Here is a 72,089-nt window from a genome sequence, read left to right on the forward strand (position 1 = left end):
ATAGAAATAAAATTTTAACAAAATTATCTATAGAAATAAAATTTTGACAAAATTTTCTATAGAAATAAAATGTTGACAAAATTTTCTATAGTAATAAAATTTTGACAAAATTTGCTATAGAAATGAAATGTTAACAAAATTTTCTATAGAAATAAAATTTTAACAAAATTTTCTATAGAAATAAAATGTTGACAAAATTTTCTATAGAAATAAAATTTTGGTAGATTATTTTTGGCTCGAGTGGCAACCATGATTATGAACCGATATGGACCAATTTTTGTGTGATTGGAGATCGGCTATATATAACTATAGACCGATATGGACCAATTTTGGTATGGTTGTTAGCGGCCATATACTAACACTACGTTTCAAATTTGAACCTGATCGGATGAATTTTGCTCCTCCAAGAGGCTCCGGAGGTCAAATCTGGAGAACGGTTTATATGGGGGCTATATATAATTATGGACCGATATGGACCAATTCTGGCACGGTTGTTAGAGACCATATACTAACACCATGTTCCCCATTTCAACCGGATCGGATGAAATATGCTTCTCTGAGAGGCTCCGCAAGCCAAATCTGGAGATCGGTTTATATGGGGCTATATATAATTGTGAACAGATGTAGACCAATTTTTGCATGGATGTTAGAGACGAAATACTAACACAACGTTCCACATTTGAACCGGATCGGATGAATTTTGCTCCTCCAAGAGGCTCCGGAGGTCAAATCTGGAGAACGGTTTATATGGGGGCTATATATAATTATGGACCGATATGGACCAATTCTGGCACGGTTGTTAGAGACCATGTACTAACACCATGTTCCCCATTTCAACCGGATCGGATGAAATATGGTTCTCTTAGAGGCTCCGCAAGCCAAATCTGGGGATCGGTGGACAAATTTTTACATGGATGTTAGAGACCACATACTAACACAACGTTCCACATTTGAACCGGATCGGATGAATTTTGCTCCTTCAAGAGACTCCGGAAGTCAAATCTGGAGAACGGTTTATATGGGGGCTATGTATAATTATGGACCGATATGGACCAATTCTGGCACGGTTGTTAGAGATCATATACTAACACCATGTTCCCCATTTCAACCGGATCGGATGAAATATGCTTCTCTGAGAGGCTCCGCAAGCCAAATCTGGAGATCGGTTTATATGGAGCTATATATAATTGTGAACAGATGTAGACCAATTTTTGCATGGATGTTAGAGACGAAATACTAACACAACGTTCCACATTTGAACCGGATCGGATGAATTTTGCTCCTCCAAGAGGCTCCGGAGGTCAAATCTGGAGAACGGTTTATATGGGGGCTATATATAATTATGGATCGATATGGACCAATTCTGGCACGGTTGTTAGAGACCATATACTAACACCATGTTCCAAATTTCAACCGGATCGGATGAAATATGGTTCTCTTAGAGGCTCCGCAAGCCAAATCTGGGGATCGATGGACCAATTTTTACATGGATGTTAGAGACCACATACTAGCACAACGTTCCACATTTGAACCGGATCGGATGAATTTTGCTCCTTCAAGAGACTCCGGAGGTCAAATCTGGAGAACGGTTTATATGGGGGCTATATATAAAAATGGACCGATATGGACCAATTCTGACACGGTTGTTAGAGATCATATACTAGCACCATGTTCCAAATTTCAACCGGATTGGATGAAATTTGCTTCTCTTGGAGACTCCGCAAGCCAAATCTGGGATCGGTTTATATGGGGGCTATATATAATTATGAACCGATGTGGACTAATTTTTGTATGGTTGTTAGAGACCATATACCAACATCATGTACCAAACCAAGGCGGATCGGATGAAATTTGTTTCTCTTTGAGGCTCCGCAAGCCAAATCTTGGGATCGGTTTATATCGGGACTATGTATAATTATGGACCGATGTGGACCAATTTTAGCATGGTTTTTAGAGACCACATACTAACACAATGTTCCACATTTGAACCGGATCGGATGAATTTTGCTCCTCCAAGAGGCTCCGGAGGTCAAATCTGGAGAACGGTTTTATTTATTATAATTGTGGACAGATATGGGCCAATTCTGGCACGGTTGGCACGGAGATCATATACTTACACCATGTTCCGAATTTCAACCGGATTGTAAGAAATTTGTTTCTCTTTGAGGCTCCGCAAGCCAAATCTGGTGATTGGTTTATATGGGGCTATATATAATTATGGAGCGATATGGACCAATTTTAGCATGGTGTTTAGAGACCATATACCAACACCATGTACCAAATTTCACCCGGATCGGATGAAATATGCTTGTGTTAGAGACTCCGCAAGCCAAATTTGAAGGTCCGTTTATAGGGGGCTATATGTAAAAATGAACCTATATGGCCCATTTGCAATACCATCCGACTTACATCAATAACAACTACTTGTGCCAAGTTTCAAGTCGATAGCTCGTTTCGTTCGCAAGTTAGCGTGATTTCAACAGACGGACGGACGGACATGCTTAGATCGACTCAGAATGTCACCACGACCCGGAATATATATACTTTATGGCAATATTTCGATGTGCTACAAACGGAATGACAAAGTTAATATACCCCCCTATAGTGGAGGGTATAACAAGTATATACAGCAGCAAGTTCGGCCGGGTCGAATCTTAAATACCCACCACCATGAATCATTCTAGAAGCCCAAGAAATAAAATCGGGAGATTGGTCTATATGGGGGCTATACCAAAACATGGACCGATAATCATCATTTGCGACACACCTATTTGTGATTTTAAAATACCTCTATATTTTCAATTTTAAGCAAATCGGCTAGAAAATATAGTCTCCAGACGCCCAAGAAGTAAAATACCAAAAAAATGGACCGATCATCTCAATTTCAGCACAACTCCTTATGGTCATAAAATATTTCTAGATTTCAAATTTCAAGCAAATGGGATAGTAAATACAGTTTCTAGACGCCGAAGAAACAAAATCGGCAGATCGGTCTATATGGGGGCTATACCAATACATGGACCGATACGGACCATTTTCGACACACCTTTTTACGGTCCCAAAATACCTCTAGATTTCCAATTTCAAATCGGATAGTAAATACAGTTTCTAGAAGCCCAAGAAGTAAAATGGGGAGATCGGTCTATATGTAGACTATACCAAATCATGGACCGATATACCCCATTTTCGACACACCTCTTTATGGTCCAAAAATACTTCCATATTTTCAATTTCAGACAAATCGGATAGAAAATACAGTTTCCAGACGCCCAAGAAGCAAAATCGGGAAATCGGTCTATATGGGGGCTATACCAAAACATGGACCGATGGGCAGCATTTTCAGCACACCTTTTTTTGGTCCTATAGTCAGAAACCGATATTTCGATGTGTTACAAACGGAATGACAAACTTATTATACCCCCATGGATTGAATCATAAAATTTTTTTTGTGTGTTCTTAACATTCTATATTGTAAGTTAGTCTGTATTAGGCAAAGAGCAGATTAAATACCAATATAAGCCAATTCAGATCTTGATTTCTTTATTGTATATATAGCACCCAACACATTTGACGGATCTGATATGGTATCTAAAATGTGGATCTGCAAAGTGGTGCAGGGCCCGTCCGACTTTCCTTACTTATTATTTTTGTATTTTGTGTATACCCACCTACATATACTGGCCACAATCCATTTTCATTTTATAAAATAATCAATGAATTTAAAAAAACAATGAAATGTATTTGACACACGAACCCAAAAATAGTGACATTTTAATAAGGTTGGTTTGAAGCGATTGACATATTGACCCATCTCCAGCAGACTGACTCAACGTCAAAACGACGAATCGCTAAATATCACTCCCTAGTAAATCATCAACAGGCAAAAGCAAAATATGCAAATTAATTGCTTAATTATATGCAAAATTAATTTTATCAAATAAACAAATTCAACGTAATCCGTTCCAACCATAACGATTTACATATCACATTTATATATTTAGTACAAATAAGGCCAGTCCCAAACAGAAAAATTAAAACAATAGAAAATAAGTGCAATGTACTCAAACTTTATCTATCTGTGATTTGAACCTAAAGGTAACAGAACAAAATGGGGTTCCAAATTGGATCAAATTAATAGATATTAAGTGTGTATGGCCAACAATTTTTGATAAGGATTCCGAAGTTAAATTTGGAATTTGTATCATAATATTTTAGATTTTCAGGAAAATTGTTTAGTTTCTAGAGACAGTCTTAAATTTCTGTCTTAGCGTTCACGACATTCGAGCGAATATGTCACTTTTCATATGATTTCAAATCTACATTTTATAGATATATAAAGTAGATCGAAATGGATAATTTTAATCAGTCCACATGGGGGATATATCAAAATGAAAATCTGTTAATGATATTTAGTATCCTTTATGTCCCCAAAATAAATTAAACGTTCACGAAAAATCATAACCGAATGTTCACGATTTAATCCAAGAACGTTCACGATTTCATGAAAGGCTTTCGCTTTTCTTTGCTCATGAAAAGTCTTAAACATTCGTTAGACGTGCACATGACAACTCCGTCGGTGGTGCAATATGTTAAGGTAACTGTTAACTGGTGAGTTTATCGGAAAAGTTGTTCATTTGTTAGAGTTTTTTGGATTTCTTCGAAAATTTAAAACTTTTATCACCAACAAAATGTTGTTATTACAAAATCAAAGTTCATTTCGTTTATATCAAGCACTGTTCTTTTCTAATACGACAAAAAAACAAGTAAGGAAAGTCTAAAGTCGGGCGGGGCCGACTATGTTATACCCTGCACCACTTTGTAGATCTAAATTTTCGATACCATATCATATCCTTCAAATGTGTTGGGTGCTATATATAAAGGTTTGTCCCAAATACATACATTTAAATATCACTCGATTTGGACAGAATTTGATAGACTTTTACAAAATCTATAGACTCAAAATTTAAGTTGGCTAATGCACTAGGGTGGAACACAATTTTAGTAAAACAATATGGGAAACATTTAAATCTGAAGCAATTTTAAGGAAACTTCGCAAAAGTTTATTTATGATTTATCGCTCGATATATATGTATTAGAAGTTTAGGAAAATTAGAGTAATTTTTACAACTTTTCGACTAAGCAGTGGCGATTTAACATGGAAAATGTTGGTATTTTGACAATTTTTGTCGAAATCAGAAAAACATATATATCTAAATCTGAACCGATGTCAACCAAATTTGGCACGCATAGCTAAAATGCTAATTACTCCCTGTGCAAAATTTCAACTAAATCGGAGTTAAAAATTGGCCTCTGCGGTCATATGAGTGTAAATCGGGCGAAAGCTATATATGGGAGATATATCATAATCTGAACCGATTTCAACCAAATTTGGCGCGCATAGTTACAATGCAAATTCTACTCCCTATGCAAAATTTCAACTAAATTGGAGCAAAAAATTGGCCTGTGTGGGCAAATGAGTGTAAATCGGGCGAAAGCTATATATGGGAGCTATATCTAAATCTGAACCGATTTGGCTGATATTTTGCAAGTTTTTCGAGACTCACAATATATTCGGACGTACGGAATTTGAGGAAGATCGGTTGATATACACGCCAATTATGACCAGATCGATGAAAAATATATATGGCAGCTATATCTAAATCTGAACCGATTTTTTCCAAAATCAATAGGGATCGTCTTTGAGCCGAAACAGGATCCTGCACCAAATTTTAGGACAATCGGACTAAAACTGCGAGCTGTACTTTGCACACAAAAATACACCAACAGACAGACGGACAGACGGACAGACAGACATCGCTAAATCGACAAATCGACTCAGAATTTAATTCTAAGACGATCGGTATACTAAACGATGGGTCTCAGACTTTTCCTTCTTGGCGTTACATACAAATGCACAAACTTATTATACCCTGTACCACAGTAGTGGTGAAGGGTATAAAAAACAAGTATATACGGCCGTAAGTTCGGCCAGGCCGAATCATATGTACCCTCCACCATGGATTGCGTAGAAACTTCTACTAAAGACGGTCATCCACAATTGAATTACTTGGGTTGCGGCCGATGGCAAGGCATCTTAAAACTTCTTAACATCATCTTCTAAATTGTAAATTAGTCTATGCGGGATATATATTAGACAAAAGAAGGTCGATTAATTACGAACCGATATGAACTTTTGTGCAGTAATTATAGAGCAGTGTTGGGCGTTATTCAATATATTTTTATTCAAATAACAAATAATTTTTTATTCGTTATTTTTCATTTGGAATTTTTTGAAATCAAATTTCAACTGTTATCTGTTTATTTGTGTCACAAATAATTATTCGTCATTCGTTAGTTGTTATTTGTCATACAAATAATAATTTTTTTGAATCGAAAAAAATAAATTGAATTTATTGAATTCTTCTGATAAAATAACGATAATTGTCTTTATAACTAGGAATGGAACCGGAAGGTACAACATCCAAAAATAGTGATTAAAGTGAATCTGGTTTTTCCATTTTTGATGGAAAATTCTACAGAATTTTAGAAGACGGAGTAAAGAATATCAGTGCTGTGTGCGTGAAATGTGAGCCTGATTTTGTTAAGATAAAGGAGAGAAAAATTCAACATCAAACTTCATCACCTTAAGAGGCGACATGGTAAGGATGCGTTTGAAGAGCATCAGAGCTATAAACGCCTAAAATGTTCTCCAGCGAAGGAGGTAATGAGAAAAATTTTTTTTTTCACATACGTGTATTATTTGAAACTTTCGAATAACAAATAAAAAGATAACAAATAAATTGAAGTTATTTGTTTTCACAAATAAACAAATAAAAAAATTATTTGTTATTCCAAATAAAAACTAAATGGAATTTATTCGTTATCCTTTTATTCGTTATTTAGAATAAATTTTGCCCAACACTGTTATAGAACCAGAATTGAAATATGGGGTTCGCTTTTATGGGGGCTATATACAATTATGAACATGAGTCTACCAAAAATGGCAGATTTTTTACTGTTTGGTAGATTGGAAGAATTATTGATATTTTGGAAGATTTTGCAAAATATGCCTCTCCAACTACGAGGTGCTTCATACATTTTCTATAGAAATTACATTTTGACAAAATTTTCTACATAGAGACTATATACTTACACCACGTATCACATTTCAAACGGATCGGATAAACTTTGCTCCTCCTAGAGGCTTCAGAGGTCAAATCTGGGGATCGGTTTATATGGGGGCTATATATAATTATGAACCGATATGGACCAATTTTTGCATGGTTAGTAGAGACCATATACTAACACCACGAACTAAGTTTCAACCGGATCGGATGAAGTTTGCTCCTCCAAGAGGCTCCGGAGGTCAAATCTGGGGATCGGTTTATATGGGGGCAATATATAATTATGGACCGATATGGACCAATTCCGGCATGGTTGTTAGAGACAATATTCTAACACCATGTATCAATTTTCAGCCGGATCGGATGAAATTTACTTCTCTTAGAGGTTCCGCAAGCCAAATCTGGGCGTCGAAAATTATGCTATATAAATATACTGTTTGGCTGTTTGCATTGCTTGTGCGTTGATGGCAATAGCGATAATTGTCTGTTGATCGCAACAACAGCTACATAAAAGAATCGTTGGATAGTGTGTTGGCCTACAAACTGTATGGTCCGCGGTTCGATTCTCCATCCAGGCGAATGGTAAAATTAAACAAGTATATACGAGGGCGGTTCGGAAACTTCTTAGCCTATCAATGAAAGAGAATAGTTAGTTTTTCAAAAATATTTTTATTTGTCAATATAATCTCCTGAAACTTCAATACACTTAGTCCAACGCTTTTCTAGCAATTCTATCCCTTGATTAAAATAGTTTTCCTCAAGGTCTTCAAAATAGTGGTTTACAACTGTAATTGCATCTTCATTTGAGGTAAAACGATTGCTAGCACGGATTTTTTTAGATTTGGGAACAAGTAAAAGTCACTGGGAGCTAAATCAGGAGAATAAGGTGGGTGGTCAAGCAACTCGTTGATTTTAGCCATTGTTAAAACACTCTTGTGCGCTGGTGCGTTATCTTGATGAAAAATTATTTTTTTGTGTTGTATGCCAGGACGTTTTTCTCGAATTTGTACATTTAATTGATCCAAAAGGTTGCAATAGTACTCTGAATTTATTGTTTTACCCTTTTGCAGATAGTCAATCAATAAAATAACTTTGAAGTCCCAAAAAAACCGTTGCCATAACTTTACCAGCCGATTGAATTGTTTTTGCTTTCTATTGGGGCACTTCCTCCAGCTTCAGTCCATTGTTTGGATTGTTCTTTTGTCTCTGGAGTATAGTGGTGGATCCATGTCTCATCAACAGTTATGAAACGACGCTTAAAATTCGTTTTATTTCGCTTAAAACGATGCAAACAAGCTTGAGAAATGTTCATTCTCATGCGTTTTTGATCGACTGTTAACAAATGCGGCACCCATATTGCAGAAAGCTTTTTCATCTGTAGTTCTTCATGCAAAATTAAATGGACTCGATCATTTGAGATGCCCATGATATTAGCAATTTCAGGTACTTTTATTCGTCGTTCATTTAATGTCATATGCACTTTGGCTAGAATTTCTGTTGTTGTTGCTGTTTTTGGACGTCCACTACGTGGTTCATCTTCAATTAGGGTTTTCTTTTTCCCGGACTTTTTCCATTCCCAGGAAAGCGGGATTTTTTTCGAATTTCCCGGGATCCCGGACACAGGGAAATCTGCTTTGATGTGGCATAATTTAGACATTTGAATAAATTAGAAATCGCCTAAAGCTATAGTTATACACGCAAAAAAATAATTCTTTCCTCCCAAACGAAATTTTAGACAAACAAAGTGTATTTGGAAGAAAAGTATATACTTTTTGTGATAAACGTTTATTCTTTTCCAGGATGCAAACACAATTTCATAAAGACAAACTAAAAACAAAAACATTGTTTTCTTGTTAATTGCATTTTCCCTCACATCTTTCTCACATCCACGAGGTTTTTTAGTTCTTGACACCTTTTCCTGTAATACCAACAATGTAGAAGAAATTATACGATTTTATAAATTTTTAAAATTTTGTTACCTTTCGCCTGGACGGAGAATCGAACCGCGAACCATGCACTTTATAAGCCAACACACTAACCACTGAGCTACGTACCCGTTATGGTCATCAATAGATAAATAGCCATATAAGTTATATTTATATAGCATAGCTTGCGGCGCCCACGAACCGAATAAACAAAGTTTATTTAACAAAAAAAAAAAACATTTAGTTTGGCACCGTGGAGCAGTGGTTGCTACGTACGACTTGCATGCCAAGGGTCGTGGGTTCGATCCCTGCTTCGACCAAAGTTTTTTTTTACATATATTCCAGATATGTTCGGAAGATTCCGAAAAAATTTTCAACATTACATTGTAGTATATTAAATTTTGAACTGTAAAATGTGTCTTATTAACGACCTAAAGTCAGAAAAGAACAGTGTTTGATATAAACGAAATGGACTGTGTTGTTGTTTCAAAAATAACTTTTGTTATTGAAAAAATAAAAATTTTGTAACAAACGAATTTTTTTGGTGATAAAAGTTTAAAATTTTCGAAGCAATTAAAAAAACTCTAACAAAAGAAAAACGTTTTCGGTACACGTTTTCCAAACTCTTTTTTTCTTTGCGTGTAAGGCGCTACCTGGACAACTAATAATATATATTCTGTTGATCTCTTACATCAGCCATAAATCATACTAAAATATGAAATATTTTGTAATACAAAAAATTTTTTACAATGGTTAAGACAGTCTCTTTGGGTATATTTTTCGTAAGCACACTATTAGTATAGAGGGATTTTTTGAATATTTAAGAACTGTTTGGAAATGAAAGAAACTTATTTCGATTTCACCACCGTAAAACGGGGTCACTATATGCACATATTCGGTCAATATTCCCAAAAGGGAAACATTATCGCCTAATACCTCATTCACATAACACTTCCAAAATCCAATTTAACTATATTTTAACTGTCGCTTGCCTTATAAATAAGGGATTTAAAATCAATGTTTTATATATTTCGAGCCTAATATGTATGAGGTATAACCTTGAAATTAGAATAACTGTCTTAATAAAGGTTAGAATTTTCATATTTAATTAAAACATGCTTGCAATAATTATGAAATTTTGAAATTAAGCAATTATGCAATTGCAAACATGGGTTACAAAAGGTACGGGACATTTTATCTTTATAGAGGTTTACTCAGCCTATCGGAAAGTCGGTTTACAGATATATGACAATCATAAATTAGGAAGAGCAACCTTCTTTCTAACAATCTGGGCTAGAACCTACTACTATGTATGTCCCATAAGTCAACTACTACTACTTGATAGCATAGTCATTCACATTATACTTCCAAAAATCACTTTAACTAGATTTCAACAGTCATTTCCATTTTAAAACCCTCTATTATATATAAAATATTGTAAAAAAAATCCCTGGAATTCTCGCACTTAATTCCCGGGAAAGCGGGAACGAAAAAATAGCAAATTCCCGGGAATTCCCGGCAATTCAATGTTTGTACGACCACGTTTAAATTCAGCAAGCCAATTTTTTACTGTTTCTTATGAAGGAGCTCTTTCACCTAACACATTCACCATATCATAATGAATTTCTTTTCCCGATAAACCTTTTTTATGTAAATATTTAATGACAGCACACATTAGAAATGAATTTTTCCATTATCAAAACTTGCGGATGCGTCTTTTTGAACACATGTTTCCATATGAAGGAGTTGCCAGATCGAAAAAAATTTAACATGTGTTCATAACAGAGATAGAAGTTTCCAAAACACTTAACTTGTTTGTGTTTATACCGCGCTTTTTGTGCTAGGCTAAGAAGTTTCCGAACTGCGCTCGTATGGTGGTGAGTATAACAGGTTGGCTGATAAGTCCCCGGTCTGACACATAGATGGTGTCGCGCAATGCATATTATTTTTATATAGTACCAACCTTCAAATGAATTGTGTCAAAATTTGACGTCTGTAAGTCAATTAGTTTGTGAGATAGAGCGTCTTTTGTGAAACAACTTTTTTTTTGTGAAAAACAAAGAAAAAAAGAAATTTCTTGTTTTGGTAAAATACAGCTGTTTGCAGCTTTTAACTCGTAATACACCCGAGTTTTTCCATCGATATGTGACAATGGATGAAACATGGCTCCATCACTACACTCCTGAGTCCAATCGACAGTCGGCTGAGTGGACAGCGACCGGTGAACCATCTCCGAAGCGTGGAAAGACTCAAAAGTCCGCTGGCAAGGTAACGGCCTCTGTTTTTTGGGATGCGCATGGAATAATTTTTATCGATTATCTTGAGAAGGGAAAAACCATCAACAGTGACTATTGTATGGCGTTATTGGAGCGTTTGAAGGTCGAAATCGCGGCAAAACGGTCCCATATGAAGAAGAAAAAAGTGTTGTTCCACCAAGACAAGACACTGTGCCACAAGTCATTGAGAACGATGGCAAAAATTCATGAATTGGGCTTCGAATTGCTTCCCCACCCACCGTATTCTTCAGAACTGGCCCCAGCGACTTTTTCTTGTTCTGAGACCTCAAAAGGATGCTCTCAGGAAAAAAATTTGGCTGCAATGAAGAGGAGATCGCCGAAACTGAGGCCTATTTTGAGGCAAAACCGAAGGAGAACTACCAAAATGGTATCAAAAAATTGGAAGGTCGTTATAATCGTTGTATCGCTCTTGAAGGGAACTATGTTGAATAATAAAAACGAATTTTGACAAAAAAATGTGTTTTTCTTTGTTAGACCTAGGACTTATCAGCCAACCTGGTAAAAAACTAAAAATTATAAAATCAAATAATATCTTCTACATTGGTTGTATTAGGACAAAAGGCGCTAAGAACTAAATAAACTGTGTGGAAGTGAGAAAGATGTGAGTGAAGATGCAATTAGGCATAAAATTTCGTTTTAACATTCACTTTTTTTACTCGATACTTAAATAGAATTACAATTGAAGAACGAATGCGAAATCAAAAAATTGTTTCCTCCTTATAACAAGCCTATGTGAAATTCATTACTTCTGATTCAAGTTTAAAATACTTGCGAATCCAAGAAGAACATTTTCAAAGCTTTTCTGACTGCAATTTTTTTGTTGAGAATTATAGTTGGCTACCATTTCGTTTCTCACAAAAACCAAAGATACGTTTTTTCAGTGTTCAAATCCCACATTTTAATATTACAAAGACCTTTTCTATCAGTGTTGCAGAGGCAGCCCTTTTAAAATTTTATTATAAATTCCCAGATGTAAGCGTGCAAATCTCATTAACACATGTTGACGGCAGCATAATCTCAAAATTACCTATCTGGCCTTAAGCGGCACATCACAAAAATCATAATCGTGTAAAAATGTATACTACAAAGGAATTTAATGAGACTGTTTTTGAATATCATTACGCAAATATTGTGGAAAGGCAGTCAATTAGTTTGATTTTGGGTGGGCAAGTAAGTTCATCAAGAGTTGTCAATAAATCCACATTGATGCGAAATGTCCGAATGACCATTTTATAACTCATAAATATCATCAATAGGCGATGTCAATGACGAAAAAAACACTGGGGAATTGAATAAGACCATATTAACTTGACCTATTTTGTATAGAAATTACAGCTAAGCTTTGCAAAACAATACAGATTGATTAGTAATTTGATAGTATTATTTTCTATTGTATTTCTGTCATAAATTATAACGTCGTTTGTGACTTACTAATATATTAAATTATCATCTTCACTTTCATACAGTTCGAATATAATAGTGTGGATGATCTTTTTGAAAGACTTTTGTTTTTGCAAAAATATCCATATCCGACTAAAATAGTATGTGGGCTATTTATGGCGATTTTTATTTTTGACATCAAAATTTATATTTTATTTGCAAAAAATCGCACGTGTTTAAACAAAGCGTAAAGAAACAAATAGTTTCAGTAACTGTGGTAGCCAGACTACACATAGAAAAATAATTGTTTCCTCTCAAACGAAATGTTAGACAAAGAAATATCGTTTATTATTTGCTTTTCGCTGTAAGGAAGTTTGTTTGGAAAATAATAAAGGGTGGTTAAAATTTCAAGGGCCGATGTTGATTTTGAATAAAACACAAACTATTTAGGAAATTATTGTAATTTTATTTTATTATGATATATTGGTATTACTCAATTATGTATGGAACAAAATATCGGCCAATTGGGCGCCGCGACCTCGGTGGCACACCTTCATCCGATGATCCAAATTTTCGATGACGCTGAGGCATAATGGATGTTCTATGCCGTTAACGTGCCGAATTATCTCTTCCTTTAGCTCTTGAATTGTTGCTGGCTTATCGTCGTACACCTTTTCTTTCAAATAACCCCAAAGAAAAAAGTCCAACGGTGTCAAATCACATGATCTTGGCGGCCAATTGACATCGCCATTACGTGTGATAACACGGCCATTGAATTTGTTGCGCAAAAGAGCCATTGTTTCGTTAGCTGTGTGGCAAGTGACAGCATCCTGCTGAAACCACATATCGTCCACATCCATATCTTCCAATTCGGGCCATAAAAAGTTCGTTATCATCTCACGATAGCGAACACCATTCACAGTAACTGCCTGACCGGCCTCATTTTTGAAAAAAATACGGCCCGATTATGCCGCCAGCCCATAAACCGCACCAAACAGTCACTCTTTGTGGATGCTTTGGTTTTTTGACAATCACTCTTGGATTCTCATTCGCCCAAATGCAATTCTGTTTATTGACGAATCCACTGAGGTGAAAATGTTGCCATTTCTTGGAACCATTCTGCCCATTCACGACGTTTGGAATGGTCAAGAGGCTTTAGTTCTAGAGCCAATTGCACCTTGTAAGCGTTTAAATGCAAGTCTTTATGCATAATGTTCATCAACGACGAGCGTGAGAGGTGCAATTGTTGGGCACGACGACGAGTTGAGGTGGACGGCTCTTCAGTCATACTATCGCGAACAGCAGCAATATTTTCTGCAGTACGAGCTGTACGAGCATGCACTGGTGTTCTCACATATGCACGATATGCATTTTAATTTAAACGCCCATTTTCATAATAAGTCTGGATAACTTTAACACGTTGTTGGATTGTGTATCTCTCAATGGTTCAAATTGAGTAAGTCTGAAATATAGAAATGTCAAATAAAGTTCGTTAAAAAAATTTGCCGTTTAGGTGTGGTTCACATTCAACATCGGCCCTTGAAATTTAACCACATTTATAAATTTTTGTGATAAACTTTGCCAATGCATTTATCATCTATGATGCCCATTCAAAACTACACGCAAAAAAATACGAAACGAAATTTTAGACAAAGAAAGTTCGATTCTCATTTGTTTTTCGCTGTAAGGAAGCCTATATGGAAGAAAAGTATATTTTTTATGATAAACGTTTATTCTTTTCCAGGATGTAAAAATAATTTCATAAAGACTAACTCAAAAAAAAAAAAAAAAAACAAGTATATACGGCCGTAAGTTCGGCCAGGCCGAAGCTTATGTACCCTCCATCATGGATTGCGTAAAAACTTCATCTGCCATCCACAATCGAATTACTTATGTTGCGGTAACGCTTGCCGATGGCAAGGTATTTTAAAACCTCCTAACACCATCTTCTAAATTGTATGTAAGTCCATACGTGGTATATATTAAATCAAAAAAGATCGATCCAATACGTATATAATTCAGTTTGACAAAGTAGACATAAAATTTTGACAAAATTTTCTACAGAAATAAAATGTTAACAAAATTTTCTATAGAAATAAACTTTTGACAAAATTTTCTATAGAAATAAAATCTTGGTAGATTATTTTTGGCTCGAGTGGCAACCATGATTATGAACCGAATAAAATTTGAACAACATTTTCTATAGAAAGAAAATTTTGACAAAATTTTCTATAGAAATAAAATTTTGACAATGATGAAAATTTTATTATGAACCGAATAAAATTTTAACAAAATTTTCTCTAGAAATAAAATAAAATGTTGGTAGATTATTTTTGGCTCTAGTGGCAACCATGACTATGAACCGATATGGACCAATTTTTGTGTGATTGGACCAATTTTGGTATGGTTGTTAGCGACCATATACTAACACCACGTGCCTAATTTGAACCGGATCGGATGAATTTTGCTCCTTCAAGAGGCTCCGGAGGTCAAATCTGGAGAATGTTTTATATGGGGGCTATATATAATTATGGACCGATATGGACCAATTCTGGCACGGTTGTTAAAGATCATATACTAACACCATGTTCCAAATTACAACCGGATTGGATGAAATTTGCTTCTCTTGGAGACTTCGCAAGCCAAATCTGGGGATCGGTTTATATGGGGGCTATATATAATTATGCACCGATGTGGACCAATTTTTGCATGGCTGTTAGAGACAATATACCAATATCATGTACCAAATTTCAGGCGGATCGGATGAAACTTGCTTCTCTTTGAGGCTCCGTAACCCAAATCTGGGGATCGGTTTGTATGGGCGCCATATATAATTATGGACCGATGTGGACCAATTTTTGCATGGGGTCTATATATAATTATGGACCGATGTGGACCAATTTTTGCATGGTTGTTAGAGACCATATACCAACATCATGTACCAAATTTCAGCCGGATCGGATGAAATTTGCTTCTCTTTGACGCTCCGCAAGCCAAATCTGAAGATCGATTTATATGGGGGCTATATATAATTATGGACCGATGTGGACTAATTTTTGCATGATTGTGAGAGACCATATACCAACACCATGTACAAAATTTCAGCCGGATCGGATGAAATATGCTTCTCTGAGAGGCTCCACAAGCCAAATTTGGGGATCGGTTTATATGGGGGCTATATATAATTAAGGACCGATATGGACCAATTTTTGCATGGTTGTTAGAGACCATATACCAACATCATGTACCAAATTTCAGCCGGATCGGATGAAATTTTCTTCTCTTTGAGGCTCCGAAAGCCAAATCTGGGGATCGGTTTATATGGGGGCTATATATAATTATGGACCGATGTGAACCAATTTTTGCATGGTTTTTAGAGACCATATACCAACACCATGTACCAAATTTCAGCCGGATCGGATGAAATTTGCTTCTCTTTTAGGCTCCGCAAGCCAAATCTGGGGATCGGTTTATATGGGGGCTATATATAATTATGGACCGATGTGGACCAATTTTTGCATGGTTGTTAGAGACCATATACCAACACCATATACCACATTTCAGCCGGATCGGATGAAATATTCTTCTGTTAGAGGCTCCAGAAGCCAAATCTGAGGGTCCCTTTATATGGGGGCTATACGTAAAAGTGGACCGATATGGCCCATTTTCAATACCATCCGACCTACATCGATAACAACTACTTGTGCCAAGTTTTAAGTCGATAGCTTGTTTCGTTCGGAAGTTAGCGTGATTTCAACAGACGGACGGACGGACGGACATGCTTAGATCGACTCAGAATTTCACCACGACCCAGAATATATATACTTTATGGGGTCTTAGAGCAATATTTCGATGTGTTACAAACGGAATGACAAAGTTAATATACCCCCATCCTATGATGGAGGGTATAAAAAAAAAAACAAATATATACGGCCGTAAGTTCGGCCAGGCCGAATCTTATGTACCCTCCACCATGGATTGTGTAGAAACTTCTACGAAAGACTGTCATCCACAAATTTCAAATCACATGGTTGTTAAATATCATATACTATCACCACGTACCAAATTTCAAGCAGATCGGATAAATTTTGCTTCTCCAAAAGGCACCGGAGGTCAAATCTGGGGATCGGTGTATATGGGAACTATATATAATTATGGACTGATAGGAATCAATTCCTGCATGGTTGTTGGATACCATATACTAATATCACGTACCAAATTTCAACCGAATGGGAAGAATTTTGCTCTTCCAACGGGCTCTGGAGGGCAAATCTGGGGATCGGTTTATATAGGGCCTATATATAATTATAGACCGATACCGACCAATTTTTGCATGGGAGTTTGAGGCCATATATTAACAAAACGTACCAAATTTCAACTGAATCAGATGAATTTTGGTCTTCCAAGAGGCTCCGGAGGTCAAATCTGGTGATCGGTTTATATGGGGGCTATATATAATTATGAACCGATGTGGACCACTTTTTGCATGGTTATTAGAGACCATATGCTAACACCATCTACCAAATTTCAACCGGATCGGATGAAATTTGCTTCTCTTAGAGGCCTCGCAAGCCAAATCGGGGGATCGGTTAATATGGGGGCTATATATAATTATGGACCGATGTGGACCAATTTTTGCATGGTTATTAGAGACCATATACTAACACCATGTACCAAATTTCAGCCGGATCGGATGAAATTTGCTTCTCTTAGAGGCCTCGCAAGCCAAATATGGGGGTCCGTTTATATGGGGGCTATACGTAAACATGGACCACTATGGTCCATTTTCAATACCATCCGACCTACATCAATAACAACTACTTGTGCCAAGTTTCAAGTCGATAGCTTGTTTCGTTCGGAAGTTAGTGCGATTTCAACAGACCGACGGACGGACATGCTCAGATCGACTCAGAATTTCACCACGACCCAGAATATATATACTTTATGGGGTCTTAGAGCAATATTTCGATGTGTTACAAACAGAATGACAAAGTTAATATACCCCCCATCGTATGGTGGAGGGTATAAAAATACTATGTGTGAATATAAACAAGTATAAATTTACAAATTTGGAGTAAACATATATATGCTGTGATATAAGACCGCCAAAAATTGTATATGCTTAAGTAAAAAGATTAAAATGAGTATTCGGAGAGAAAATTCATTCGGAGCCAAGAGAAAAGACATTTAATAAAAAAAGCATGGGTTTTGTTTATCATTCACTGAAAAAACAGTGAACCCACCAGGAAAGATAACTTTCGATTAATTTTAGAAAATTTGGAACTTTTTTAGAAAATTTTAACTAAAGGGTATTACAAGCGCTGGCATCACTCCGATATGGCAAAAATAAGTAAATATTTTTCGACAAATTCAAGAAAATTTATTAGACATAACTAAATTTTTTCAGTAGTTAAAGAAAATTTTGTAGTTTTAAGAGAAATCTTGGAGTTCAAAATTGCAAGAATGTCTTTAGTGACATACGAAGTTCATGATGGACACATTTTCGGTAAAATTTACAAATTTAAAGAAATAATGAACTATTTTGTAAGAAATACGAAATTAGGAAATCTTTATGCTTTATTTGTGTATAACTTTTTCCCGTTTTTTAGTTCATTTAACTAACATACGCAAAAAATTATTTGACTAAAATAAACTTTTTCCAAACATAATGATTCTATACTAATATAAAGTTAATATGGCTTTAGTGAAATAGAGAGTTCACTTTTTTTTTGAGTGTTTTCGCATTACGGGCACTTTTTTTATTTCGTCAAAACAAATCAGAACGTACACTGAAAAAACAGTGAACCCACCAGGAAGAAAACTTTCGGATAATCTTAGAAAATTTTGAATATTTGTAGAAAATTTTAACTAAACAGTATTACAAACGTTGGCATCACGCCGATGACATAAAAATAAGTAAATATTTTTCGACAAATACAAGAAAATTTATTAGACATAACAAAGTTTTTTCACTTGCTAAAGAAAATTTGGTAGTTTGAAGAAAAAACTTGGAGTTCAAAATTGCAAGAATGTCTTTAGTGACATACCAAGTTCACGATGGACGCATTTTTGGTAAAATTTACAAATTTAAAGAAATTTTGAACTATTTTGTGGAAGACACGAATTTAGTTAATCTTTATGCTTCATTTGAGTATATTTTTTCCTCGGGTTTAGTTAATTTAACTAACGTACACAAAAAAGTATTAGATTAAAGAAAACTTTCTCCAAACATAATATTTCTATGAACTAAAATAAAGTTAAATTGGCTTTAGTGAAATAGAGAGTTCACTTTTTTTTGAGTGTAGGACGAGTAAGTCAAAATATTCAAACAAAGGTAATTAAAGGGATCTTCATAAAAACTAACGAAAGGGCAATATACACTGAAAAATAGCATGCCCGGTTCCAAAGATCGTGTCTCTATTTTAAAAATTTTGGTATTGATTCCGAGCCAATGAAGCCGAGAATTCAAGTAAGGATACTTTTAAGACATAATTCTCTTTTAAATGTGGGTCTTGTGTATTTGACTCTATGAAGCAAATTTTATTTTTTCGAGTTTTCAGCTTTTTTCATATGCTATAAAAAGTCCGTTAAAAGCAAGACAGTAGAAATTGTGCTATGTTTCAAGTAAAAACGTCTTTAAAATAAAGTGTTGAAAAACATGTCCTATTTTTTTAACGATTTTTGCTTTGTAGTCAAGATGCAAAAATGCAACAAATTTAAAGACAATTTCATTAGTTTTAAAGATTTTTTCTGAATTATTAAAGTCAAGTTGACCTTAGTTCAAAATTTTTTCTTTCATGTTATGATACCCATTTTCAAGTCAAATCACTTAATTATAAGGACAACACGACTTCATTGGAACGTTTATGGACTTTTGAACATGGAAAAAACTTTATATTAGAGAAATGCGTCGTCTAAGCTAAGCAAAATTTGTATTCTTATTTTAAGGACATGAAATCTTTGGCCACACGACAATATTTTTTTCAGTGTACTCTGTTTAGAGTTGTTACAGTAAAATGAAAACATTGGGAAACAGTGAAAAATTAAACATTAAGATCTATAAAAACAAAGTTTAGTTCCTCTTTATTAATAAGTAGTCCAAGAGGAGTTGACGGATACTATCGAAAATAAAAGCGGACATTGAGTTTGAGTTTTGCCAGTAAAATTATTTCTCATTTTAACGGCCAAACTCGCATCGGTATAACCAGAATAACATTATAACTTTTTTAGGCAAATTGTATTATAACTTGGTGGGGAATGATCCAAAGCAACAATTGAATAAGTTTATTTTCTTTAGAATAAATTATTAAAGAAAGCAAACAATTGTTCACACCTAAATAAATTTATGTGTTGGTTGTAAAATTATTGTTTCGAATTTAAATATAATGTGCTTTTGAATGGTTATCGTTAACTTTAGGATTCGATGGAAAAATATTTATATATTACTCGACTTCACATTCTTCCTTTGTAAGAGTTTTTTGAATTGTTTCTAAAATTTCAAACTTGTGTACAAAACCCTTTTTTGTTACAAATTTTTTATTTTTGCAATAAAAAATAATACATGATTTGAAATCAGTCCATTTCGTTTATATCAAGCACTGTTATTTTCTGAATTTAAGTCTTTTATAAGACACACTTTACAGTTTCGTAGTAAAAAGTTAATATAGTAGTATGTAATGTTTAACACCTTTTCGGGATATTCCGAACGTATTTGGAATATACGTAAAAAAATATATGTAAAAAAAAATAAAAAATGGTGTCGGTCGAAGCAGGGATCGAACCCAGGACCCTTGGCATGCAAGGCGGACGTACCAACCACTGCTCCACGTCGCCAACAAATGTATGTTTAACAATGTTATGTTGTTAAACAATGTTATGTTTGCATCGGCTCGTGGGCGCCGCAAGCTATGCTATATAAATATGACTTATAACGATAATTATCTCTTGATGACCATAACAGCTACGTAGCCCAGTGGTTAGTGTGCTGGCTTACAAACTGTGTGGTCCGCTCTTCGAATCCCCGCCCGGCAAAAGGTAAAATTTAAAAAAAATTATAAAATTTAATAATTTCTTCTACAATAGGTGTGTTCCTTTACTTTACTCGTAGTAAAAAGTAGTAAAAGAGAGAAATATTGAAAATCCTCTCAGATTTCTATATTTGTTAAATGTACAGGAACGAAAATATAGTAAAAATTGTAAAAATGTCAAATAAAAAACAAAAGAAGCATTGTGATTTGAATAAATATTTTCAAAACATGTAGGTAAATTAAATACTTTTATATCGAAATTTTTTTTTTTTGACAAATGGCAGATTTTTTGCAGGAAACTTCGAAATCCTTATTACGATAGAAAGAAGCTATGGTTTTTACTTTGTTATAAAAAGTACTCCTTTTGCAAAATTTTTAATCAAAGTAAAACTCTGGCTTCTGTGCCATAAAGTAGAGTAATAGCGCATATTATCAGTATCTTATAAGGTGGGGTTTTTCATTCCGTTTGTAACACATACAAATAACGAATTCTGACTATAGAAAGTATATATAGTCTTGGTCAGGGAGAAATTATAAGACGATGTCTCTCTGTCTGGCTATCTGTTGTAATCAGGCTACTTCCTTCAATAATGAACCTATAGTGCTGAAATATTACCAGACACGTTACTTCGAAACAAGTGGTATTGGTTCGGCATTGTTTTGAAATTCCAAATCGTGGAGTCTACACGTTAAATCTAAAGCACAAAGGTGCACAAAATTTTCCTCCAGAATACGTAGAATTTTATAAGGAATGTAGTCCTTCTAGACTCCAAATATAGACCCCACTTTGTTCAAATTTTGCAAAAAAATAAATTGTAAGGCCCTATCTCGCAAATATTAGATATATTCGCACACATACGCAATCTTTTTATGGTAGTTTATAAGTTCTATCCAGCAAAGCAAAAATCATGAAAATCGGTGCATAATTGCGCGTTTGCCAAGTAACACTTAATTTCATACATCCGAGGTGTCCAACTTCCAACGTCTATAGACCAGCCCGTGAATACACTAGGGACCTACAAACCTCTAAATATAGAGAAAAACATTTCAGCTTTGGCACAAAGAAAAAATTATGATGATATCTTAATCCATTAAAAAGTTACAGAATTATTTCCAAAAAAAAGCTATTTGGAACTACTTTAGTTTGGAAAATTTGAAAACAAATAATTATTTTTGTCATGACATATCTACAACTTTTACTCGAAAGAATTTGCCGAGTAACTTGTAGTAAAAAAAATTTAAAAGAGACATGCATTTTGACATTGTTCTCTTAAAATTGTTTACTACTTTTACTATTTTTTGGGGTTGAGGAACGGTTTCTAGTAAAAACTAGTAAAATTAGTAACTAGTAGTACGTAAAGGAACACAACTAATGTTTGTATTACAGAAAAAGGTGCTAAGAAGTGAGAAAAATGTGAGGGAATATACAATTAGGCAGAAAAAAAAATTGAGCACAACCTTCTTTGGGAGAAAATTCTTCTAAGCATATAATATTTTTGGGTTCAAAATGTTTCCAAACATATTATATGTTCACATAATAACATATAGTTTTTTGGAAGACAACAATTTTGAATTTGGATGGAAAAATACATAATGTTTGGAACTAAGACCACCCAAACATATTATATTGTTTAGACCAATATGCTTTCAAACATACTATGTATTGGAAGAAATCAAATATATAAATGTTTGGGCAATACCCAAAAATGTATATGCTTGAAGCAAAATGTGTTTGGCACCCTCAAAAAAAAAAAAACAGAAGCGATTTTTTTTTGAGGGTGCGTATATACTTGTTTTTTTTTTTTAATGTACTTTAAAAAATCGTATAAAGGGGAGGTCCCCCTCCGCGACCAAATATCGAAAAATAAAGTAGCGGGTCTTTGTCTAGAAATCACCCCTAACCTTCATTGGAAATTTCACCCAAATCGCAGAACTTTGGCCCAATTTTGAAAAGCATTACTTGGTAAATCGACTTTTTGCTAAGCACTAGTATGTTGTTGCACTACCCAGCATCCATCCTATGATGGTGGTGGGTGGGTATAAAAATACAGACTTATATACTCCTCTCAATGAACATATATAACTTGTGAGATATATCGCACATAACCATCATACATTTGTAATCTAACTTCAAATTTGCCAATTTCTTTAATGTCTTGTAATTAACCCAGTTGTCATAAAGAAACCCTATTTGTTGATCGAACAAAGAATAAGCCCCGATTACAGGAACATATTCAACAAACATCGGAGATATGCAACAGGTTGACATTGATGTCAAACCGCCCATTATTTACATGTCGCATACAAACTTTTTCGGTTTGTATGATGGAGTGTTTAGACCACATGTGGCTCCGCAGAGGGTTTGTCAAATCGATGTCGTTTGTTGGTAGTAACGAGGTTTCGTTGTTGTTGTTGCTGCTGCTTTTGTTACCAATTAATTATTGGTTGGGGGGGTTAATCAAAATGTAAAACATGTGAACGCTATTATCAGCGTCTATTTTATCTGTGCGGGCTTCCAAGATGAATGAGGAACCCATTACAAAAAGATTTGTAAACAAACCCAAAACCAAACACAAATTTTGATTCTATTGTTTTGTCTTTTGGTTTGTTGTCGTCCCATTGGGATGGTTGTTCAGATGGTTACATAAAGCGAATACCGAAAATTGAAAATTTCCAACCAACATTAGATGATGATGAGTGGTAAGATGGTTGGCAATTGCGGTGGTGTATGCTTCAGTGTCGTCTGTGTTTGTAGCCTATGTCTTTGCCTATTAATATCCAAATAAACTCTAATTATGGGTATTTAAAAGGGGATTTTGAAAAAAAAAGTTGTTCGTTACAGCAGCTCTTTATTGAGTTTGAGTTTGTCTTGTATGTGTGTGGTTATGTGCTGTGTAAATTAATTCAAGCCCTAATCACATTTAATCTTCATCATTTATGCATAAGAGCCGCTAATATATTTGTGGGTATTTATGGAAAAAATGCATCCATCTTCCAGTTTTGTGTTGAATCAAATATATGCAAGGGTGTAGCAAACACTTGAAGAAATTGCTATATTCACGCAAAGAAATGTGTTTTGACATTTTATCGTAGTCATTTTGTGATTAGTTAGAGCATTTATTTTATTACTAATCTTATAGTAAATATAAGAATAATAGAGAATAATTTAGCATTAGTATATTATTTTTGTGATAACCCAGCAAAAACTAGGTAACCACATCTCATTACAAGTTACATTACCAGGATTAAAGCTGTCATTACACATTGCATTACATTGCGGTGAGTTATAATGACTAACTTGTAATGACAATAATAAATACTTCTCGGTAATTTTTGAATTGATATTCTCAAAATGTAATGCATTTGGCCGTTAATGACTTAATAAAATATAATAAATGACGGTGCCATTAGCTATAATTATTCACATAATTGAGCATTTACTTAAAAAAAAGTATCAACTATAAATAAATGAAACCAGTAAGGAAAGTCTAAAGTCGGGCGGGGCCGACTATATTATACCCTGCACCACTTTGTAGATCTAAATTTTCGATACCATATCACATCCGTCAAATGTGTTGGGGGCTATATATAAAGGTTTGTCCCAAATACATACATTTACATATCACTCGATCTGGAAGAATTTGATAGACTTCTACAAAATCTATAGACTCAAAATTTAAGTCGGCTAATGCACTAGGGTGGAACACAATGTTAGTAAAAAAATATGGGAAACGTTTAAATCTGAAGCAATTTTAAGGAAACTTCGCAAAAGTTTATTTATGATTTATCGCTCGATATATATGCATTAGAAGTTTAGGAAAATTAGAAACATTTTAACAACTTTTCAACTAAGCAGTGGTGATTTTACAAGGATAGTGTTTGTATTTTGACCATTTTTGTCGAAATCAAAAAAACATATATATGGAAGCTATATCTAAATCTGAACCGATGTCAACTAAATTTGGCACGCATAGCTACAATGCTAATTCTACTCCCTGTGCAAAATTTCAACTAAATCGGAGTTAAAAATTGGACTCTGTGGTCATATGAATGTAAATCGGGCGAAAGCTATATATGGGAGATATATCCAAATCTGAACCGATTTCAAACCAAATTTGGCACTCATAGCTACAATGCTAATTCTACTCCCTGTGCAAAATTTCAACTAAATCGGAGTTAAAAATTGGCCTCTGTGGTCATATGAATGTAAATCGGGCGAAAGCTATATATGGGAGATATATCCAAATCTGAACCGATTTCAAACCAAATTTGGCACGCATAGTTACAATGCTAATTCTACTCCCTGTGCAAAATTTGAACTAAATCGGAGCAAAAAATTGGCCTCTGCGGGCAAATGAGTGTAAATCGGGCGAAAGCTATATATGGGAGCTATATTTAAATCTGAACCGATTTGGCTGATATTTTGCAATGAAAAAATTAGAAATGCATGCTGTCATTAAATATTTACATAAAAAAGGTTTATCGGGACAAGAAATTCATAATGATATGGTGAATGTGTTAGATGAAAATGCTCCTTCATATGCAACAGTAAAAAATTGGGTTGCTGAATTTAAACGTGGTCGTACAAGCATTGAAGATGAACCACGTAGTGGACGTCCAAAAACAGCAACAACAACAGAAATTGTAGCCAAGTGCATGATATGGAATTAAATGATTGACGAATAAAAGTGCCTGAAACTGCTAATATCATGGGCATCTCAAGTGATCGAGTCCATTTAATTTTGCATGACAAACTACAGATGAAAAAGTTTTCTGCAAGATGGGTGCCGCATTTGTTAACAGTCGATCAAAAACGCATAAGAATGAACATTTCTCAAGCTTGTTTGGATCGTTTTAACCCTTATACTACGTTGGGGTCATTTGATGACCCATGTCGTATTTTTCATCACCGCATTTCTTACTGTTCGAATATAAAAATACGACCTAATACCCAACGTAGTATAAGGATTTTAAGCGTCGTTCCAATAACTGTTGATGAGACATGGATCCACCACTATACTCCAGAGATAAAAAACAATCCAAACAATGGAGTGAAGCTGGAAGAAGTGCCCCAAAGAAGGCAAAAACAATTCAATCGGCTGGTAAGGTTTGGCATCGGTTTTTTGGGACTTCAAAGGTATTTTATTGATTTACTATCTGCAAAAGTGAAAAATAAGTAATTCAGAGTACTATTGCAACCTTTTGGATCAATTAAATGTACAAATTCGAGAAAAAATGTACTGGCTTACAACAAAAAAAAAATAATTTTTCATCAAGACAACGCACCAGCGCACAAGAGTGTTTTAACAATGGCAAAAATCAACGAATTAAAGTATGAGTTGCTTGACCACCCACCTTATTCTCCTGATTTAGCTCCCAGTGACTTTTACTTGTTCCCAAATTTAAAAAAAAAATCCTTGCTGGCAAACGTTTTACCTCAAATGAAGATGCAATTACAGTTGTGAACCACTATTTTGAAGACCTTGAGGAAAACTATTTTAATCAAGGGATAGAATTGCTAGAAAAGCGTTGGACTAAGTGTATTGAAGTTGCAGGATATTATATTTCAGAAAGTAATTACAAATAGAAAGTAATTAATTAATAAATTAATTGAGTTTTGCAATCAACATCAATTAAATTTTTAATTGAATCAATTAAAAAATTAATTGAAATTTTCTGAAAAAAATCAATTGATTTTTTAATCAAGAATTTTTTCAATGCCCGATTAAAACTGTGATTGATACTATCATTTTCGTGATTGAAGACATTTCAATTAAAAAATTAATTGGATCAATTAATTTGGTGATTGAATCAGAAAAAAAATTTTGTGTGTGTACCAGAAATATTGATTTAAGACCCCATAAAATATATACCGATCGACTCAGAATCACCTCCTGAGTCGATCTAGCGCTTGGTATCCGTCCGTCTGTCTGTATTTGTTGTTCGCAGGATTCTAGACGCAATTATTAACCGATTTTGATGAAATTTGGTATGTGGCTTTTATTTTTTTGGTACAGGGACGAACGCTATTGAATTTGGAAAAAAATCGTATTAAATTTAGATATAGCTCCCATATATATGTATCGCCCGATTTCGATAAACAGGGTCAGATTGCGATCATTTACTAACCGATCGGCGTCAAATTTTCCATAAAGTAACGCTATTGACCATCCTTTAAGTGTGCCAAATTTATTCGAAATCGGTTCAGAGTTAGATATATCTCCCATATATATGTATCGTCCGATTTTCACAAATTTGGCCATAAAACCCTTATTTATAGACCGATCTTACTCAAATTTGGCTTATTCTAATCTTCTATAGTACTTCTATAGTGTGTCAAATATCATTTAAATCGGTTCAGATTTAGATGTAACTCCCCTATATATGCATCGCCCAATTTTTCAAAATGTGGTCATAAAAGCTTTATTTATTAACCGATCTTACTGAAATTTAGCACAAAGTTACTTTCTGTGGTACCAACCAAACCTGCAAAATATCATCCAAATCAGTTCAGATTTAGATGTACCTCCCATATATATGTAGCGCCCGATTTTGCATATTTGGCCGTAAAACTCTTATTTATAAACCAATTGTACTCAAATTTGGCTAAATTTAATCTTCTATAGCACTAACTGAATGTGCTAAGTTTCATCGAAATCGGTTCAAATTTAGATATAGCTCCCATATATATGTATCGCCCGATTTTGCCGAATTTGGCCCTAATAACCTTATTTTTTACCATAGAGGCCTCATTTATTAACTGATCGTACTCAAATTTTGCACAAGGTAACCGTCTGTGATATTCCCTGATATTACATACCTGCAAAATATAATACAAATTGGTCCAGATTTAGATATAGCTCCCATATATATGCATCGCTCGATTTTTCCAAATTTGGCCATAATACTCTTATTTATTAACCAATGTTACTCAAATTTCAAATTTTGATGTACTAGCCGATCGTATTTAGACTTGCATGTAGCTCTTACAAAATAATATTGCCCGATTTTCACAAATGTGGATTTATTGCCCACAACTAATTGAGCGATTTCTGCTTTTTATACCCTAAACCACATAGTGGTCATTATACCCTAAACCACATTGTGGCCATTATACCCACATAGTGGTCAGGGTATAATAACTTTGATCGGCCAAAAAATGTGCCTACCAGAAATATTGATTTTAAACCCCATAAACAAGTAAGTAAAGTAGAAAGTCGGACGGGGCCGACTATATCATACCCTAAACCACCCCTACTGAATTAGTAAACATAAGCATTTATCATTGGTATAGGTTTTGGAGAACATAAAGGGGGTACATGTTTATGGGTGTCTTGTCACAATCTGAGCAGAAATGTCTAATATTAGGAGCTATAGTTTATTTTGCACCAAAAGAGTTAATATGCCACTAATATCGAGTACATTATTAAAAAGAGGAAATCGGTCAATTAGTTGTGGGTAATAAATTCAAATTTCTGCAAATAGGGCAATAGATTTATGTAGGAGCTACATGTAAGTCTAAATACGATCAGCTAGTACATCAAAATTTGAAATTTGAATAACATAGGTTAATAAATAAGAGTATTATGGCCAAATATGACAAAATCGAGCGATGCATCTATATGGGACCTATATCTAAATCTGAACCAATTTGTATAATATTTTGCAGGTATGATTGATACCACAGAAGGTCTATTTGTGTAAAATTTGAGTACGATCAGTTAATAAATGAGGCCCCTATGGTCAAAAATAAGGTTATAAGGGCAAATTTTTCAAAATCGGGCGATACATACAATCTTAAACAAAGTTGCCTAGATCCAGTCCTCTTTAGTACTAAATGTATGTGCAAAATTTCATCGAAATTGGTTGCGATTTAGATATAGCTCCCACACAAATGTATCGCCCGATTTTGACAAAGTTGCCCCGATTAATTTTATTTTTGCCCATAGAGGCCTCATTTCTTAACTGATCTTAGTCAAATTTTGCACAAGGTAACCTTCTGTGGTATCAATCAAACCTGCCAAATATTATACAAATCGGTTCAGATGTAGATATAGCTTCCATATATATATGCATCGCTCGATTTTCCAAAATTTGACCATAATACTCTTATTTTTAACAGGTTGGCTGATAAGCCCCCGGTCTGATGCAAAGATATCGTCTCTAGTATTAAATGCATATTATTTTTATATAGTACTAACCTTCAATGATTCGTGTCAAAATTTGACGTCTGCAAGTCAACTAGTTTGTGAGATAGAGCGTCTTTTGTGAAGCAACTTTTTTTATTGTGAAAAAAAAAAATGAGAAAAAAAAGGAATTTCGTGTTTTGATAAAATACTGTTTTCTGAAGGGAAAAAATACGTTGGAAGCAAAAACTTGGCTTGATAATGAGTTTCCGGACTCTTCCCCAGGGAAATCAACAATAATTGATTGGTATGCAAAATTCAAGCGTGGTGAAATGAGCACGGAAGACGGTGAACGCAGTGGACGCAGTGGACGCCCGAAAGAGGTAGTTACCGACGAAAACATAAAAAAAAATCACAAATGAAGTTGATCGAGATAGCAGAGGCCTCAAAGATATCCAAGAAAAGTGTTGGTCATATCATTCATCAATATTTGGATATGCGGAAGCTCTGTGCAAGATGGGTGCCGCGCGAGCTCACATTTGACCAAAAACAACAACGTGTTGATGATTCTGAGCGGTGTTTGCAGCTGTTAACTCGTAATACACCCGAGTTTTTCCGTCGATATTTGACAATGGATGAAACATGGCTCCATCACTGCACTCCTGAGTCCAATCGACAGTCCGCTGAGTGGACAGCGACCGGTGAACCGTCTCCGAAGCGTGGAAAGACTCAAAAGTCCGCTGGCAAAGTAATGGCCTCTGTTTTTTGGGATGCGCATGGAATAATTTTTTTTAGGGATTATCTTGAGAAGGGAAAAGCCATCAACAGTGACTATTATAAGGCGTTATTGGGGCGTTTGAAGGTCGAAATCGCGACAAAACGACCCCATATGAAGAAGAAAAAACTGTTGTTCCACCAAGACAACGCACCATGCAACAAGTCATTGAGAACGATGGCAAAAAATCATGAATTGGGCTTCGAATTGCTTCCCCACCCACCGTATTCTCCACATCTAGCCCCCAGCGACTTTTTATTGTTCTCAGACCTCAAAAGGATGCTCGCAGGGAAAAAATTTGGCTGCAATGAAGAGGTGATCGCCGAAACTGAGGCCTATTTTGAGGCAAAACCCAAGGAGTACTACCAAAATGGTATCAAAAAATTGGAATGTCGTTATAATCGTTGTATCGCTCTTGAAGGGAACTATGTTGAATAATAAAAACGAATTTTGATAAAACAAGTATATACAGCAGTAAGTTCGGCCGGGCCGAATCTTAAATACCCACCACCATGAACCAAATATTAGGGTTTCCTTTGAAATTTCAGGAGGGCTTGAGGACTTGAGGACACTTCCCGAAGATAAATTTAAAGATTTCATCCATGAGGACTATATCAGATTCTGGATTTATAAGAACCATTTTTGTTTGAGTTTTAGAGGAATCATTAACATCTCTTGTAAGTGTGCAAGAAAATTTTAAAATAACGTCTTGATTTGAAATCTTAAATCTGTAGAAGTAAAATCTGGAAATTTTACATTGAGTTTCAAGCAATTTTCATCATCAGTGCGCCTTCTACACCCTCAAGAAGTGAAGTCGGTCTATATGGAGGCATTACCAAATGGACCTATAAAAACCTAATCCGATACACGTTTTTGTGAGCCTAAAATACCAGAATATTCACAATTTCAGGCAAATCAGATAAAAACTACGGTTTCTAGAAACCCAAGGAGTTAAATCGGGAGATCGTTCTTATGGGGGCTATACTAAAATATGGACCGATACTCACCGTTTTCGGCACACCTCTTTATGACCCGAAAATACCTCTAGATTTCCAATTTCAGGCAAATAGGATAAAAACTTCGGATTCTAGAAGCCCAAGAAGTAAAATCGGGAAATCGGTCTATATGGGGGCTATACCAAAATATGGACCGATCCTCACCATTTTCGGCAGACTTCTTTATGGTCCTAAAATACCTCTAGATTTCCAATTTCAGACAAATTGGATAAAAAAATAAGGTTTCTATAAGCCCAAGACCCCAAATCGGGAGATCGGTCTATATGGGGGCTATACTAAAATATGGCCCGATACTCACAATTTTTGGCACACGTATTTGTGGTCCTACAATACCTCCAGATTTCCAATTTCCGGTAAATTGAATAAAAACTGCGATTTCTATAAGCCAAAGAAGTAAAATCGGGAGATGGGTCTATATGGGGGCTATACCAAAATATGGACCAATACTCACAATTTTTGGCACACGTACTTGCGGTCCTATAATACCTCTAGATTTACAATTTCAGGTAAATTGAATAAAAACTGCGGTTTCTATAAGCCCAAGAAGTAAAATCGGGAGATCGGTATATATGGGGGCTATGCCAAAACGTGGACCGATACTCACCATTTTTGGCACACCTCTTTACGGTCACAAAATACCTCCAGATTTCAAATTTCAGGCAAATTGGATAAAAACTACGGTTTCTATACGCCCAAGACCCCAAATCGGGAGGTCGGTTTATATGGGGACTATATCAAAACCTGGACCGATACAGCCCATCTTCGAACTTGACCTGCCTGCAGACAAAAGACGAGTTTGTGCAAAATTTCAGCACGATTGCTTCATTATTGAAGACTGTAGCGTGATTACAACAGACAGACAGACGGACATCGTTATATCGTCTTAGAATTTCTCCCTGATCAAGAATATATATACTTTATATAGTCGGAAATCGATATTTCGATGCGTTACAAACGGAATGACAAACTTATTATACCCCCGTCACCATTCTATGGTGGTGGGTATAAAAAAGTGTTTTTCTTGGTTAGATCGATATATCGATTTCTAATACTTTATTTAGAAATCGATATCGAAATGACAAACCATCCGCCTTTGATTTAGTTCACGAATTTTTAAAATAGAAAGCTTTAAAATTTTAGCTTAAAACTTTGTTATAGAATTTGATAAACTGTTGCGGATATTTAAATCGTACAAAAAAAATGACACAAATTGTGGGAATGTTGGAAAATCCAATTCATCCAAAACCATAATATATTTCCAACCATGATTTACTTGTATTATTTATAGCCATGGTTAGCGATGGGTTATGATTAGGTCGACAAACTTCCACCTGTGGTACATGATTGTTTGGGAAACTAGTCTCCCATAGAAATATTTTTATTTTTCTGTCATTATTACATTCCCATCATCTCAGCTAATCCCATGGTCATTTAATGTAATCTGAGCTATCAATACCTAAGACCGCCACCCAATGGCATCAGAGTATTCAACTTGTTTTTATGTAACTTTTGATCAAAAACTGAAATGTTTTCGTTGGTCGCTTGTTTGTTTTGTATATTGGCGCTAAAATATCTTGTATCGGCCATTTGGCGTTTGATGTTTTGCAAAACACCCATTTTCGGCGATCGAAATGTATAGGAAAGAAAAAGACACCGCCTGTTATTAATCAGCTTTTGTAAAAAATATGTCATAGTTTGTGGAGTATGCAATGTTGCAATCAATCCCAATACGAAGAGACGCCGCTATGCATGTGCTCCACCAAAAGCCCGTAACCAGTGTGACAAAAACAGTCAATTCAAATTTTCTATAAAACACCATGGTTGACCGGTCGTTGGGCTTAAACACTAACTAAACGTCACTACATCGGTTTCCGTTAACGTTTTCTTTTAAATATTCGTTAAAATTGATCCAAGTACGAAATGCGTAGATTTCTTGTAAGTGAATTGAAGAAACAAAACAATAAGTAATAAAATTTACTAAAAGACAATCTAAGTGAATAAGTTTAAAAACTGAACAGTGAATAGACAAGAATTGAAAATTGAAAAAGTGTGAAACAATTGCATCTTAAGAACAATTGTGTTACGAAAATCTTATAAACGTCCCTGAGTTAGATGATTAATCAGTTGACGAAAACTATGTTGCAAATTTTCAATCGAAGTACTATTATGGCATGAAAGAATGTGGAACATCTGACAAATTATGTGACAACCCTTAAAAGTTTTCTGCAATAAAAACCAAGTATATACGGCCGTAAGTTCGGCCAGGCCGAATCTTATGTACCCTCCACCATGGATTGCGTAGAAACTTCTACGAAAGACTGTACTCCACAAATTTCAACTCACATGGTTGTTAAATATCATATACTACCACCACGTACCAAATTTCAACCAGATCGGATGAATTTTGCTTCTCCAAAAGGCACCGGAGATCAAATCTGGGGATCGGTTTATATGGGAGCTATATATTATTATGGACTGATAGGAACCAATTCATGCATGGTTGTTGAATACCCTATACTAACATCACGTACCAAATTTCAACCGAATGGGAAGAATTTTGCTCTTCAGCCGGATCGGATGAAATTTGCTTCTCTTAGAGGCTCCGCAAGCCAAATCGGGGGATCGGTTTATATGGGGGCTATATATAATTATGGACCGATGTGAATTTTTTGCACGGTTGTTAGAGACCATATACTAACACCATGTACCAAATTTCAGCCGGATTGGATGAAATTTGCTTCTCTTAGAGGCTTCGCAAGCCAAACCGGGGGATCGGTTTTATATAATTATGGACCGATATGGACCAATTTTCGCATGGTTGTTAGACACCATATACTAACACCATGTACCAAATTTCAGCCAGGTCGGATGAAAATTGTTTCTCTCAGAAGCTCTGCAAGCCAAATCGGGGGATCGGTTTATATGGGGCCTACATATAATTATGGACCGATATGGACTAATTTTCGCATGGTTGTTAGACACCATATACTAACATCATGTACCAAATTACAGCCGGATCGGATGAAAATTGTTTCTCTTAGAGGCTCTGCAAGCCAAATCGGGGGATCGGTTTATATGGGGGCTATATATAATTATGGACCGATGTAGACCAATTTATGCATGGTTGTTGGAGACCATATACTAACATCATGTACCAAATTTCAGCCGGATCGGATGAAAATTGTTTCTCTTAGAGGCTCTGTAAGCCAAATCGGGGGATCGGTTTATATGGGGGCTATATATAATTATGGACCGATGTGAACCAATTTTTGCATGGTTGTTAGAGACCATATACTAACACCATGTACCAAATTTCAGCCGGATCGGATGAAATTTGCTTCTCTTAGAGGCCTCGCAAGCCAAATTTGGGGGTCCGTTTATATGGGGGCTATACGTAAAAGTGGACCGATATGGCCCATTTGCAATACCATCCGACCTACATCAATAACAACTACTTGTGCCAAGTTTCAAGTCGATAGCTTGTTTCGTTCGGAAGTTAGCGTGATTTCAACAGACGGACGGACGGACATGCTCAGACCGATTCAGAATTTCACCACGACCCAGAATATATATAATTTATGGGGTCTTAGAGCAATATTTCGATGTGTTACAAACGGAATCACAAAGTTAATATACCCCCCATCCTATGGTGGAGGGTATAAAAATATGAAAGGCCTCATTTCTGGTGTGAAATGAGGCCCTATAGCTGAAGAGAGAAAAACGTAAACTTGGGAGCACCCATTGCCGTATCTAGACATTTTTAACCAGGGGCGCTATAGCCCCCCAAATCTAAACTACAGTAACAATGTATAATGGAAAATCATATATAGGTTTTCACATTGAAGAGGGGCTAATTTTTTCTGGAGAAGGCCCTCCCCCAGAGGCCTTACTAAGCGTAGTAAGCTCTCCCCCAGAGGCCTTACTATGCTTATGGAGCCACCGTGGTGCAATGATTAGCATGCCCGCCGTTGCGCACATACAGAGTCGTGGGTTCAAACCCAGTTTTAACCAAACACCAAAAAGTTTTTCAGAGGTGGATTATCCCACCTCAGTAATGCTGGTGATATTTCTGAGTGTTTCAAAGCTTCTCTAAGTGGTTTCTCTGCAATGTGGAACGCCGTTCGGAATCAGCTATAAAAAGGAGGTCCCGTTTCATTGAGCTTAACATAGAATCGGGCAGCACTCAGTGATAAGAGAGAAGTTCACAATTGTGGTATCACAATGGACTGAATAGTCTAAATGAGTCTGAAATATCGGACTGCCACTATACCTAACCTAACTTAACCTGTGTCCTCTTTCTTAAGCATGGAAGAAGAAGAATGGATTTGGACTTGCTCATTAAGAGTCCCATGTGTTTCCAATATACTTGGTAGCGAATTGGAGTAAAATTATTACTTTACTTTGAAGTAAAATTATTTCATATTTGAGGTCATAAAATATTCATTTGCAACAAAGATTGTGCAATTTTTTTCCAATAAGCAGATTTATCTATTTGACTTTTAATTACAGATTTATATGCAGACATTGAAAAACATAAAAATGTGCCACGGTAAACTAAAAATGTACATTTTTAGTTTACCGTGGCACAAAATTAACTCTAGCTTTAGGAGGCTAATAAATAAAACTGTTCATTGCATGTACGAAAGATTGGTACTCTCTTACGAAAGTTGCCTTTTTCACTTCGGAATTAGATAATAACAAGTATATACGGCCGTAAGTTCGTCCAGGCCGAATCTACCCTCCACCATGGATTGCATAGAAACTTGCATTAAAGACTGTCATCCATAATCGAATTACTTGGGTTGCGGTAACACTTGCCGATGGCAAGGTATCTTAAAACTTCTTAACACCGGGGTATATATTAAACAAAAAGGCCTATTAAATACGTAAATAATTAAGTTTGACAAAATTTTCAATAGAAATAAAATTTTAGCAAAATTTTCTATAAAAATAAAATTTTGACAAAATTTTCTATAGAAATAAAGTTTTCATAAATTTTCTATAACAATAAAATTTTACAAAATTTTCTATAGAAATAAAATTTAAAAAAAAAAATTCTATAGAAATAAAATCTTGACATAATTTTGTATAGCAATAAAATTTTGACAAAATTTTTTATAGAAATAAAATTTTGACAAAATTTTCTATAGATATAAAATCTTGACAAAATTTTTTATAGTAATAAATTTTCTATAGTAATAAAATTTTGACCAAATTTTCTATAGCAATAAAATTTTGACAAAATTTTCTATAGCAATAAAATTTTACAAAATTTTCTATAGAAATAAAATGTTGACAAAATTTTCTATAGAAATAAAATCTTGACAAAATTTTCTATAGAAATAAAATTTTGACAAAATTTTCTATTGAAATAAAATTTTGACAAAATTTTCTATAGCAATAAAATTTTACAAAATTTTCTATAGAAATAAAATTTTGACAAAATTTTCTATAGTAAACAAATTTTGACAAAATTTTTTATAGAAATAAAATGTTGGTAGATTATTTTTGGGGATCGGCTATATAACTATAGACCGATATGAACCAATTTTGGCATGGTTATTAGCGGCCATATACTAGCGCAATGTACCAAATTTCACCACGTACCAAATTTTAATCTGGTCGGATGAATTTTGCTCCTCCAATAGCTCCGGAGGTCAAATCTGGGGATCGGTTTATATGAGGGCTATATATAATTATGGATCGATGTGAACCACAGTTTGCATGATTGTTAGAGAACATATACAAACGCCATGTACCAAATTTCAGCCGGATAGGATAAAATTTGCTTCGCAAGCCAAATCTGGGGATCGGTTTATATGGGGGCTATACGTACAATACCGTCCGACCTACATCAATAACAACTACTTGTGCCAAGTTTCAAGTCGATAGCTTGTTTCGTTCGGAAGTTAGCGTGATTTCAACAGAAGGATGTACATGTTTAGATCGATTTAGGATTTCACCACGACCCAGAATATATATAGTTTATGGTAAGACCCCAATATTTCGATGTGTTACAAACGGAATGACAAAGTTAACATACCCCCATCCTATTGTGGAGGGTATAAAAAGAACTTCCGAAAAAGTAATTTGCAAACTTAGATCATCTCCAATGAATTATACATGGACTTGCCATAGTACGTAAGTACTCCACTTTTGGATACTTTGCATTGCTTTGGAAGTTGTGCCTTGGAAGTTCATTTGGATGAAGTTATTAAAAAAATATTTTTTTTTTATTTTTATCAGTATTTGTTGTTTTATTTTTATTTTCTTGTTATCTAATTTTTAAAAATTGAAAAACTTCTTCGCTTCCACCGGGGTTTGAACCTGGGTTGGTTGGCACCATAACAGAAGCCTTAGAACACTCGGCCTCACCAGCGGCAATTTTTTTTATTATATATTTTTCTAAAATTTTTTTATGTTATACATCGTTTTTATTTATTTTTTTTTTTTTTTTTGTATAATATATTTTCCCATTAATTCTCCTAATTTGCACAACGTTCTCAAAAGAACTTCCATGGAGGTGAAAAAGTTAAACGGCCCAGGTTCATATCCCAGGGGGATGATTTTTTTTTCAATTTTTTTGTTTAACTTTTTATTGATTTTCTATTCTTTTTCGCGAAATTTAATTTAATTGTCCGAAACTTAAATTTTCACTTAAAACTGCTTAATTGCGTACTTTCTAAGACTTGTCCAAAAGGACTGCATCGGAAGTAGACAAAAATCGATAGGGGATCCCAGCATGCGATTTAAATTAAATGTTTGCGGACTTGTCCAAAAGAACTGCACCGGAAGTGGAAAAAATTGGCGGGGAATTCCGGGATGCGCTTTAAAAGAAATATTTGTGGAACAACTTGCGGAAAAGTAATCAAGTTTCAAAATTGTCGAATGAAAAAAGTTTTCAGGGCGCTCAAAAGATTCAATTGGTTTATGTTGAGGCTATTTCCAATTATGTACTAATATTGATCAATTTTCGGTTGTACGAATCGTTGTATGTGATCCGTATTGTCAATGGAAATTTAATATATTTTATTTTATGTTGTCATTGGTGATTAAATGAATACATCCAAAACACACATATTTTATCTGGTTAATTAATGTCGATGATGGTCATTAAAAAAAGGTGGGCTTCATTTTTTTTCATTTTGATGCGTCTAAAGTTTCGAGATTGATGTAATTAAATTACCACCTAAGAGTTGATTAGTAATGCTGCTCCCTTTATCGCAATGATCTTTAGTCTTTAGAAGAGTGAATGAGTGCTAAACGAGGGCATCATAGGCATATCGAACTTAATTTACGAAACTATTTCTCCATAAGTGAAGACAATTAAACACATCGTATATGTATGATGTATTTTAACAGTGCATTCATTAATCAGGTCGTAAAAACCACCACAATAAAATTGTCATAAAATCCATAAAAATAAAATCGTAGAAAATAAAGCAAATTTTAATCGATTTTCAAATTTGGTTATCTGTCTTCTTCTTCTTTCAGATCCTTGTCTGTCTCGCTCTGGCCAATGCTGAAAAACTGGGATACAATTACTCATCAGGTCGATCGCATAATGGATTTGGAAATCGATTTAAACACCGCGGAATCACAGCCACCCCAGCTCCAACACCAGCTCCCACCCACTCCAACCAAGGAGTTGCCACTGGAGCTAACAATGGACTTGGTGGATTCCCTGCCGATGCAGTTAATGGAGAACAATACCAATCCCTAGTACCCCAGACAGAATTCAATAAGGAATTCTATTCATATACAGCACCAGAAGATGCCTTCAATGATATCGAAGGAGCCGAACGTGCTGCAGCAGCCATGCGTAAAAATCTTCGCATTGTCTTTATACGAGCACCGGAAAACAATGCCCTAACAAATGCAGCCTTACAACTGGCCAAACAATCGGCTGAATCGAAAACAGCCATTTATGTGCTCAGCAAACAGACCGATGTCGGTGAATTGGCCGATAAATTGCAGTCAGCCCAACAGGGTCATGCCGAAAAGCCGGAGGTACACTTCGTCAAATATCGTACACACGAAGATGCTATTCGTGCCCAACAGATTATTCAACAAGAGTACGATAGTTTGGGTGGCACTTCGCGCTATTCAAATGAGGGTGTTGCTCCTGTTCTGGACTTTGCATCCATCAACGAGGGTCTCTTGGGACCCAGAAACACTCAGAATTCGGTTAATGACCTTGGTGCTCCTGCACCAACGAATAACGGATATTTGCCACCTAAGATAAGGCTGTAGTAACTGACGTTGTAGTAATTAAGACAATTGTAACGCTTAGTAATTTATTTAGTTGTTAAGTTATTAGATGTCTATGTCAATAAATTTTTTTTATAAACGTGAACTAAGATTTAAGGTTGAAATCTATTCGAAACACGAGCAAAAAAATAGGTTTTCATATGTTAAAGTTAAAAAAAATATGTGTTCAAAATTTAATTATTTAACACAATATTTTATTTTATTTTATATGATGTTTATAATTGGGTATAAGCAAATTGGGACGCATATGTTAACTCTTTGACCAGGGCTGTGGAGTTGAGACAAATTTGCTCGACTCCGACTCCAGCATTTTTCATCAACCTCGACTCCGGAGTCGACTCCGGATAATATGACTAAATCGCATTTTAATAACACTAATTTCTAATTCCAACGTGTACACTCCACCACAAATGATGCGATATAAATGATCTTATTTATTTATGTGTGTAAAAGAGCTATAAATTTCACATTTGACGCCAATTGCATACCGAGAAACCTTAGGTCTAAAAGAAATTTAGGTTAATTGGCTCATATTACCAATAAATTAAATTATGACATAAATCCAAATAGAGGCCCCGTTATAATATGAACATACACCAAAAATTTTCGCATATCGATATATATAAAATTCAATCTATGTTTGTTTATTTGTTTGTTTGTTTGTTTGTATGTTCCGAGTTGGCTCCGAAACGGCTGAACCGATCTACTTGAAACTTTCAGAGATCGTAGGGGGCGTTCATGTGGTGAAAATAGGGTACCTCATTTTTTGACACCTGGTCGCGGAGGGGGACCTCCCCTTCGTCGGACTTTTTGAAAATTGGACCAAAGTTGACCGATTTGCTTGAAATTTTCATTGAAGATTGGGGTTGGCATCTAGACAAAGATCCGCTACTTTTTATTTCGATATTTGGCGGCGGCGGAAGTACAGTGAAAAAACTAAAATTCTTTAAATTATCTGAGATTTACAGAGAACATGTGGTAAGGTTATGGAATTAATATGGGGTACCCGATGATTTCATATGTGGATGCGGAGGGGGACCTCCCCCTTGCCCTACTTTTGGAACAAAATTATGCGATTTGCTTGAAATTTTCATTGAATGTTGGGGTTGGCATCTAGACAAAAAACCGCTACATTATTTTTCGATATTTGGTCGGGGAGGGGGACCACCCCTTTGCCCGATTTTTTTTTTTTTTTTGAAAGTACAAACAAAACTAAACTCCCCCGACTGAAATTTTACAGAAAAATGGGTTATGAAAGTTATATCAGGTTCTTAATTTTTTAATAAAAGTAAAAGGGCATAGGGAGACATCCGCTTCTCTTAAGTACATACAGAGAAACAATTAAACTTTTACCGACTTACTTGAAATTTACAGAGGACTGGGGAGATGTTACGATATTAACAGTTGATACCTGATTTTGTGATATTTGGACGGAGGAGAGGCCGCCCTTTTAGGCTAATAATTTGCTTGACATTTTCTGGGACGTTTACAAAAGATACGCTACATCACTTTTCGATATTTAGTCGGGGAGGATGTGCTCCTCTAAAACTGCAAACAAAAAACAATTCTTAAGTTTTCTTGCAATTTACATATGCAGTGGGGGAAGGTTATGAACGAAGAGGCAACCTTCCTTGCCCCACCCTTGAAGGAAAGTTTCAAGAATTTTCCGGGAAGGTTAGGGGTGCTATTCACTACGGTGTTTGTCGATATTGTATCGGGGAAAGTGACGTCCCTTTAAAACAATAGAGCAAAATTTAAACATCGCCGATCTACTTGAAATTTACAGGGAACGTAGGAGGAGGTGATTAAATGTATACATGATTTTTAAATTAGTATATGATTTTTCGATATCTGGTTGGGATATCTGGTTGGAGATTGAAATAAACTTTGTCGATTTACTTCGATAGAATTTATAGGGACCATTGAGTCGTTGCGAAATTAATATAGGGTACATGATAGTCCGATATCAGGTCGGAGTGGAGCGAAGGTGGGGAGAGGGCTCCCTTTTGTCCGTTTTTTTTTTTTCTTAAATTGAAAGTAGAGGGTTGTCCGTAAATGGGAACTCGGTACATAATTTGATGATTTTTGCACAGGCTTCTGCCAGACTTCTTTTTAGTACAGAACTTAAATTTACATGAAATTGGCAGCCAACGTAGAGGGTGCATCATTTTCCAACATTTTAGCAAATGTTAATGTGGTAAAATTTTTTACTACTTTTGCTTTTTTCGATTTATTGGATGGGAAACAGTAATTCTTTTTATTTTACAATATAGTGCTTAATTTTCAGATATGTTGAGGAGAAGGATACCTTTCCTTGACAAACCACACTTAAGTAAAATATGGGTGTTATATAAAAACAAGTATTTACGGCAGTAAGTTCGGCCAGGCCGAATCTTATGTACCCTCCACCATGGATTGCGTTGAAACTTCTACGAAAGACTGTCATCCACAATCGAATTACTTGGGTTGTGGTAATACTTACCGATGGTAAGATAAGCATCGTCTTCTAAATTGTAAGTTAGTCCATATGTGATATATATTACGCAAAAAAGGTATGTAGTAGTAAGTCTACAAATAACTACGAATCGATATGGATTTTTGCACGGTACTTAGAGCAGGGTTGGCCTGTCACAAACTGTGACTTTTGCGACATACATTTGCGACGGTATAATACGTATGTCGCAAAAGTCGTAAACCTACTGTAGAAAACCAAATTTTGAATAGAAGAAATCCTGAACATTTTTTAATTTAGTTTGACAGCATTCGCTGTGAGTTTCTGCAGAAATTTGTGAAAGTTTTCCCATGGTCAAGCCTATTTTGTTAGGTGGTATCGAAATTCCCGTTGGTGAGTGTGCAAAATACCTTGGGGTTATATTGGACAGGAGACTGAACTTAAAGCTAAGAAAGGACGAGAAAATCCACGGTTACCCTGTACTCGTGCAAAAGGCAATAGGGAACTGGGGGACTAAAACCGAAAATTGTGAACATTCCTAAAAATTGAAACTTCTTCGCATATACCATCGTCTTGGATATCATCGTATTCGCTGCCTAGCTGACGCGACTGAAGTATTTTCAGTTTGCGACTTTTGTTACTTTTTCTACATTTACGACGCGTATGTGACGTTTACGTCGTTTACAACTTTGCGACAGTCGCAAACCTAAAAAAGTTTGATACAGACCATCTCTGACTTAGAGAACCAGAATTGAAATATGGGGGACAACATCTCAACCTTTCTAACACAGTATAGAACTCTACCAATACGTTCCAAGTTAGTAAGTTCTACTTCAGACAATATGGGACATACATTAAATTAAGCAAAGAACAAATATGCTTTTTGTCACAAATTTTTCTTAAATAACCAAACAATATTTACAATCGTTGTTAATTTTTACTAAAAGTACATAACTTGACTTAAATTTTACATTTCAAATTAAGTTTATAACTTTAAAAGCTTTTTTTCCAGCAAAATCTCTAAAGCTCCTTGCTAAACTATGAATTCAAGAAAAAACTCAATAAGAATGATTTTGTATTTTTTATTGGTAATGTGTTGTCAACTTTTTCGTAGCACCAAATGTTTAATTTTCACAAGTTCAAAAATTGATTTTATGCGTGAGATTTTGGTTATTTGGATTGGTAGAATTCTTAATTTTTTGGTAGATTTTTCAGAATATTCCTCTCTAACTAAGCGTTAGTTTACAAATTTCCTCTAAAAATAAAGTATTGATAAAATTTTCTATAGAAATAAAATTTGCCAAAATTTTCTGTAGAAAAGAATCAACATTTTAGAAAACATTTAGAAATTCTATAGAAATACAATTTTTGACAAAACATTCTATGGAACTACAATTTTGACAAAATTATCTATAGAAATACAATTTTGCAAAAACGTTCTTTAGAAAAATGTTCAACAGTGTGAGAGAGAGAGAGAGAGAGAGAGAGAGTGCATACACATAGATGTGGGTGTCAGTCCGAATGTCATTGATATTTTGTCAATGCTTCTCGAGCCCAAAACAGGTGTTTGGACCATGTACCAGCATAATAGTGACATCATGGTGTTCCACTTAGAAACTTATAAAAAGCTCTTAATTGCATATGTGCAACGTATGGAATGCCTCGACCGATACGGAGTGGAGGTGTGAATTCGCCCACCCCACATGTGTTCTTATTCCGAAAGATTTCGTGGGCCCTTGCGGAAACGCTGGAGGTATCTAAGCTTACCTCAGCCGACAAAAAAGCATGTTATAAGCGTAATATGCGGTAGACTTGAAAAATATATAACTTTAGAAAACCCTTGACATGAGTTTGTGTGGAATCGTTACCATTTTTTCTGGACTGGAAATCCACAGTTCCATTGGGAATGGAGTTTTATTTTAGTGTCGCACACTATAGGCCATTAATCTGTTTTTTTTTTTAAACCATATTAAAGACTTATGCAATAAAACTCGAAGAGTATCTCAAATTTCTTGATATTCAAATTAATAACTGGAAGCCGCTCCTTGATCGAAATTTTTAATAACCTAATACCATGCTGTGAACGATACAGCTTAAATCGGATTGGATGTTATTGGTGAGGGGTCATAATAAAATCAACTAAAATTATTCCCCATCACAGTGTGGGGTCTCACATAAAATTATTACGATCATTGCCAATTCGCCGACTGTGCCGTCGTTAAAAAATCTATCTCTAATATTTTCGCATACAGACATACAAAAAAATAATTTGCTTGTGTATGTATGTGTTTGTGCGGTTTTAACACAATCGTAGCTTGTATTATAAGACTTTTTTTTTGGCTCATTCAAAACTATGAGCGCTCTCTACACTGTTGCGGCCCATAATAAGGGCCATTTATCAAAAACTTGTTAACACAAGTAGCTTAACTACTCTTAATGACCCTTGGTCTATGGGATGTACCAAGCAAGTGCAAGAAAAACCCACAAATACTCGTAACAATCTCACACACACACACATATATGAGATGGTTTAAATGTTTGGATGTTTTATTTTGCTTTGGAAGAGTGTGTATGGTTTGTAAAGGAGGATGATGACACTTGTAAAATTCAAATTGACAACAACAGAAATCAATGATTCAAAATTAATGATGAATGTGCTAGTGACAAAAATATTTAACAATGCCTTAATTGTACGAAATGTTCACGTGTAAGTTATTTACGTGTTTGTGAGTGAACGTGAACAAATTAACAAATCCGATTAAGCTATTCACGCTCGCTCGAATTTCCTGATGTTGACGAATGGCCAAGCTCTCTGATGCGCCGTCCAAAATATAAGTTTATCCGGACGATAATGCTCGTGTCCAACATTTGGAGACATATCTCAGATGTTGAGTTCAAGTTTTCCCCTTACACTGCACGAACAAATGGGATGACAACATGAAAAAATAAAAAGAAGCATAAACAAACAATGAAGTTGTACGAAGATTTATGGGTGAAACCATTTTTTAATGAAAAAATGGAAAAAATAATAAAAAAAAATCCTGGTATATGTGTCAAAACAATGATTCCTGAAGTAATCCACATTTAAGGGTAGGTACTATGTTCGGTTTTCGAGTTGAAAACCACTTTATTTTCGCGATTACTTTTCCTTAAATAATCAAAATTATAAATGAAAACAAACTTATTCCTGTAAAGTCTTGCCGAAAACTAGTGGAACAAGAAACTACGCATCAATTGAGTTAATTTGTCTGCTTTATATTGAAATGTTTTAATAAAGTAACCACGAAAATTTCAACGCGAAAAGCGAACATAGTACTTACCTTAATATATTACAAATTACTTGATGAATTTAAAATACTTGTCGCCTGGTTTCCCATTGATTGGAAGTGGAATTTTTCCACGTTTTTGCCACAATACTGGTTTAGATTTTTATATTTCTTTAATTTTCAACCAGAATTGGAGAACCATCATTAATTTCATTGCAGAAATGCCTGTTTTTAATGTAAAAAATAAATTTGTCTTTGATAATGTTTGTCGAACATCCCCTTACACTCAATGATTTGTACCACCCAACCAGAAAAAATCAAAGTTGTTTTGATTTTATGCCAACACGTCGCCGCGACAGCCGAACACGACCTTATACAATCGGATTTGTCGCCGCAACGTGTTGTGTCGCAGGGTTTATCCGACCGTATAAGGTGCCCTTTATGCTTGTTAATTTCATCGATAACATATTTATCGATTATTTAGTCATCGCCGACAATTCTTTGCGATTGGCCACACTGTAAGATTCTTTACAAATACAGACATTTTGGTCGGATAAACTTATAGTGTCAGCGGCCCATAACTGCCTTGCCACCATTATGTTAACGTAACAATTTTACATTATACACAAAAGAAAGAATCAGTATGAATGAGGGATTGAAATTCGAACCACAAAGACGACTCTTTATATAACCTAAACCATGTGATGGTCAAAGTACAATAACATTAATCTGCACTGATAAAAATATTTACGTGATATTAAAGATTACGTAACCTAAATTTTAGGATGCGCAATTTACAAAATATTAAGCACAAATTTCTTTAAAATAATAAAAGTTTAATTAGGTTAGGCTAGGTTAGTTGGCAGCCAGATGTATCAGGCTTAGACTATTCAGTCCATTGTGATACCACATTGGTGAACTTCTCTCTTATCACTGAGTGCTGCCCGATTCCATGTTAAGCTCAATGACAAGGGACCTCCTTTTTATACCCGAGTCCGAACGGCGTTCCACATTGCAGTGAAACCACTTAGAGAAGCTTTGAAACCCTCAGAAATGTCACCAGCATTACTGAGGTGGGATAATCCACCGCTGAAAAATTTTTTGGTGTTCGGTCGAAGCAGGAATCGAACCCACGACCTTGTGTACACGCAGAGAAGGAATATGATCACCTCAAACATGTTTCAAGAGCAAAATGTTATTTTTGTATGGTGACCATGTAACATGTTTGTCACTAAAATGTTATTTTCTCGTCAAATATAACCTGCTTGCCGAGATCAGATACATGATTTCCGAGAAAATAACATGGTTGCGAAAACCATGTTACATGGTCACCACCCAAAAATAACATTTTGCTCTTAAAACATGTTTGAGGTGATCATATTCCTTCTCTGGGTGTATGCAAGGCGGGCATGCTAACCATTGCACCACGGTGGATTAAAATAAAGTTAATAATCTTTGCTAATTTTTTTTACATTAAATTTAGGACACAAATTTTGGAAATTTGCTTCCCTCCGTTAAAGTTTTATTTTTGATTTTTTTTCAACTGGCATTTGTTTGTACGTGAATAGCTTTGTTAATATACCGCGAAAAGAAAATGAATATTTTATAAATGAGATCTGCATCATAATTTTAATTTTATTGATCCTAGATTTAAAGCCAGATTTGTCGCATCATTGGCTCGGAATTAATACCAAAATCCTTAAAGGAAAGTCAAAATTTTTGCACGCAAGTAAACTTTTTTTTCGAGTGTGCAAACAAATATGCCTTGTAGAAATATTGATCTTAGAGCCCATAAAATATATACCGATCGACTGAGAATCACCTACTGATTCGATCTAGCCCCTGGTGTCCGTCCGTCTGTCTATGTATTTGTTATTCACAGGATTTTGGTCGCAAATAGGGTTAATTTACGATTATAGACTAACTGCACGCACAGAAAAACCATGTTTGGACATGGTTGCCGCATCCATTTACTGTTTATCTAGAGCATATAATTGCCGCGAAAACCATGTATTTTGTCTTTGTAAAAATAGCTTTCGAGCGGAGAAAAATTTATAGTGGCAATAAACATTTGAATGGTTCTCAAATACCGCAAACATGTTCTATCATTTGAATGAGAGAATTTGAGACCATTACATGGTCGGGAAAATCATGTACCTAACCATTCAATTTTTCGACTTTTTGCAGAAAAAAAAGTATTTTTATAGGTTTGGTATAGACATTTCTAGAACCATTACATGGCCTTAAGACAATGTGCATTGTTTTCGTGACCATTTAATTTTTATACCCTGCGCCACACTGTGGAACAGGGTATTATAAGTTAGTGCATATGTTTGTAACACCCAGAAGAAGACGAGATAGACACATGGTGTCTTTGGCAATAATGCTCAGGGTGGGTCCCTGAGTCGATATAACCATGCCCGTCTGTCCGTCCGTCTGTCTGTGAACACATTTTTGTGATCAAGTCTAGGTCGCAATTTAAGTCCAATCGCCTTCAAATTTGGCACATGTTCCTAATTTGGGTCAGAATAGAACCCCATTGATTTTCAGATCGGTTCAGATATTGATATAGCTCCCATATATATCTTTCGCCAGATATGCACTAATATGGACCCAGCAGCCAGAGTTTTATACCGATTTGCTTGAAATTTTGTACAAACATAAAACTTAGTCGTATAGTCAAGTGTGCAAAATTTGACTGAAATCGGTTCAGATTTAGATATAGCTCCCATATATATCTTTCGCCCGATATGGACTTATATGGCCCCAGAAGCCAGATTTTTGGCCGAATTTGGTTGAAATTTTGCACTAGGAGTACAATTAGTAGTATAGTCAAGTGTGCAAAATTTGATTGAAATCGGTTCAGATGTAGATATAGCTCCCATATATAGTTTTCGCCCGATTTATACTCATTTGACCACAGAGGCCAATTTTTTGCTCCGATTTAGTTGAAATTTTGCACAGGGAGTAGAATTAACATTGTAGCTATGCGTGCCAAATTTGGTTGAAATCGGCTCAGATTTAAATATATCTCCCATATATAGCTTTCGCCCGATTTAAACTCGTATGACCACAGAGGCCAATTTTTAACTCCGATTTAGTTAAAATTATGCACAGGGAGTAGAATTAGCATTGTTGCTATGCGTGCCAAATTTGGTTGAAATCGGTTCAGATTTAGATATAGCTCCCATATATATGTTTTTCTAATTTCGACAAAAATGGCCAAAATACCAACATTTTCCTTGTAAAATCGCCACTGCTTAGTCGAAAAGCTGTAAAAATGACTCTAATTTTCCTAAACATCTAATACATATATATCGAGCGATAAATCATAAATAAACTTTTGCGAAGTTTCCTTAAAATTGCTTCAGAATTAAATGTTTCCCATATTTCTACCCTTCACTAATACTGTGGTACAAGGTATAATAAGTTTGTGCATTTGTATGTAACGCCAAGAAGGAAAAGTCTGAGACCCATCGGTTAGTATACCGATCGTCTTAGAATTAAATTCTGAGTCGATTTGGCGATGTCCGTCTGTCTGTCCGTCCGTCTGTCTGTTCATGCATTTTTGTGCGCAAAGTACAGGTCGCAGTTTATGTCCAACTGGATAGTTTCCACAGAGAATATATTTAATATGATATTTAAATGTGTCAAGTTTGATCTAATTTGGTTCAGATTTAGATATAGCATCCATATATTCGTTTTTTCCGGTTTATACAAATATGGCCATAATTCCCACACTTGACTCAAAATTCTGTGATGATTTCCCCATATCTTAGTCATATCCTAAACACTGTAATGCCAGAATTTCCACAGAACGGTTGAGTTTTAATTAAGGCTCCAAGTCGTCTGACTTGACCAAATAATATATTACAACCCACACTTGGCCATATATTTTTTGGCGGGATCTAACAAATATCCTTGTAAAATCGCCACTGATAAGTAGCAAAAATCGTAAATATTACCAAAATTGTCCTATATCTCGAATACATGTGTATCACCTGATAAATCATAAATGCTTTTTTGTACAATTTCATTAAAATTTCTCTCGTTTCATATTTCCCATATTTTTTGACTAACATTGTGTTTCATCCCAGGGCGTTAGCCGATTTTAATTGTAATTCTGGAATTTTTGCAAAAGTACAAAAAATTTTCTCCAATAAAAGTATTTGTATCTGGAAATGCAAACCTTTATATAGCTCCCAGCAAATTTGAAGTAGTTGAGATGGTAACACAAACTTTGTCTACATAGTGGTGAAGGGTATAATGTAGTCGGCTCCGCCCGACTTTAGACTTTACTTACTTGTTTAATTTTGTTGCAGCGAAAAGGATTTTATAAAAACATTGAGCAGGTACAAACGATTTTCATTTTGTGCGTTAGTCGTGTGTTGATTGTTTCTTGGAATGGACGGAGTATACGGAATTACTGTGTTTTGTTTTAATTTATTTATTCAGAAGTGACACGTGAACACAAAAAAGGAAAGTGTAATTGAAAAATGTACCTGTTTTTTTGTTCTGCATTTTGATAGTTATGGTATAATTTATTTTTATTTGCAGTTACATGATGTCTGCGTTGGTACATTTGATTGGCACGAAGTAAATATGGAATGATTACTTTTGTTGAAATTGAACCAAAATAGAGTGTGTAAAAATATGTGATGTTTGCTTGCACGACATTATAAATACAAATAAACAATGAATTAGTTTATAAATAAATAAAAACAAATAAATAAAGTCAATTTTGTGTTTTCTTTTCTCAAGTGGCGTCCTTTTTTCGACGACGACAAAAGTTTTTTCATAAAGATCAAAACATTTTAGGTTGTGACCATGTTCTTTTATCTGGAAGAAAAACATTTTTGACGAATACCATAAAATTTTAGATCGTGACCATTGTCTTTTAATGCAAACAAAATTCTTTTTATCAATATAATAATAGTTTAGATGAGGACAATTTTATTTTTCTTAGAACCATGTTCATTAAGCCAACATGGTTGCAGGTGAAAATGTTACATGGTCGCCGCAAAAAATAGCTCCTACCATATTATTTTGCTCTTCGAATATGATTGTGACAATCATGTTTCTTCTCTGCGTGTGGTATGTCGACAAAATTTCAAAAAGTCAACCTCTTTATATTAAAAAGGTCCAATTTGTAGTTATCTAATTCATACCCAGCTAAAAGAGCATCGCCAAAAAAGTACTGAAAATGTTATTTTTGGATCCGGAAGTGGTGCAAAATTGACGCAGAAGCGATGAATTTAACATGGGATTGTCATAGGATGGAAGTCCTACATTTCAACAGCCGTTGCACTGAATTTGCATCACTTCTTTAGGTGTGATCCGAATTCAATGTTTTGGATGTAAATTAAAAAATTCTGTAATATTTTGTCAAATAAATAATTTTTTATTTTTTTATAATTTTTAATGGATTCTAACGCTTGTCGGAAACGTTTGACTTAAAATATTTTCAAAAATTCACAATTTTTTCAGATTGGAATTAACATTTTTTTCGACAAAATTTAAATGATTTGTACCATTTTATGAATTCTTATTCTGTTTTTAACCTATTTGAAACAAAAAAGTTAAAATTATCCATTAAAAGTATGAAAACACCAAGTTATAAAAAATTGAATTAAAAGAACTTCCTGGGTAATTAAAATAAAGAACATCATTGGGAGTGCATCTTCTGGAAGTGATATTAAAGTTGTGCCTTTGGAAGAACTTCCAAATTTTTTTGCTGGGTATTCTTTCTGTTTTACTTCAATTTTATAATAATAGTACTACACTGAAAAAACAGTGAACCCAGCGGGAAAGAAAATTTTAGTTCATTTTAGAAATTTTTAACTAAACTGTATTAGAAACGCAGATGTCACGCCGATTTCACAAACATAAGTAAATAATTTTCGACTAATTCTACAAAATTCATTGGATAAAATTATTATGTTTCACTTATTAAAGAACATTTTTTAGTTTGAAGCAGAAAATTGGAGTTTAAAATTGCAAAAATGTCTTTAGTGTCATACGAAGTTCACGATGGGCGCATTATTGGTAAAATTTAAAAATTTTAAGAAATTCTGAATTATTTTGTGGGAACTACGAATTTTGTTAATCTTTATTTAGTTAATCTTTATCTAATCTTTAGTAATCTTTATTTAGTTAATTTAACTAACGTGCGCAAAAAGTCATGGAAACTTTCTTAAAACGTACTAATTCCATGAACTAAAATAGGATTAAATCGGATATAGTGAAATATAGGGTTCACTTTTTTTTTTGAGGGTACGTACAACAAGAAACTACCTTTAACCCTTTCATTACCGATGTCCACTTAGAAGGACATTCGGAAAAGACACCAAATTCTATTTTCCCCACTTAGTTTCGATTTATTTCTCGATGTTATTTTACAGTAGAGGCTTTAATCTAAGCTATAAATAACAGGTTGGCTGATAAGTCCCCGGTATGACACATAGATAGCTTCGCTAGTATTAAATGCATATTACTTTTATATAGCACCAACCTTCAAATGATTCGTGTCAAAATTTGACGTCTGTAAGTCAATTACTTTGTGAGATAGAGCGTTTTTTGTGAAGCAACTTGAAAAAAAAATGGTAAAAAGGAATTTCGTGTTTTGATAAAATACTGTTTTCTGAAGGGAAAAAATACGGTGGAAGCAAAAACTTGGCTTGATAATGAGTTTTCGGACTCTGTCCCAGGGAAATCAACAATAATTGATAATTCAAGCGTGTTGAAATGAGCACGGAGGACGGTGAACGCAGTGGACGCCCGAAAGAGGTGGTTACCGACGAAAACTCAAAAAAAATCCACAAAATGATTTTGAATGGCCGTAAAATGAAGTTGATCGAGATAGCAGAGTCCTTAAAGATATCAAAGGAACGTGTTGGTCATATCATTCATCAATATTTGGATATGCGGAAGCTCTGTGCAAAATGGGTACCGCGCGACCTCACATTTGACGAAAAACAACAACGTGTTGATGATTCTGAGCGGTGTTTGCAGCTGTTAACTCGTAATACACCCGAGTTTTTCCGTCGATATGAGACAATGGATGAATCACTACACTCCTGAGTCCAATCGACATTCGGCTGAGTGGACAGCGACCGGTGAACCGTTTCCGAAACGTGGAAAGACTCAAAAGTCCGCTGGAAAGTAATGGCCTCTGTTTTTTGGGATGCGCGTGGAATAATTGTTATCGATTATCTTGAGAAGGGAAAACCAATCAACAGTGACTATTATATGGCGTTATTGGAGTGTTTGAAGGTCGAAATCGCGGCAAAACGGACCCATATGAAGAAGAAAAAAATGTTGTTCCACCAAGACAACGCACCGTGCCACAAGTCATTGAGAACGATGGCAAAAAATAATGAATTGGGCTTCGAATTGCTTCCCCACCCACCGTATTCTCCAGATCTGGCCCCGAGCGACTTTTTCTTGTTCTCAGACCTCAAAAGGCTGCTCGCAGGGAAAAAAATTAGGCTGCAATGAAGAGGTGATCGCCGAAACTGAGGCCTATTTTGAGGCAAAACCGAAGGAGTACTACCAAAATGGTATGAAAATATTGGAAGGTCGTTATAATCGTTGTATCGCTCTTAAGCGAACTATGTTGAATAATAAAAACGAATTTTGACAAAAAATGTGTTTTTCTTTGTTAGACCTGGGGCTTATCAGTCAACCTGTTATTTTCCATATTGGTGAAGTCTAAAATACATTTTTATAAACTTCTTTACCAATAAACGAAAAATACGAAAATTTGAGACAATTTTTCTAGTGTATGTTTCTAGTAAATGGACATTTATACAAAAAATTTACCTGAAATTTTAACGGGACCTTTTCTGTATTTTTTTCTCACACTGTCAAAGATATTATAGGCCAAATAGCGCTTATTTTGGTAAGGCCATTTGGTCACAATTCAAGAATCAAGTTTTCAGAACAAGCTCATATAGCTCTTGAAGTAATTGAAGTAGGTTCTCAAAATTACAATTTTTGTTGTACATGCTGTTAATACAAGTAAAAACAGAAGAAAAATAAAAGTTTTTAACATTAGGATTACTTCGGTAGTGAAAGGGTTAAAGATATTTATCTACTTGAAAATTTAGTTCGCTTTTGGAAAATTTAGGCTGATTTTGCTCAAAAATTAATTTTTGATAAAAATATACTGATAACAAGTATATACGGCCGCAAGTTCGGCCAGGCCGAATCTTATGTACCCACCACCATGGATTGCGTAGAAACTTCTACGAAAGACTATCATCCACAATCGAATTACTTGGGTTGTGGTATCTTAAAACTTCTTAACATCGTTTTCTAAATTGTGATTTGGTCCATACAAATAATTACGAATCGATATGGACTTTTTGTACGTAGAGAGCCAGAATTGAAATATGGGGGTCGCTTATATGGGGGCTATATACAATTATGAACTTAATATGGACCAATTTTTGTGTGATTGGGGATCGATTTATCTGAGGGCCATATATAACTATAGACCGATATGGACCTAGTTAAGCATGGTTGTTAACGACCATATACTAGCACAATGTACCAAATTTCAACTCATTCGGATGAAATTTGCTCCTCCAAGAGGTTCCAAAACCAAATCTCGGGATCGGTTTATATGGGGCTATGTACGATTATGGACTAATATGGACCACTTTTGGCATGGTTGTTAAATATCATATACTACCACCACGTACCAAATTTCAAGCAGATCGGATGAATTTTGCTTCTCCAAAAGGCACCGGAGGTCAAATCTGGGGATCGGTTTATATGGGAGCTATATATAATTATGGACTGATAGGAACCAATTCCTGCATGGTTGTTGGATACCATATACTAACATCACGTACCAAATTCCAACCGAATGGGAAGAATTTTGCTCTTCCAAGGGGCTCTGGAGGTCAAATCTGGGGATCGGTTTATATGGGGCCTATATATAATTATGGACCGATATCGACCAATTTTTGCATGGGAGTTTGAGGCCATTTATAAACACCACGTACCAAATTTCAACTGAATCAGATGAATTTTGGTCTTCCAAGAGGTTCCGGAGGTCAAATCTGGTGATCGGTTTATATGGGGGCTATATATAATTATGAACCGATGTGGACCAATTTTTGCATGGTTGTTAGAGACCATATACTAACATCACGTACCAAATTTCAGCCGGATCGGAAGAAATTTGCTTCTCTTAGAGGCCTTGCAAGCCAAATCGGGGGATCGGTTTATATGGGGGCTATATATAATTATGGACCGATGTGGACCAATTTTTGCATGGTTGTTAGAGACCATATACTTAAACCATGTACCAAAATTCAGCCAAATCGGGGGATCGGTTTATATGGGGGCTATATATAATTATGGACCGATGTGGACCAATTTTTGCATGGTTGTTAGAGACCATATACTTAAACCATGTACCAAAATTCAGCCAAATCGGGGGATCGGTTTATATGGGGACTATATATAATTATGGACCGATGTGGACCAATTTTTGCATGGTTGTTAGAGACCATATACTGATACCATGTACCAAATTTCAGCCGGATCGGATGAAATTTGCTTCTCTTAGGGGCCTCGCAAGCCAAATCGGGGGATCGGTTTATATGGGGGCTATACGTAAAAGTGGACCGATATGGCCCATTTGCAATACCATCCGACCTACATCAATAACAACTACTTGTGCCAAGTTTCAGGTCGATAGCTTGTTTCGTTCGGAAGTTAGCGTGATTTCAACAGACGGACGGACGGACGGACGGACGGACATGCTCAGATCGACTCAGAATTTCACCACGACCCAGAATATATATACTTTATGGGGTCTTAGAGCAATATTTCGATGTGTTACAAACAGAATGACAAAGTTAATATACCCCCCATCCTATGGTGGTGGGTATAAAAATATTGTCGTGAGGCTAAAGATTTCATATCGTTAAAATACGAATGCGTTTTTTTTTTTTGCTTAGCATTGAAGACGCATTTTTCTGATAAAAAGTTTTTTCCTTGTCCAAAACTTGATGGACTTTTTTAATGAAGTCGTTTTATCCCTATTTGTTAAGTGATTCCACTTAAAAAACGGTGTCTTTACATGAAAGAACATTTTTTGACCAAGGTCAACTTGACATTAATAATCCTGAAAAATTCGAGAAAATTAATGAAATTGTCTTAAATTTTTTTTTGTCGTTTTGCATCATTAGGTGGGTACTAAGTTCGAGATTAGCTGCTAAAATCGCTAAAGTGAAAAATAAATCAGTAAGAAAAAGGCATAAAATTATACATATTTGTTGCAAATTTTTTTATAACTTCATGGGGAAAAGCCCAAAGCAAATTTTCACAAAGTTTGTATTCCTTAAAATGGATTATTAAAGAAAAGTAATCATGAAAAATGACAATTTTAGAGGCTAAACTCGAACTTAATACCCACCTTTTACCGCAAAGCAAGAAAGCGTTAAAAAATTGGACATGTCATTGAACACTTTATTTTAAAAACGATTTTTTACTTAAAATTTCTATTTGAATTTAAACAAGTAAGTAATGTAGAAAGTCGGGCGGGGCCGACTATATCATACCCTAAACCACCCTTACTGAATTAGTAATCATAAGCATTTGTGGGGTAACATTGATGGCCAAATTTGGGAAAATCGAGCAATGGATATATATGGAAGCTGTATCTAACTCCAAACCAATTTGCATAATATTTTGCGGGTTTGATTAATACCACAAAAGGTTACCTTGTGCAAGATTTGAGTAAGATCAATTAAAAAATGAGGCCTGTATGGTCAAACACAAGGTTATTAGGGGTGAATTTTTTAAAATCGGGAGATACATATATGGGAGCTATATCTACATCTGAACCGATTTCGATGAAATTTTGCCCATATAGTTAGTACTATAGAGGACTGGATCTAGCCAACTTTGAGTAAGATCGTTTAATAAATAAGGGTTCTATGGGAAAATTTGGGAAAATCGGGCTATACATATATATGGGAGCTATATCTAAATCTGAACCGATTTCAATGATTTTTTGCACATATAGTTAGTGCTATAGAAGATTATATTTAGCCAACTTTGAGTAAGATCGGTTGCTGAATAAGGGTTTTATGGTCAAATTTAGAAAAATCGGGCGGTACATATATATGGGAGCTATAGCTAAATCTGAACCGATTTCGATGATTTCTTGCACATATAGTTAGTGCTATAGAAGATTACATTTAGCCGATCGGTTGATAAATAAGGGTTTTGTGGCCAAATTTGGGAAAATCGGGCGATACATATATATGAGAGCTATATCTAAACCTGGACCGATTTGGATGAAATTTTGCAGACTTGAAGGGCGATGAAAAATATTACCTTTTGACAAATTTGGTGACGATCCGTTTGAAAAAAAAGCGCAACGTGACCCCATTTGTCGAAATCGAGCGATAGATATATATGGGAGCTATATCTAAATTTGATCCGATATTGCGTTCGTCCTTGTGCCCAAAAAACTCCCTGTACCAAATTTCATCAAAATCGGTTAATAATTGCGACCGGAATCCTGTGAACAACAAATACATGGACAGACGGACGGACGGACACCAAGCGCTAGATCGATTCAGGAGGTGATTCTGAGTCGATCGGTATATATGGGGTCTAAAATCAATATTTCTGGTAAGCACATTTTTTGGCAGATCAAACTTATTATACCCTGACCACTATGTGGTTTAGGGTATAAATAGGACGTTTCATTGAAGACTTTATTTTAATTAATTTTTTTACTTTAAATTTCCACTTGAAGTCGAGTCTGAATTTCAATATTTAAGTTTTAGCACATGAAGAAGAGAGCTAAAAAAACGAATAATTTAAATGTTTGTCCTAGCATCAAATAAGCAAAACTCAAATTTAAAAGAGAATTCTGTCTTAAAAGTATACTTACTTCAATTCACCGCTTCTTTGACTCGGAATCAATTCCAAAATCATTCCAAAATCTTTGGAAGCGGGCATGTTTTTTTCAGTGTAGTTATAGTCGCTCTCCTTACTTGATTTTCATGAATCCACAGAGAAATGTACCAATGAAACAAGTACGCTTTACATTATTTTATAAAGACTTCCAAATCAAAATGCATTCTCTCGTGTGACGCACATCTGGAAGAGATTGCCAATGTTGTGTTTTGGTAAACTCCAAGATGTTTTTGTAAACTCCGAGTTAGTAATTACAGACATATTCAAATATATTATTTATGTGATAACATGGCATTTCCGAAAAGGTCTTCCTCTCAATGACAGACGAGTTGCATCTTTGGTCTTTCACATCTTTCGTGATGCTATATGCAAATGGCTACATAGTTGTGGCTTGTATGCTTAATTTGTGTGTTAAATGAATATTTTCAATGTGAATGCGCAACGGACATTCCATGATAATTAAGCTAATTTTGATATAGATGTCAAAAGAGTTGTTTGTGAATAGATTATCTAGCTAAAATATCTCACCCTTTTGTTTTATGAGCCGGGAGAAAAGAGGCACATATATTTGTATACCCTCAGTCGTAGGATGGTAGATATAAAATGTTAGTCATTCCGATTGTAATAGGGCTTTCCATAATGTAGCGACAATAGACTATGGACAATAGATATCGATACACTCTTTGATGAAGAAACAAGTATGTAAGGTCTAAAGTCAGGCGGGCCGACTATATTATACCCTTCACCACTCTGTAGACCAACTCCTTCATGAAGGTTTATGTTCTATTATACAAATATTTATATCTTAACCAATTTTTTGTACTTCTACAAAATCTCTAGAATTAAAATTTAAATTGGCTAATGCCCTGGGATGAAGCACAATGTTACTAAAACAAGTATATACAGCACTAAGTTCGTCCGGGCCGAATCTTAAATACCCACCACCATGAACCAAATATTAGGGTTTCCTTTGAAATTTCAGGAGGACTTGAGGACACTTCCCGAAGATAAATTTAAAGATTTCACCTATGAGGACAATATCAGATTCTGGATTTATAAGAACCATTTTTGTTTGAGTTTTAGAGGAATCATTAACATCTCTTGTAAGTGTGCAAGAAAATTATAAAATAACGTCTTGATTTGAAATCTTACATCTGTAGAAGTAAAATCTGGCAATTTTACATTGAGTTTCAAGCAATTTTCATGATCAGTGCGCCTTCTACACCCTCCAGAAGTGAAGTCGGTCTATATGGAGGCATTACCAAATGGACCTATAAAAACTTAATCCGATACACGTTTTTTTGAGCCTAAAATACCAGAATATTTACAATTTCAGGCAAATCAGATAAAAACTACGGTTTCTAGAAACCAAAGGAGTTAAATCGGGAGATCGTTCTTATTGGGGGCTATACTAAAATATGGACCGATACTCACCGTTTTCGGCACACCTCTTTATCATCCGAAAATACCTCTAAATTTCCAATTTCAGGCAAATTGGGTAAAAATTTCGGATTCTAGAAGCCCAAGAAGTAAAATCGGGAAATCGGTCTATATGAGGGCTATACCAAAATATGGACCGATACTCACCATTTTCGGCACACCTCTTTATGGTCCTAAAATACCTCTAGATTTCCAATTTCAGACAAATTGGATAACAACTACGGTTTCTTTAAGCCCTAGACCCCAAATCGGGAGGTCGTTTTATATGGGGACCATACCAAAACATGGACCGATACTCACAATTTTTGGCACACGTTTTTGTGGTCCTACAATACCTCTAGATTTCCAATTTCAGGTAAATTGAATAAAAACTGCGGTTTCTATAAGCCCAAGAATAAAATCGGGAGATCGGTCTATATGGGGGCTATACCAAAATATGGACCGATACTCACAATTTTCGGCATACGTATTTGTGGTCCTACAATACCTCTAGATTTCAAATTTCAGGCAAATTGGATAAAAACTACGATTTCTTTAAGCCCAAGACCCCAAATCGGGAGGTCGGTTTATATGGGGACTATATCAAAACCGGGACCGATGTAGCCCATCTTCGAACTTCACCTGCCTGCATACAAAAGATGAGTTTGTGCAAAATTTCAGCACGATTGCTTCATTATTGAAGACTGTAGCGTGATTACAACAGACAGACAGACAGACAGACGGACAGACGGACATCGTTATATCGCCTTAGAATTTCTCCCTGATCAAGAATATATATACTTTATATAGTCGGAAATCGATATTTCGATGTGTTACAAACGGAATGACAAACTTATTATACCCCCATCACCATTCTATGGTGGTGGGTATAAAAATATGGGAAACATTTAAATCAGAACAATTCGCAAAAGTGTATTTATGATTATCGGTCGATAGATGTGTATTAGAATAATAGGAAAATTTGAGTAATTTTCACAAGTTTTCGACATAGCAGTGGCGATTTTATAAGGAAAATGTGGGTATTTTGGCCATTTTTGCCTAAATCGGAAAAACATATATATGGAAGCTGTATCGAAATTTGAAACGATTTCAATTAAATTTCACATGCATAGTTACTATGTTAATTCAACCCCCGTACATCGGATTACAACTTTGACCTCTGCGGTCATATGACGGGAAATCGGGCGAGCTATATCTAAATCTGAACCGATTTCAACCAAAATTAGCATGAATATGTAGAACCTTAATTCTACTCCCTGTGCAAAGTTTCAACTATATGAGTCTAAATCGGTCGAACGGCATATTCGGGAGCTATATCTAAATCTGAACCGATTTAAAAAAAAATTAGAAATCGTAGTTAGAATGTTAAAACTTTTGCCTCTGTGGTCATATTAGTCCAAATCGGGCGAATGATATATATGGGAGCTATATCTAAATCTGAACCGATTTCAATAAAATTTACCACACTTCACTACACTACTAATTGTATTCCTAGTGCAAAATTTCAAGCAAATTAGGGTAAAACCCTGGCTTCTGGGATCATATAAGTCCATATCGGGCGAAAGATATATGGGAGCTATATCTAAATCTGAACCGATTTCAACTAAACTTGGCACAATTAACGATACTATTAAACACACTCCTTGTGCAAAATTTGAAACAAATCAGGACAAAACACTGGCTTTTGAAGCTATATAAGTGCAAATCGGACGAAAGATATATATGTGGGAGCTATATCCAAATCTGAACCGATTTGGCTGATATTTTGCATATTTTACGGGTGCCGCAAACCATTTGGTGAAATTTTAAGAAAATACGTTGATAAATACGTCAATTATGACCAGATCGGTGATAAATATATATGGCAGCTATATCTAAATCTGAACCGATTTTTTTCAAAATCAATAGCGATTGCCTTTGAGCCAAAGTAAAGCCCTGTGCCAAATTCGAGGGCGATCGGACTTAAACTGCGACCTGTACTTTGCACACAAAATTACGGACAGACGGACATCGCTAAATCGACTCAGAATTTAATTTTAACCATAAATTATGCAACCTAAATTTCAGGACACGAAATTCACATTAAATTTAGGACACAAAACTTAGGGTTTGTTTTTTTAATTTAAAGAAATTGTCTTTGAATTAACTGATACGTTGAATCTTTATATTTAAGATAAAAACGCTTCAAATATAGGTTAAGATTTATTCCGAGGATTTTGTATCTTTGATTAAAGTTTGTTTTGTAATGAAGGCAACATTTTGTTCTTTGAAGGATCTGTTATCTGTCATTTCTTTAAACTGGCATTTGTTTGTATTTACGTGAATAGCTTTATTTATTGGAAAAAGAGAATGAAAATTCTATAAATGAGATCTGCATTCTAATTTTAATTTTATTAGTCCTAGATTTAAAGCCAGATAGGTGCCTAAAAATGTCTTTATTGTAAAGGAGCCGCATGTTTGTCTTAGAATGCAAATCAAAATCCTTAAGGAAAGGTCAGAGTATATAAACCGATTCTTTTTATTTTAACCCATTACCCTCTGTCTCCATATGAGGATAACTGTTTAAAATCAAACAACTATGAGTTACCCGTTATTTTTTTAATTTTAAATACACGTACATATGAGAACGGAAAGACATATATATGGAAGCTATATCTAAATCTGAATCGATTTCAACCAAATTTGAAATGCATATTTACTATGTTAATTCTACTCCGTGTGCAAAATTTCACATAAATCAGAGTACAACTTTGGCCTCTGTGGTCATATTAGTGTAAATCGGCCGAAAGACAATATGAGAGCTATATCAATATCTAAACCGATTTCAATAAAATGTAGCACACTTGACTATGGTATTAATTGTACTCCTTATGCAAACTTTCAAGTTAATCAGGGAAAACTCTATATATCTAAATCTGAACTGATTTCTTCCAAAATCAATAGGGTTCTGTTCTGACCCAAAAGAGAAACTTGTGCCAAATTTGAAGTGGATTGAACTAAAACTGATACCTTTGATTATAAAAATGTGTTCACAGACAGAAGGACGGACGGACGAACGGACATGGCTATATCGACTCAGGGACCGATCCTGAGCAATATTGCCAAAGACACCATGTGTCTATCTCGTCTCCTTCTGGGTGTTGCATACATATGCACTAACTTATAATACCCTGTTCCACAGTGTGGCGCAGGGTATAAAAATTAATTATGTCTTATTAATTTTCTTTAATTTTTTCGAAAATTTTTTACTTATTTTTGTGATATGGGAGTGATGTCAGCGTTTGTAATACAGTTTAGTTAAAATTTTCTAAAAATAATCAACATTTTCTAAAATTAACCAAAATTTATCTTCCTGGTGGGTTCACGATTTTTATACCCTTCACCACTACTGTGGTACATGGTATAATAAGTTTGTGCATTTGTATGTAACGCCAAGAAGAAGTAATCATAGACCAACCTTTTAGTGTAAGGTCGGCTTGGAACTAAATTCTGAGTCGATTTAGCGATGTCCGTCTGTCTGTCCGTCCGTCTGTCTGTTGGTGTATTTTTGTGTGCAAAGTACAGCTCGCAATTTTAGTCCGATTGTCGTAAAATTTGGTATAGTGTCCTGTTTCGACTCAAAGACGATCCCTATTGATTTTGGAAAAAATCGGTTCAGATTTAGATATAGCTGTCATATATATTTTTCACCGATCTGGTCATAATTGGCGTGTATATCAACCGATCTTCCTCAAATTCCGTACATCCGAATATTTTATGAGTCTCAAAAAACTTGCAAAATATCAGCCAAATCGGTTCAGATTTAGATATAGCTCCCATATGTAGCATTCGCCCGATTTACACTCATTTGCCCACAGAGGCCAATTTTGTGCTCCGATTTAGTTGAAATTTTGTACAGGGAGTAGAATTAGCATTGTAGCTATGCGTGCCAAATTTGGTTGACATCGGTTCAGATTTAGATATAGCTCCCATATATATGTTTTTCTGATTTCGACAAAAATGGTCAAAATTCCAACATTTTCCTTGTTAAATTGCCACTGCTTAGTCGAAAAGTTGTAAAAATGACTCTAATTTTCCTAAACTTCTAATACATATATATCGAGCGATAAATCATAAATAAACTTTTGCGAAGTTTCCTTAAAATTGCTTCAGCTTTAAATGTTTCCCATATTTTTTATACCCTTCACCACTACTGTGGTACAGGGTATAATAAGTTTGTGCATTTGTATGTAACGCCAAGAAGGAGTAATCATAGACCAACCTTTTAGTATACGGATCGGCTTAGAATTAAATTCTGAGTCGATTTAGCGATGTCCGTCTGTCTGTCTGTCTGTCTGTCTGTCCGTCTGTCTGTCTGTTGATGTATTTTTGTGTGCAAAGTACAGCTCGCAGTTTTAGTCCGATTGTCGTAAAATTTGGTATAGTGTCCTGTTTCGGCTCAAAGACGATCCCTATTGATTTTGGAAAAAATCGGTTCAGATTTAGATATAGCTGTCATATATATTTTTCACCGATCTGGTCATAATTGGCGTGTATATCAACCGATCTTCCTCAAATTCCGTACATCCGAATATTTTATGAGTCTCAAAAAACTTGCAAAATATCAGCCAAATCGGTTCAGATTTAGATATAGCTCCCATATGTAGCATTCGCCCGATTTACACTCATTTGCCCACAGAGGCCAATTTTGTGCTCCGATTTAGTTGAAATTTTGTACAGGGAGTAGAATTAGCATTGTAGCTATGCGTGGCAAATTTGGTTGACATCGGTTCAGATTTAGATATAGCTCCCATATATATGTTTTTCTGATTTCGACAAAAATGGTCAAAATTCCAACATTTTCCTTGTTAAATTGCCACTGCTTAGTCGAAAAGTTGTAAAAATGACTCTAATTTTCCTAAACTTCTAATACATATATATCGAGCGATAAATCATAAATAAACTTTTGCGAAGTTTCCTTAAAATTGCTTCAGCTTTAAATGTTTCCCATATTTTTTATACCCTTCACCACTACTGTGGTACAGGGTATAATAAGTTTGTGCATTTGTATGTAACGCCAAGAAGGAGTAATCATAGACCAACCTTTTAGTATACGGATCGGCTTAGAATTAAATTCTGAGTCGATTTAGCGATGTCCGTCTGTCTGTCTGTCTGTCTGTCTGTCCGTCTGTCTGTCTGTTGATGTATTTTTGTGTGCAAAGTACAGCTCGCAGTTTTAGTCCGATTGTCGTAAAATTTGGTATAGTGTCCTGTTTCGGCTCAAAGACGATCCCTATTGATTTTGGAAAAAATCGGTTCAGATTTAGATATAGCTGTCATATATATTTTTCACCGATCTGGTCATAATTGGCGTGTATATCAACCGATCTTCCTCAAATTCCGTACATCCGAATATTTTATGAGTCTCAAAAAACTTGCAAAATATCAGCCAAATCGGTTCAGATTTAGATATAGCTCCCATATGTAGCTTTCGCCCGATTTACACTCATTTGCCCACTGAGGCCAATTTTGTGCTCCGATTTAGTTGAAATTTTGTACAGGGAGTAGAATTAGCATTGTAGCTATGCGTGCCAAATTTGGTTGACATCGGTTCAGATTTAGATATAGCTCCCATATATATGTTTTTCTGATTTCGACAAAAATGGTCAAAATTCCAACATTTTCCTTGTTAAATTGCCACTGCTTAGTCGAAAAGTTGTAAAAATGACTCTAATTTTCCTAAACTTCTAATACATACACGCAAAAAAATAATTCTTTCCTCCCAAACGAAATTTTAGACAAACAAAGTTCGTGTCTCACTTGCTTTTCGTTGAAAGGAAGTGTATTTGGAAGAAAATTATTTACTTTTTGTGATAAAAGTTTATTCTTTTCCAGGATGTAAAAACAATTTCATAAAGACTAACCCAAAATTTTTTTTGGCTAATTGCATTTTCCCTCACATCTTTCTCACTTCCACGAAGTTTTTTAGTTCTTAGCACCTTTTTCTGTAATACAAACAATGTAGAAGAAATTTTACGATTTTATAATTTTTTTTTTACCTTTCGCCTGGACGGAGAATCGAACCGCGGACCATGCAATTTGTAAGCCAACAAACTATCCACTGAGCTATATAGCCGTTATTGTCATCAATAGACAATTACCCATATAAGTTATATTTATATAGCATAGCTTGCGGCGCCCACGAGCCGATTAAACAAAGTTTATTTAACAGAAATATGCATTTAGTTGGGCACCGTGGAGCAGTGGTTGCTACGTCCGACTTGCATGCCAAGGGTCGTGGGTTCGATCCCTGCTTCGACCAAAGTTTTTTTTTTACATATTTTCCAGATATGGTCGGAAGATTCCGAAAAAATGTTCAACATTGCATTCTACTATATTAAATTTTTACTATGAACTGTAAAATGTGATAAAAACTTAAAGTCAGAAAAGAGCTGTGTTTGATATAAACAAAATGGACTGTGTTGTTGGTTCAAAAATAACTTTTTTTATTCAAAAAAATTAACATTTTGTAACAAACGAATTTTTTTGGTGATAAAAGTGTATACTTTTGGAAGCAATTGAAAAAACTCTAACAAAAGAAAAACGTTTTCGGTACACGTTTTCCAAACGTTTTTTTTTCTTTGCGTGTATATATCGAGCGATAAATCATAAATAAACTTATGACAAGTTTCCTTAAAATTACTTCAGCTTTAAATGTTTCCCATATTCTTTTTTTTCTGAAATTGTGTTCCACCCTAGTGCATTAGCCAACTTAAATTTCGAGTCTATAGATTTTGTAAAACTCTATCAAATTCGTGTCATATTTAAATGTATATAGCACCCAACACATTTGACGGATGTGATATGGTATAGAAAATTCAGATCTACAAAGTGGTGCAGGGTATAATATAGTCGGCCCGCCCGACTTTAGACTTTCCTTACTTGTTTTTTTCTGAAATTGTGTTCCACCCTAGTGCATTAGCCAACTTAAATTTCGAGTCTATAGATTTTGTAAAACTCTATCAAATTCGTGTCATATTTAAATGTATATAGCACCCAACACATTTGACGGATGTGATATGGTATAGAAAATTTAGATCTACAAAGTGGTGCAGGGTATAATATAGTCGGCCCGCCCGACTTTAGACTTTCCTTACTTGTTTCAGTGTATGAAACAGTGATGTTAAACAGGAACACCGCCTTAGCCCATCCTAAATGAATTCGTAAAGATTGACGTATAATTCTTATTGTACTTTGGTTTTACACGATCTATAACAAATTTGATACTATCTGATTAATGGTGGAAATATCCCCAGAAAAATCCCCAAACAAGGACTTTATGCCCATCCAGTTCCCCAAAGTCAAGCAAGTATTCCCAACCACGAGTAAAAAACCCTTATCTGACAACATTGCTCATGACTGCCACCTACTGATGCAGTTTCGCTTCATAGTTTCGTTTTCTTGTATTTCCCAATAAACACAGGATGAGCGTTTTTCAAATGCAACAACTTTTCAGTTTGAGGGTAAATATAATTTTCAACATATATTCAACTTGACTTGAAATAGCTCATCTTCAATACATCTTCAAATTGTTAGCGAATTACTTCCAATTTGCCAAAATGTTGACGAAATCTTTGAAAAGGTGTTGAAGATAATATGAGAATACTTTGACAAAACACTACCCTAAAATGCAACGAAAAAACCATGTGGTATTCAATACTTATTTGTGCAACGAAGTTCGTGGTCAATTGCAAGAAATAAAAAAAAATGGAAAATTTTAGACAAATAACCAAATAGTTTATAAAAATAGGTAAGTGAAAATAATAAATGAAATAAAACTTTAAGGAAGTCACTAAATGTATATCTCTTTGCAGAAAACTAAAATTATGGATTCTACGTTCTTGAAAACATTAAAAAGCTGACCGATGAAAAAATGGTGGACAATTAACTGGAACTGCTTCAAATAGTTTATAATAATTGGTACGTCAATATGAAAAATTAAATCAACACTTTAGAGAAGTACTAAATTTAAATCTCTTTACAGAAAACTAAAAACTTTGGATGCTACATTCTTGCAAACATTAAGAAGCTGACCAATGAAAATGAGTGGCTTATCGACAAGAAAAAGTTTCCAGAAGCATTACAAGTGCAACCAATTAAAATTGTTAAAAACAACAAATTGTTGAAATCAACAACTTCTGGATGGAAATGTGCATTACATCGTCAGTTTAATTCATATGCTATTATCAGTTTAAAATGGATATTTTGTGAATTCTTTCTGCTGGAAATCAATTCTAACACGCGGTCCAGTACGTTCCTAATTTCAAATTGCCCGCATGTTAATGCTGTTTTATGACACCAACAGGAAGGAAAGCGAATTATCAATGCAAAAGTGTTTACTAATAATGTTTAAGATATTTAAAGTTTTGTTGTTTTGTTCTTATTTGTTGATATGTTTAATAAGATTATTATTTATCAATTGGTATTGTAGTGTATTATGTAGTGTAGTGTATTATTATATATTTTATTTTGATAAAAATGAATAAATTATACAAAATTCATAGAATTTTGGCTTTGACTTTCAATTTGAAGTGGGGATATCATTCATACAAATTTAGGTTGAAAAGTATTTGCAACGATGTTAATTTTGAATTTGACTCGCATCGAAAATTGTTTGACAAATTATTGAGTAGCGATGCATTTCAATTTGAGGATAACACTTGAGATATTATTGCTAATGTGTTGAATTTCACTGTTGAGGGTAATGTCTGTTTTTTGTTGAGAACGCGATTTTCTCAACAATTTCTCAACTTGAATATTACCCTAATCCTTTGAAAAAATGTTTGAAAAATTGTTGAAATTTAGCATTTTTCAAACGTTTGTGTTTATTGGGTTTCCAACTCGCTGGTAATACATTTGGGAAACACTCTGACGCAAACTTCATGTCATTTGTTGGCAGCGACCTCTGATGATTTAGTTTTACAATGATAAAGCTAAATTGGAATCTGGTTCATGCACACAATAAATGTAGATGAAAACAGGTGTCTCATATTTATACAATTTATTCTGAAACCATGATGTTAAACAGCAACACGACTGAGTCCAACCTAAATGAATTCGTAAAGATATAATTCTTATAATTCGTATAATTCTTGTTGAACTTCGCTTTACACGATCTATAACAAATTTAATACTACATGATTAATGGTGGAAATATTCCCAGAAAAATCCCCAAACAACGACTTTATCCCCAGCCAAATCCCCAAAAGTCAAACAAATATCCCCAACCACGAGAAAAAATCCCCCAATCTGAAAAGACTGCTCATGAGTGCCACCTACTGATGCAGTATCGCTTCATAGTTTCGTTCTCTTGTATTTCCTACTCGCTGGTGATACATTTGAGAAGCACTATGACGCAAACTTCATGTCATTATGTTGCCAACGACATCTGGTGATTTAGTTTTGCAATGAGAAAGCTAAATTTTAATCTGGTTCACGCACACAATAAATGTAGATGAAAACGGGTGTTTCATATTTATACAATTTATTCTCTTTGCTAATAGCCCTTTTTACTAAAAAATGTTTAACAGACATTTAATAAAGACACGAACCATTCCAATAGCCATAGAGAATTCGCATAAGGCGATATCGGCTGAAATTCAAGTGTTTTTGTTAATTTATATTTTTCGATTAAACGACATAGTACATAGTAATGCATAATTCGCTCTACTCATTTTTTGGAGACAAAGAGAAATTCGCAAACAAAAAATAAATTTTGTCATGCAACATTCCCAAAATTTCCCTAAAAAGATCCACCCAAAAAATAGCCATGCTGATTAAAATGTTCGCACTCGTCAATTTCACGCTCACAAAAAATCGCTTCTGTAACATATACTCCCAAACATATTTTGCTTCAAGCATATACATTTTTGGCTGTTGCCCAAACATTTATATGTTTGATCTCTTCCAATATATAATATGTTTGAAAGCATATTGGTCTAAACAATATATGTTTGGGTAGTCAATTTCCAAACATTTTGTATTTTTGCATCCAAATTCAATAATGTTGTCTTCCAAAAAACAATATGTTATTATGTAAACATATAATATGTTTGGAAGCATTTTGTACCCAAAAATATTGTATGCTTAAAAAAATTATCCCAAACAATATTGTGCTCAAAATTTTATTTAGTTATTTATATATTTACAATCATAATGAATTATGAAAATAAACAGGTAATAAGGTGCTAACAACATAGGTTTTCGACCTGAATGCTCAAAATTTTGTTTCTGCCCAATTGTATATTCCCCCACATCCTTCTCACTTCCACGAGATTTTTTAGTTCTTAGCACCTTTTTCTGTAATACAAACATTGTAGAAGAAATTATTCAATTGTATGATTTTTTTTATTTTAATTTTACCTTTTGCCGGACGGGGATTCGAACAGTGGACCACACAGTTTGTAAGGATCAAAGAAGTAGCTGATCAATTGCCCAAGGAAAAATAAAATGTTAATTTTGTAATAACAAGCAACAACCACCAACTTAATTCAATATCGCTCCCTGTTAAATAGAGCTCCAAGCTACTAAACACATATATGTTTATAGGCTATTTCTAAATTAATACATGTTTGCATCCAAGCATATTATATTTAAAAACATTTTATGTCCCAAACATAATATGTTCTAACATATTAACATATATGTCCCAAATATGTTATGCTAGTTTATGAACATTATATGCTTGCACTCAAAAATATTGTGTTTAAAAATTTGTGTTCCAAACATATAATGTTTATAGCCAAACATATGAAAAACAGTCTTTTTCATCCGTGTTTAATAGCCATTTTTTTTTCGATAGAGAAAAGCACAAAAGGGTAAATGGAGAGAACAATGAAATTACAGCAAATTATTTTTGGCTGGAAAAGTTACGTTTCGGGTAATAAGAGAACGACAGAAACAACAACTTCGTAATAGCCAATTGGAACACATACAATTTACCCATGGTAGAATGGATATAGAAAACTAGCCAGAAACAGATTTTTAGAATGAAACAAAAAACAAATACAAAACAAAAGTACTGAATAAATCTGTATAAATTAAAATATGAAAAGTAATCTAAAGGCAACAAGAAAAACTTACTCAAATTTTGTCAATAATTGTAGTAATTAAGCATTCAATTCGTTGTTGATACTGCAACGACAATAAAATCAACTCCAACAGCCACGTATACATACATTCAGTGCTGCCGCTACTACTTCAATCGAAGTATTTTGCTTCATTTTCACAAAATTTACTTCGTCACTCATTCTTTCAAAAATCTGCTTCACTTTTTGTTCTGCTTCAAATTTTTAAAATTTTCCCCATATTACCTAATTGCTTTTCCTATTCCTTTAATTACGATGAACATAACGGTTTTAATCATTGAATTATTAACCGATGTGGACCAATTTTTGCATAGTTGTTAGAGACCATATACTTACACCATGTACCAAATTTCAGCCAGATCGGATGAAATTTGGTTCTCTTAGAGGTTCCGCAAGCCAAATCGGGGGATCAGTTAATATGGGGGCTATATATAATTATGGACCGATGTGGACCAATTTTTGCATGGTTGTTAGAGATCATATGCTGAAGCCATGTAATAAATTTCAGCTGGATCGGATGAAATTTGCTTCTTATAGAGTCCCCGCAAGCCAAATTTGGGGATCCGTTTATATGTGGGCTATACGTAAAAGTGGACCGATATGGCCCATTTGCAATACCATCCGACCTACATCAATAACAACTACTTGTGCCAAGTTTCAAGTCGATAGCTTCTTTCGTTCGGAAGTTAGCGTTTTTCAACAGACGGACGGACAGACGGACATGCTCAGATCGACTCAGAATTTCACCACGACCCAGAATATATATATACTTTATGGGGTCTTAGAGCAATGTTTCGATGTGGAGGGTATAATAAAATGAATTCTATTGTTTGTTTTCAAAAATGTATGCTACTTCAATTTTATTCAATCTACTCCACTTTTTTCCAAAATCTACTTCACTCAATTTGTCACTAGCGGCAGCACTGCATACATTAGCGATATTTATTAAGTTCTTGATTCACGATTTTGAATAACTCGAATAACAAAAAACAGAATGAATGAAACACAGCCGAAGAAGAAAAATATACGATTAACAAAATCCACGACTCACTTTCATAAATAAATAAAACCACAAAATAAAGACGGACACAAAACAAATGTCAACCAAACACAACAAAACTAAGTTACTAACTCACGGCTGTCGTGTGTGCAGAAATATTGGATACCAAGGTAGGGAAAGGAAAAAGGTAAGCGGATATATGTTCTCACTCTCATCTGGCATAGGGAAACGGAAATTTTCTCATATAAAATGTAGAGAATCTTTCTCCCTACTTCTCTCGCTCTCTTTCTTCCATTAATGGTCTTGCCAGTGATGCTAATTTAGTGCTTTAAGCACAAAATTCAGTGCTTTTTGATTCCCAAAAAGCACCAAACGCCTTTTTAATGCCTTTTCAGAAAGAGCACCAACTCTGGAGTTTTAATTTAGTAGTTTTCGTGTTTTCTCAATTTGAACAGTACTGAGTGAGATTGAAAACATGTTTTCATACAAAATTCTGATGAGATTGTCAAAAGCTTAAGAAACTCAATAATAACTCTTTGAAGTAATCCTTTCTAATACATAAGTGGAATTTTTTTAGTACTACATTAAATTTGAAAGTTTTATATGAAAATCTTGTTTCGTTCATATCACCTAAACTATGTGTCCTAGAGCGAAAATGACCTTAATTCGTGACCACCCACAGAAAATCCAAAAATCGACCCAAATCTCGAAAATTTTGAAATTTTTATACGAAAAACTTATTTTGCTCATATCTCCTAAAATATGCGTCCTAGAGCGAAAAGGACGTCAATTCGTGATCACCCACAGAGACTCAAAAAATTTACTAAAATATCGAAGAATTTGATTTTTTTATATGAAAATCTTCTTTTGCTCATATCTGCTAAACTACGCGTCCTAGAGCCAAAAGGACCTTAATTCGTGATCACCCATAGAAAATCCAAAAATCGACCCAAATCCCAAGAATTTTGAAATTTTTATATAAAAAACTTCTTTTGCTCATATCTCCTAAACTATGCGTCCTAGAGAGAAAAGGGCCTTAATTCGTGATCACCCATAGAAAATCCAAAATTCCACCCAAATCTCGAAAATTTCGAAATTTTTATATGAAAAAATTATTTTGCTCATATCTCCTAAACTATGCGTCCTAGAGCGAAAAGGACCTTAATTCGTGATCACCCACAGAAAATCCAAAATTCCACCCCAATCTCGAAAATTTTTAAATTTTTATATGAAAAACTTCTTTTGCTCATATCTCCTAACCTATGCGTCCTAGAGCGAAAAGGACCTTAATTCGTGATCACCCATAGAAAATCCAAAAATCGACCCAAATCCCGAAAATTTTTAAATTTTTATATGAAAAACTTCTTTTGCTCATATCTCCCTTTTCGCTCTAGGACGCGAAAAGGGCCTTAATTCGTAATCACATACAGCAAATCCAAAAATCGACCCAAATCCCGAAAATTTTGAAGTTTTTATATAAAAAACGTCTTTTGCTCATATCTCCTAAACCTAAAAACCTAAAAAAAAGGACCTTACTTCATGATCACCCACAGAAAATCCAAAAATCGACCCCAATCCCGAAAATTTTGAAATTTTTATATGAAAAACTTATTTTGCTCATATCTCCTAAACTATGCGTCCTAGAGCGAAAAGGGCCTTAATTCGTGATCACCCATAGAAAATCAAAAATCGACCCAAATCCCAAAAATTTTGAAATTTTTATATGAAAAACTTCTTTTGCTCATATCTCCTAAACTATGCGTCCTAGAGCGAAAAGGACCTTAATTCGTGATCACCCACAGAAAATCCCTAGAGCGAAAAGGCCCTTAATTCGTGATCACCCATAGAAAATCCAAAAATCGACCCAAATCTCGAAAATTTCGAAATTTTTATATAAAAACTTTATTTTGCTCTT

At 34.9% G+C, this 72,089-nt stretch overlaps 1 protein-coding gene across 1 annotated transcript; it reads left to right on the forward strand.

Annotated features, from left to right (window-relative positions):
• The first annotated feature begins 12,420 nt into the window (after positions 1-12,420).
• On the forward strand, positions 12,421-38,925 carry LOC142233881 (uncharacterized). Its single transcript, XM_075304945.1, has 3 exons — positions 12,421-12,516; positions 12,813-12,887; positions 38,165-38,925. The coding sequence occupies exons 1-3, from the start codon at positions 12,421-12,423 to the stop codon at positions 38,921-38,923; spliced, it is 930 nt and encodes a 309-aa protein (XP_075161060.1). The 3' UTR covers positions 38,924-38,925.
• Positions 38,926-72,089: the final 33,164 nt, after the last annotated feature.

This window comes from Haematobia irritans, chromosome 1 (assembly GCF_050003625.1).
Source record: "Haematobia irritans isolate KBUSLIRL chromosome 1, ASM5000362v1, whole genome shotgun sequence".
In the NCBI taxonomy this organism is placed as follows: Eukaryota; Metazoa; Arthropoda; class Insecta; order Diptera; family Muscidae; genus Haematobia; species Haematobia irritans.

Excerpts from the sequence above, each read along its gene's own strand:
- LOC142233881 (XM_075304945.1), top strand. The coding sequence starts at position 12,421 with ATGTATACTACAAAGGAATTTAATGAGACTGTTTTTGAATATCATTAC. Across the intron at positions 12,517-12,812 it reads GTTTGATTTTGGGTGGGCAA|TTCGAATATAATAGTGTGGA; the intron begins GTAAGTTCATCA and ends ACTTTCATACAG. Across the intron at positions 12,888-38,164 it reads ATCCATATCCGACTAAAATA|ATCCTTGTCTGTCTCGCTCT; the intron begins GTATGTGGGCTA and ends TTCTTCTTTCAG.